Raw genomic sequence first — 72,089 nt, 5'->3', positions numbered from 1 at the left:
AAAGTTAAGATGTAATCGTTTCTATTACTGTGGCTGTCTATTGGGCCACTGGCGGGGGCGGAATCTATTCCAGAAACAGTGGTCAGGAAAGGCATCTGTGACCTAAAAAATGGTGCGGGGAAGAGCCAAAGGAGGAACATTCTAAGAGGGGCAGCACGTGCGACGGCCCCCAGGCCAGTGTGACTGCAGCACAGAAAGGTGGAGTCATGCAAAGAGGTCGAAGAGGCAGGCCAAAGCCCAGGGAGGCACATGGCCTCGAAGCCCTTGTTAAGGAGACGCCTGCCTTGTATGTGTCCCCAGTACCTGACACACAGAAGGTGCTCGGTCAAAGATGGATGAATCCTTACGTTCAGCTACAGTTAAACCGTTTAAAGGCTGAATCACTTATGGTGGAGGCTGGGGACTACGCAAGAGGACCAGACCCATTTAAGACCAGACAGCCAGTTGGCTTTGATTAGCCCGCACATCTGCAAGGAGCCCATCCTCATGTGAACCGGGATCAACGCTGACAGTCAGCCGCATACTCAACATCTGGTTTCCTTCCAGCTCAAAACAGGAACTTTCCATTGCCGCTGGTCACCAGCATCCTTTCTAGTCCCCAGAGGACCTCAGCAAACCCGGCACACTAATTGGATCAAGTCAGGAATCAAGGTTCCAATTAGACCAGGTCGCTCTTCTTCGTGACAGCTCCCAACAGGCACGTCCAAGAAGTGGTTCAGCCCTAGGCCCGGGACCCATGGGACAAGATTTCCTTATTGTGCCGAAGTCAGTCCAGGGTCCGGTTGGATTTTCATCCAGATACACGCGGGGATTGCTATCCCGAAAGCCTCCGGGGCCTGATGATATAATTCATGGTATATATCCCCGCACTCAGGCCAAAACCAAACTGCCTGGGCCCTTCAGATATCGCTCCGCTGACAGTGACCATGAGCCAGCCTTCGGCCAAGTCAGGCTACACATTCTTGACCTTGAATGTGCACAGCCCTCTTGCTCTTGAAGCCTTCGTCACGGTTTTGAGCCTTCCTTTTGGATCCTTCTTCCTCCTACCCCAGGCTCCCGCCAAGTGCCTGAAACATTCCAGATCTGGGCAAACAAGGGTCTTGTGGCCCCAGCACAGTCCGGCATTATGCGCCCCCCACACAGAATGACCCCAACTCTCTGTGACCATCACCCCACTCGTCACCTGTCTTCAACATCTCGTGTGCAACGCGTGGGTGGCAAGTCTGGGGTGCCCCGGACGGCTCTGCGAGAGTAACACAACACCTTCTTCTGGGGCCCCGTTCTCTCCTAGTTACCGGAGAGGTGGGAGTGGGGAGTTTTGAGGCCATCGTCCTGATTTATGAGCCTTGTCTCTGAAGCTGATGGTTAACTGCTGTAGCACTGGCATAGTAAAGCCAAACTTAAATAAGCAATCACAGAGCACGTGGATGGTCTTCACGCACACCCTGGAAGGGGGCTCCCGGAGGCGTTGTTGAAAGGGCCCAAGAGAACTGGGGGCCCGGCCAGGTGCCGGGGGCTGTTCCCAGGGTGACGTCAGGTGCCCTCGACGCAGTACAAAGCACCACGGTCACAGGTGGGTTTTGCCTGGCCTCCGGAAAGCAGGTTCAGAAGGATTCACGCTCAGATCCTCTCAACCTATTTAAATACACGCTGGTGCCATTAGAATTCTTTTTGTTTGTTAGCAACTTGTTGCACATAGATTCTCATTCAGCCCCTGCCTTCCTCCGACCGCCTCACGTGTCTGTTCACAGGACGGAGGGGTGATAGCTATACGTTATTTTAAACTGGTTCAGCGGGGAAAACCCTTCATTGTGCCTTTATTGTTCTCAGGAACTAGGTGAATTGGTCTCAGAAACAGGCGTCAGCACCAAAAAGAGATTTTAGAGCTTCTTTAAAAATGCAGCTCTGACACGGAGAATTTATTGCTTTGATTAAGCAAGCACAGTCTTGTTGGCTCTGCTGTGGTCTTTCCTTCTATCAAGAAAGGGCCAAGAAAGCTCAGTGTCTGTTGTAGCATTCTTTATTGATTTCCATAATTGATGTCTGAGAATCTCATTTCATCGCTAGGTACTTTAACTCCTGCGTTTTAAAACACGGATCACTGGCTTCTTTGTGTTGAGAAAATGTTGCCCTCTTCACTACAATGAAGGCACATTCCTGGCTCCCTAAAAACCCTTAATGACTTAATAGCATTTAAAACACACCCTACTGAGTCTTTAATTATATCAAGCTACTGTAGTGGCGAAATTAACTAAATTGTAACTCCTGCAGGAATGACCTAGGTGACAAGTGGGGTGAGTTTCCAACATCTGGCCAGCTTTTCCAGCAATTTATGATGGATGGGGGTTTATTAATAAAAAACAGCTGAATGGTGGGGGACTTGCTTTTGGTGTTTACTTTGTGTCCTCGATGTATGACAACACCTGAACCCTCCCCATCATGATTAAATAAGGGAAGTTTTATTTTTTTTTCCCCCTTGGTAAAGTTCAGATTTGCAAATAAAATTTATCTGGCCTCCTTTAATAATTTATCTACCCAGGGCTTTAACTGGCTAATAAGCCCCGTGCTGGTGTAACTAGTATGCAGTTCGAAGGCTCTCTTCCACAAAATGTGGCAAGACAATTTTTAATTCAGGGTTCCCTCCCTCGTGTGTTGCTGTCAGTGACGGAAGCACACAAAAGAGCAGTAAGTTAGTAAGAATATATTTTAGAGGAAAACAATCGTGCTGGGCATTTGAATGTGAAAATATAATAATTCGGCAAGACGAAGCTTTATATCAAACAAGTTCGTGTACGGGAAATAAAATAGCATAAACTGCTTGGACTATAATAAACTTAACACACATAGAACATACGCATCAGAGGAATCATAAAGTACAAGATTACCTATGTTGTTTGGATTTTTTTCAAAGATGCCAAGATGGTAAGTCTGGTGATATTTGGGGTTTCTTTTTTTTTTTTTCTTCTCATCGTCAGAGAGAGAGTAGTTCTCACGTACTTAAATACCCCAAAGCCAAATTGCTCACGCAATGGCATTTCGTTTCAGATGTTTAATTTTTTTTTTAATGTTTATTTTTGAGAGAGAGAGGGAGGGAGGGGCAGAGAGAGAGAGAGAGAGAGAGAGAGAGAGAGAGAGAGAGAGGAGACACAGAATCGGAAGCAGGCTCCAGGCTCTGAGCTGTCAGCACAGAGCCTGACTCGGCGCTCGAACCCATGAACCGTGAGATCATGACCTGGGCCGAAGGTGTCCCCTTAACGGACTGAGCCACCCAGGCGCCCCTCGTTTAAAATGTCTTAAGAGCCACTCCCATGAGCAGGTCTACAACCAATAACTTCATGCATCAGATAAGAAGAATGGGGAGGAAAAACGGACACCTATCGCAGGCAAGCTTGTGGTCGCCAACGAGGCCCAGATGTTTCAATGATCTCAGGATGATTTCAGTGACATGCCTTCTTGTGGATGCACCTAAACCCAAAGAGCAGAAACAAGTGCAAACCGCTTGAGCTCACTGCCGGCCGTATAAGGTCAAGTCCAGATCCCTCCGCTCTTGCCAACACGTCAACAGAACATTTAGTCTGGCTCCTTGCATGCAAGCTACAGAGGGCCATTAAAGTAATTAATTATACAGATAATCCAGCTTTTTAAAAACTCCACTTGCCCCAATTATTTGGCTAGAACAAGAAAATTTAGGTGGAATTGTGGGGGCGGGGGGTGGATTATTTTGTTATTTTATTCCCTTGGTGCCCTGAACGCTGCTCACAAGGGCTTGAAGAGCCCCAGGAATGCCCGTGGCCGGCTCTCTTATCTGGAATTTATTTTCTTAAGTACTCTAACAAGGGTAGCAAGTGTGAACATCTGTCTCAACATAGAGTCACAGACTTTATTTTCACTAGGAAACATTTGCCTTCCAAATACTAATGGGTTGAATTCGCTATTTAGTTTCTGTCGGCCCATCACGCTGCACCACGAGGAGACAGGATTTGCTGGGCTTGGGGAACATGAAGGAACCACTTGGCTTATTTTGGTGAGGTGACCCTTTGTGGGGCCGTGCAGGTCGGCCTGGGAATGGACCGTGACGGAGGTAGAGGAGGGCCATGCCCGCTGACGTATCGCTCCGCTCCTGCTGCGAGGGGATGGCAGGCGGCCTCTGCTTGATCCCTCAGGATAAGGAAGACATTGCTGAAGTCAGTTGAGGATGATGGTCCTGGGGGTGCGTTTCTCTGGAGGAAGCCAGCAGCACTGAGCCTGGATCGGTGGTAAATTTTGCCAAGTCCCCTCGCAGGATTAAAGGCTGAAATCGTGACTTTTTGTAACACACAGAGCCAGTGGCTTTAAAAAATAATAATAATAACAGAATTGAAAAAGAGTCAAGGGGCGCCTGGGTGGCTCAGTCGGTTGAGCGTCCGACTTCGGCTCAGGTCGTGATCTCGCGGTCTGTGGGTTCCAGCCCCGCGTCAGGCTCTCCATAAACACATACATTAAAAACAACAACAACAACAACAAAAAAAAACAGTCAATGAACAGACGCTTTCTGCCCAGTCATCTATCAGGGCTGTGCACGCACCAGACAGGATGGCAGGCACTTAGGACAGTGATGCTCAGACTTCAATGTGCAGAATCATCTAGAAGCCTTCTTTAAGGGCAACCTCTCCAGGCTCAGAAACCAGGATCGGCAGGGTGAGGCTCCAGGTGATTCTCAGATAGGTGGTCTCCAGACCACACATTGACTTCTACAAGGCTTTGGAGATGAAAGATGAATTTGCTTTTATTTGTTTACGTCTGTCTCCTCTAGACTGTGAGATCCTCTAGACCAGGGGTTGGCACATTTTTTCTATAAAGGGCCAGATAGTAAATATTTTAGGCTTTGTGGGCCAAGAGGCCACATGCTCTGCCGTTGGAGTGTGAAAGCAGCCACAGACAATAATACCTAAGCGAGTGAGTGTGGCAGCGGTGTGGCCGTGGCCCGGAGAACAGGCAGCATGCTGGATCCGGCCCAAGGCCATAGTTTGCCAACCACGCCGTAGTGCAGGGCCCCGATTTCACTAGACTTGGTACCCCACACCCAGCACAGTGCTTGCCAGGAGGGACGGCCATGGCTGACAAACATCGGGCGCGTGAGTTACTTGGCCATGGTTCTTGACGCAGGAATATGTATTCTGGTCCGGACGACACCTGGCAACATAATACGTCACCTCGGTAGCAGAAGAGCCGTAAGAGATTAGTGGGAATATTGAGGCGGAAGAAATTTCAGGAGTAGGGGTACCAGAAATGGCAAATAAAAATACAGGACGCACGGTTCATTTTGAGAGCCAGACACACAATCGCTAAGTTATTTGGGCCATGTACTGAAAAATGATTTGTTGTGTTTCTGAAATTCAGATTTAACTGGGCGTTCTACATTTTATCTGACAAGGAACCAGGGGACGTCTACAGCGGGGCTGATATCTGAGCAAAGTCGAACAAGGAGGTGGGAAAGAAGGGCAAGACGTTCAAACGACAGGTTGTAATGCGCAACACAGCACAAGGTTCTGGCCGCCATTCCTTGTCTAAAGAGGAAGTGTGGGGGCGCCTGGGCAGCTCAGTAGGTGAAGCCTCCGACTTCAGCTCAGGTCATGATCTCACGGTTCGTGGGTTCGAGCCCCACGTCGGGCTCTGTGCCGACAGCTCGGAACCTAGAGCCTGCTTCCGATTCTGTGTCTCCCTCTCTCTCTGCCCTGCCTCTGTCTCTCAAAAATGAATAAAAATGTTTAAAAAAAAAATTAAAGATGAAGTGTGGCTGCAGAGGGTGAATTTGCTGGAGGTGCCCAGCATCCCACGTTAGAGGCTTTGATCCCAGGACAAGGGGTCAGACTCAGTCTTGTAGATGACAGGGAGGGAACTGAGATTTTTAAGCACAGGGGTGACTGTTTTCAGTGGCTCCTATTTATTTAAAAAAAAATTTTTTTTAACATTTATTTATTTTTGAGACAGAGAGAGACAGAGCATGAACGGGGGAGGGTCAGAGAGAGGGAGACACAGAATCTGAAACAGGCTCCGGGCTCCAAGCTGTCAGCACAGAGCCCGACTCGGGGCTCGAACTCACGGACCGCGACATCATGACCTGAGCCGAAGTCGGACGTTTAACCGACTGAGCCACTCAGGCGCCCCTAGTGGCTCCTATTTAAAGGTACAAGTGTGCTCCCTGGGTTTTGCTACTAGATAAAATCCCGGGCTTCCTTGGACCTGGTCTCTCTCTTCTAGGCCATGTTGGTTACATTTTGCTTATTATGAATTTGATGATTAAAACACACACACACACACACACACACACACACACACACACGGACACTCACACTCCTACACATTTACACTTACTCAAACACACACAACAAACAGTGGCAATATAGTGGGGGGTTTTTTAAGTTTATTTATTTGAGAGAGAAAGCGTGTGCATTTGTGGGAGGGGCAGAGAGAGAGAATTCCAAGCAGGCTCCACACTGTTAGCGCAGAGCCCAACGTGGGGCTCAAACTCATGAACTGTGAGATCAGGACCTGAGCTGAAATTAAGAGTCGGATGCTTAATGGACTGAGCTCCCCAGGCGCCCTGGCAATATAGTGCTTTTAATCAAAGAGGAAAAAATGTGACATCAGCGAGACCATTGTCACCAATCAGAGATAAGGGCTCAGGTTCCATGCAGCAGACTGTGGGCCTCCCTGGAGCCCTCTTCTGTCTACATTGCTTATTGGACATGGCCTGAGGACCACGCCATGGACTGGAGGCCAGAGGCCAGCTCCGGAATGCCAACCTGCTTCTGTGTCTGTCTGTTTTATGGTTTCTGCCCAATTGGAAGCCTGGCTCAGCCCCCCATCTTCACGGGGCAGTCAGAACACGTGGTGCAAGAGATCCTCTGATCACTAACATGATTGGGGGAGAAACAAAGTCAACCATTGGCCGCCTTCAGTCAAGAGAAGTCTAAAAACAGGCCCACTCTGGTCCCATGATGCTCCTGCCTGACAACCTGTCAGCATGAGCTTGGCTGAGAAGAGAATGAGGGGCAGAATCCAAGGTGATGAAGGGGTGCCTTTGGGGGATGTTTCTGAGATAGACTCTCTAGGGTTTCGTGACTAACTAGACAGTGACAGGGGAGCAGAGAAGGAGAGAGAGGCGTGCTGAGCAAGTATGAAGTTCCTAGATTCAATTTAGTGATAGCACTGGCACAACCTAGAAAATACAAAAGGAGGCTCAGGTTTGGGGGTGGGGAAATTGCGCAAGTTGATTTTGGAAATGTTCCTCCTGCAGAGCTTTTCTAATCCAGAGAAGACATTCAGAATATACATAGTTGGACACATGCTTCCAAAACTTGGAAGAGAGAGAGACTTGGGAGCTGTCACTCTAGTTGTGGCCCCAGACGTCATGCGGGTGGGTCAGAGCCCACAGTGGGGCGAGAACAGGGAGAGAAGAGAAGGGGCCCCCAGCGATGCTGGGAAGAACCTTGGCCCTTATGAGATAATCAGAGAAGGAGGAGAACAAAAGTCATGGAGACAGACAAGACAGATAAGACAAGGCAGAGTGGTTTAAAAATCTTTCCAAGGTGACAGTTTTGTCCTGGGCCATAACTAAAGAGAAAGGGTCAAGGTAAAGAGAAAGAGCCAGGTTTAGGGGCAAAGCAACCACCGGTGACTGTAGCAAAGCTCCTATGTGGGCGTGGCGGGGACCCAAGGGGACCTCAGCCCTGTCCTGCTCAGCATTTTGATTAATGCCACAAATGAGCACATTGCTTCATTTATTCCAATACTCATCGAGCACATACTCTGTGCCGGGCACGTCCTAGACGAAAGCTTAGTAAATCAGTGAATGAGATCAAGCTGGAAGGGGCCTAGGTTAATTCTGATGGGGGGAAGCTACAACCATCAGCCTCTCTGATAAATTGAGCCAGGACTACGTTAGCCTATTGGCAAGCCAAACTGGTTGCTTTCGTGGCCCGATGAATTAGCAAATGATAATAAATGCTAACGCAGTCTACTTCCAGGAAGCTGCCGGTCTGAATTAGAAGGAAGTCGGAGAAGTAATTATTTTAACGACAAGTCGTTTTGTAACTCTCAAGTACTAAAATAATTCATACTTTGCTGGCATCCCTGCCACACAGGACTCCTTTAGGAAACTCTTTATGGAAAATGCAATCTGATTTCTAACTAATATATCAATTGGATAGCAATAAATTTTGCCTCGGTGCTGCCGAAGCATTTGCTTTTTCGCGGATTAAGTATTCTCTCCGAAATGTCAGTTACAGTGTTCATGTGCTTTGTAGTCGAGTACCCAGAAAAAAACAACAAGATCTTTAGAGCCAGGCTGACAGGGTTCAAATCCCAGCTTGGCTGCTGTACCAGGGATGCGATTCAAGCGAGACCGCCCAACATTGGAGCTTCAGGTTCCCGCATGGTAAAGTGGGTACAGGAATATCGGTCTCAGAGGGTTCTTAAAATTAATTATATAGTAACCGGCATATAATCCACACTGAATGTTCTCATAACGAATGTCAGCTGTTGTTAGTCTCAGACACTAAGGCAAGGGGCCTCAGCCCCGGGTACCAGATGAGGTCTTTCTAAAGTTCGAAAGATATTCAGTACAGGACTCCAGGCGCTAAAAGAAAAATGACCCAGACACGGAAGGATGTTTCATTGCCATAAAACTCAGCCGCAGAGAGCAGCCAAAGAGAATTTGCATCAGTTACTAGAGCCTTGGCTGGGTTGGCCTGTGTCCCTCCCTCGCCTATGGGGAGCCACCTGGTGCACGAACGGCCCGTGGAAGACACAGGTGTAGTAAGTCTTGCCAGGAGTCACAGCCAAAGTCACAGGGAGACACTGAGCACTGCCCAAGGAGATGAGGTCAACCAACCCTGCCTCCTTCTGCAGCCAAAATTCTTCTCCCTTTGAAGGAGCTGGGGGAGGTTCCAACAGCCAGGTCCCCCAAGAGCGATGAGGTAGCCTTGGCCCAGGATCCAAAGTCAAAGCGGCAAGAGAGCCACCACCCACGGGCATCACAAGGCCGAACCTGTCTCACCAAAGACATGTTGCATCCTTCCCTGGCTAAGGAAATAGGAAGATTGGGAAGAAAAACGTACAATTCACTTTTGGTTTTAAAGAAAGGCAGCCAAAATTCTATTGAGCAGGATCTTGGGGCATTCTGGCACCAATTTTTAAATTTTTATTTTTCTAATCATCTTAACGTATGCACGGGGCATCCAAAATGTGCAGGGGATGGTGTTGGGCTCGGTGAGTAAAAGAGGGAGAGAAAGATAAGAAGGTCACAACCTCTTATGGGAAGGGGCTTCCCATCTGGTTGGGAGATGGGATAAACACATGAAGAGAGCATAACGAACCCACAGGCAGTGGCTAGACGTGAGACCAGCATTCCGAGTTTTTATGTTAATCCAGTCCCTGAGGAGGGAAAGGCAGGCTCTAAAACAAAGTGGTCCTGAGTCAACCACGGCCCCATGCCTACCATATGCGGAGAAGAGGCGTGGTCACCTTGGCCATGACCGTTCCCGGTAGTTCTGGTTGCCATGGAGAAGACGACACAAATCCAGGGTGCCACACTCAGGAACTTCCCACATTTGGGGGAGTCTGCGGGAAGGCTGCGGTAGGAGCAGAAGGCTACTAATCCAAAGCGGGGAGCACAATCGAAAATCATCCTTGCTTTGAGGTGCCTGGGTGGTTCAGTTGGCTAAGCATCTGACTCGGTTTCGGCTCAGGTCGTGATCTCACGGTTTCGTGGGTGGGAGCCCCACGTCGGGCTCCTCCACACTGACGGTGCAGAGCCTGCTTGGGGTTCTCGGTCTCCTTCTCTCTCTGCTCCTCCCCCACTCGCACTGTCTCTGTCTCTCTCAAAATAAATAGACTTAAAAACAATTTAAAGTTATCGTTGCTTTGATTTGCTTTTAGTGACAACGGGTTTATTTGTTTTTTATCCCGACCAACGACAAAAGAGGACACGAGGGGTTTGTTTTTTTGTTTTTTACTTAGCGGAGGTGGCACGGTTTTAAAAAGGCAGGGGAATGGCCGTATTCACTTAAGAACCCTCTGAGGCAGAAAGCAAGTCATGGGGCCCCTGGGTGTCTCAGTCAGTTAAGCATCGGACTCTTGATTTCAGCTCAGGTCGTGATCTCACGGTCATGGGATTGAGCCCCACATCAGTGGAGCCCACTTGAGGTTCTCTCTCTCCCTCTGCCCCTCCCGCACATGTGTGCACTCTCATTAATAAGGAAGGAAGGAAGAAAGGAAGAGAGAGAAAGAGAGAGGAAGGAAGGAAGGAAGGAAGGAAGGAAGGAAGGAAGAGGAAAAGGAAGAGAGAAAAAGGAGAGAGAGGATAAGAAAGTCAGGAAAGTAGGAGGAGGAAGAAGGAAGAAGACCAACCCTCCCCAGCCCTACCCCTCAGATCAATACTCCTTCTGATAGGCCAGCCTCACTGCCTTCGAATCCGCATGCCCCATCAAGGAACTGCCAGAGAGGAGGAATGAGGATGTACGTTGAAGGAGAAGAGGAAGGAAGGAAAGACGAACTGTAGGAAAACCTGGGCCTTCAATGAATATCAATTGACTGAAGGTATAAACAAGTGAGGAAATTTGACGCACAGATTTCAGGTGTCCCGTCTGTTCTATCCAGAGGAAAGGGCACATGAGGAAAGAGGGTCCTATCTGTGGGTTTGCCTCTGAAAATGCAACATACAAGGAGGAGACAGGAGAACAGGGCCCCCCCTGACAAGCCAATCACAGCTTTCCTCAGATTCCCACCTACGCCCAGGTTCCAAGAGTGTCTTAGAGCTGCGTCATGAAGCCCATGCCGTGACAGGTGACAACAGAGGCACAGGAAAGGCCGTGGGGAAGTAACAGGGAGTCGGAGTCATGTGTGAGTCCTCCAGGGGTGGAGAGATCGCCAGGAGCACCGAGCAGAGGTAAGTCCAGCAGGATAAGGTGAGTCCAGAAGGGGCGGAGTGCAAAGCGGGACGGAACAGAGAGGAAGTCTGCTCCTCGGAGATTCGGAACCTACGAACACCACACGCCTCGACTTTGCGGTAACGGAATTGAAAACAAACTCTTTCTTCCACTTAGGGAGTTGGGACCCTGAGCAAAAACAACACGGACTGTGATCAAAACCAATGTCTAAACACCACTTGAGAAGGGGGTTGTGCTCAGCACACGCGTTCCCAGGACCTAGAGAGCTCCCAGACATCATGCAGTCCCACTGGAGAGGCAGCCCCCACGCTCACTCACAAGGTCTCCTTGGAAACTCCCGAGCTCGGCAAAGGCCCCCCGTTGGCTGGACGACGCAGACCGTGGACAGCCTCCTCGTACGTCCCCCCCAGGTTCGTGATCTGCAGCAGCTGGAGGACGAGGTGCACGTGGAGGAGGAGCTGGAATGACCTTGGAAACGCTGCCCGGCACGAGGCGTTGGCCTTGAGCACGCCAGCAGAGCAGTGTGCTAACCACACGGCCGCAGAAAGCCAAGGAGGGTGTTGGTGCAGGGCCGAAAGGGCCTGATGGGACAGTAAACAAGAAGCGATCCCCAAACCAAGCAGCCTACCAAACGACCCGAGGAGCTCGCTAAAAACACAGACTCCAGGTTTCATCGGGGGATTCTGCTGCTGCGTGGCCCGTGGGGCACAGGACGTATTTGCATCGGCCCTAGGGGGCTGGTCCTCACGAGGCCAGTTCTGCGCCGAGAATGGGAAGGACTGGGGTGAAGGGAGGGGGGCGCTGGCAGGTCGGACAGGAGGATCTTGCAGGTTTGGGGGCAACAGCTCTCCACTGGGAAGGGAGAGGCTGAGCCTGGGTGCCACTGTGAGCCCCTCCCCCTTAATGCTTTATGACCCGAAGCTGTAACCAGCACCTGAGCTCCTCGCCAGCGGTGGTGACGGAAAGAAACAGAAGGAATTGGAAAACCCTTAGAGGGGAACATCTACGACTTGGCAATGTTTCTGGTACATGAAGGTGGCAGTCTTCCACCGCTCCCTAGCGAGGAGAGTGACAAAACTGTTCAGAGAAATGGGACAGTAAGAGGAGGGGCTGGTTGAGGATGAGGACAGCTATTCAGTTGGAAGCCAACACATCTGAGGGGTCTGCAGAGTGGGGAGCCCAGTGTAGAGGTTACAGCAAAGACTCTAAAACGGCCTCTGCCTGCATTCATGATCCTGGCTTTGACCTACCTCACTGGGCCACTCTGGGCAGCCTCCTTCGTTGCTCTATGCCTCAGTTTCCCTATGTAGAAAATGGGGATAACGGGAGTGACCGCTTCACGGGTTATTGTAAAAATTAAAGGAGTAAGATCTGGCATGTATTAGGTTTTGTCACCAGACCTTCAGACAGGAACGTCCAGTGATTGAAGACGTTAGTCTGGGGCCGAGGAGGTTGGGCAGGACTGGAAACACAGACCTTATTTTATTTGCTTTTTCAATCCTATCATCTGTCCCATGAGGTGGCAACTTGCAGCTAAGTGACCCATGCCAGAGGGACGAGATGTCTTTCGTCGTATGGACGCAGACACGGACGCAAAGGTGATGGCTGTTATGCCCACGGTTCAGCCCCAGCCCGAAGCCAGCCAACCCAGCACCACCCACTTGAGACACGGGGCAGACTCTGACAGCGTAGACAGCGGGAGACTGGGTCACGTCCCTTGTCGGCCACCAGCTGCCTCCGCGGCTTTCTGTCATCTGTTACACCAAGGACGGCACTACTTGTGTTCAAACACGTTCTCCAGCCTCTCAATTTTTATTGTTCCAAAATCAAAATTGTGCATATTGTGAAGGAAGAAGGCCCCTGGCTTGACTTCCCCAATGCTTGCACGACTTGGATGGGGAACACGATTCTCAGCCTGAGCAGCAAATCATCATAAAATACATTAAGCATGAAAGGAGGGACTGATAGGTGGGGATCTTCTGACTGGCAGTCAAGATACAAATCCAAAACATAATAGGACAAAAAGCTAGTTTCTATTCACATTTGGCCAGAGATGCGAAAAATTAAATGGGCCACCCACTTGGTCTATAGCATAGAAAGTGAAGAGCTGACACATCTCAGCTGTGCTCCGAGGCACGTAGGCGCACACTTGAGGCAGGCTGCAGCATGGGGACTGTGACGAAGTCAGCTAAAAACCCCTCTTACCTACTAACCTCCCGTGGACCAAAATGGATGCAGAGTCCCCCAAAGAGTCCTCTCTGATGGTGAATCAAGAACATGGGGTGGGGGGTACATGGGTGCCTCAGTCAGTCGAGAATCTGACTTCAGCTTAGGTGGTGATCTCACAGTTTGTGAGTTGGAGCCCTGAGTCAGGCTCACTGCTGTCAGTGCAGAGCCCGCTTCAGATCCTCTGTCCCCCTCTCCTTCTGCCCCTCGCTTGCTTGCACTCTCCCCAAAATAAATAAACAAACAATTTTAAAAAAAGAATACAGGGAGACAAACTACAGATGTAAATTCCTTCTACAATTTGCCGAGTTGTAATGTACATGTAATGTACAGCATAGTGACTGTGGCTAACAATACTGTATTGTCTATGAGAGTAACTAAAGAGAGTAGTTCTTGAAAGTCTCATCACAAGGAAAAAAATGTGTAACTATGTGAGGTGGTAGATGTTTACTAACCACGGTGATCATTTCACAATATACATCGTGTTGTACATTTCAAACTAATACAATGTTGGATGTCAGTTTTATCTCAATAAAATGGGAGAAAAAGTGGTCGTCTTGCAAATTGCTATTTCTTTTATGTTCTCTACTTTAAAAAATTTTTTATTTATTTATTATTATTTTTTTAATGTTTATTTATTTTTGAGACAGAGAGAGACAGAGCATGAACGGGGGAGGGTCAGAGAGAGGGAGACACAGAATCTGAAACAGGCTCCAGGCTCTGAGCTGTCAGCACAGAGCCCGACGCGGAGCTCGAACTCACGGACCACGAGATCATGACCTGAGCTGAAGTCAGACACTTAACCAACTGAGCCACCCAGGCGCCCCATAATGTTTATTTATTTTTGAGAGAGACAGAGACAGAATGCGAGTCGGTTAGGGGCAGAGAGAGAGAGAGACACACAGAATCAGAAGCAGGCTCCAGGCTCTGAGCTGTCAGCACAGAGCCCAACGCGGGGCTTGAACCCGTAAACCATGAGATCGTGACCTGAGCCAAAGTCAGAGGCCCAACCAACTGAGCCTCCCAGGTGCCCCATTCTTTACTATTTTTTATTTTTTTAATTTTTTTTTTCAAAAAAATTTTGTTAATGTTTTTACTTATTTTTGAGACAGAGAGAGAGAGCACGAGCAGGGGAGGGGCAGAGAGAGGGGGAGACACAGAAGCTGAAGCGGGCTCCAGGCTCTGAGCTGTCAACACAGAGCCCGACACAGGGCTCGAACTCACAAGCCGTGAGATCATGACCTGAGCTGAAGTCGGACGCTCAACCGACTGAGCCACCCAGGCGCCCCCCTATGTTCTCTACTTTTTACAAGAAACTTTCAAAATTGAAATATTCCATGAAACCTGGATTAACTGAAGAGCAACTAACCAGAACCCTCAATTTGCTGGAATTTGTACACTGTCTGCATCTAAGTAAGTAGCAATGGTAAGAAAATGCTCGGGAAATTTGCGGCCTCGGCATGTACTTGACTGAAAGGGTGGTCACATCTCCTTCTCTTCTGCTCTCTAGTTTTCTTTTCACAAACTACAAGGAAAAGAAACCAGGATTGAATTCAAATGGACATGAATTCAACTCCCAGGTACAAATCATCAATGGTTGTCAGAGTAATCTAATAATCTAACCCTGCCAGAACACTGTATTTTTCATTTGTAAAAATGGAACAACACCTACTTCCTAGGACTATGTTGACAATTATAATGGAGTTGCATTTGCATTTGGGGTAGGGGGAATCAGGCCACAAAATTAGCACATTGAATCATATTTTCCTTGAAAACTCACTGAATTGCCCACCAGTGTCCAATAGAGATACGATGACAGCTACATAAGTAATTTACAATTTTCTGTTTGCTGCATTCAGAATATAAAAAGAAAGAGGTGAAATTCATTTCTATAATACAGTTTGCTTAACCTAACACGGAATCAATGTAAAAAAAAAATTGCTAGTGAGATATTTTACTTTTTTGTACTAAGTCCAAAATCCAGTGTGAATTTCACACCTATTGTACATCTTGACTCAGACTAGCCACTTTCTGAGGGCCCAGGAGCCGCCTAAAGTATCGGACGGTGCAGCTCTAGACCATCTGTGTGTCTCCTGCGGCTTAGGCCACGTCCCCGTACGGCACCCTGACCAGGATTTTCTCCAGTGTTGAGACAGATCCCCATTTCTTCAACTGAGAACCATGACAAAGTAGCTGGTCTGCACTGAGGATCCCAGGGTCCAAGGAGGAAAGAAGGAGAGAGCACAAGAAGAAGAGGGGCAGAGGGAGAGAGACAGAAATCCCAAGCAGGCTCCACGCTCCGCACGGAGCCCAACGTAGGGCTCGATCCCACACCCCGGGCTCACGACCTGAGCCAAAATCAAGAGTCAGACGCTCAACCATCTGAGCCACCCAGGCACCCCCAGGAAATGATCTTTAAGCATCAGAATCACTGAGCAAGATGTGCTCGCTTCCAAGCCACACGTCGGGACATGCCGGGAGGGACAGGCTCTCCTTGACCACCTCATACGTGCTATAGATCCCCGAGATTTGACTGTTGGTGTGCTCAGCACATGGAGTTGAAACTAGAAGTGATATGCATATATATGCCTTCACTTCCTATGTGGACAAAATTCCAGCTCAGGGACGTTTGTTGAGCTCCTACTGTGTGGCAGAATCTAGAAAATACAAAGGCATCCGCCTAAGTTCAGCTTTTCACATAGTTACTTACTACTTTTGTAACCTGCAACAGATCGTTTCATTTCTTACGCCTCAGTTTCCTCATCGGCAAAACGAAGATAATAAACGTTCTCCACCCCTAGGGTTGTTTTTGAACATTAAATAAGATACTCCTAACCAAGCACAGGGCAGAAAACATGCTTAACTCAATTTCCCATTCTTCAGGGTGATTAGTGCTGGGTAGTGCAATAAACGTTTGCTTACAGTGGGAAGGTGGGAAGGAGGGCCGGCTCACTTTGCATGTGTTACGGAGGTAAAGAGCTCCGGACCCCAAGACTTCCACCCCACCCAACCATCACCACCCGCAATTTCTGAAACAACCATGGTGGGTATCACCCCTTCCACTCGTGTCATTCTCTCTCGAGTTAAAAAGCAAAGGAGGAAAGTCAGCTAAAACATAAACGTCTCAGTACAAATGTCTTTTGTTCACTTTCCTCCTGCCTCAAGCTGCCCCAAGAATCAGCAGTGCTCACACAGTGGGAAGGGGCCTCAGAGGCCGGGGAGTGGTCCACCTTGGCTTATACACCGTTTCACAGGCCACGGTCAGCCCCCAGAACGCTTAGACATTTTGATTCTAGAGAGCCAATGGAAGTGGTTTTGTTTGACTGGAGATGTGGTTGAGCAAGAATACTCACATGTCAGCAAGGTTCCACACAGACCAGCAGTTTTGGTGACTTTGGACAACTTTCTAATCTGTTTGTCAAAGTGTTTCCCTTCCGAGAAACCTTTTTTTTCTTTTTCTTTTTAACAACAAAGAAGCGGAAAGTTAACCTGGGACAAAAGCATTTTATGAAACACTTGACAAAAAAAAAAAAAAAAAAAAGAAAGAAAGAAAGAAAATAAGTCCAGGCCTGCAGGATCTTGCCGATGGCTTACCGAGCAGTGTGGGAAGAAGCTGTATGTTTGCACTGGCTCCATAGCCCTCCTACAGGTAGGGGTGCTTGCTTCCGGCTTCCTACAATTCCAACGCTGTCTTTGAGAGAGGCCCCAAGAAATGAGGTGCCACATAAAGAGAACATTTTGTTGGAAGGAAGGCACTGGGTCTCCTTTCTGTTCTCCTCCCCCCGCTGTGAAGAGTGGAGTCGGAAACTTCACATCTGGTATGAAGAGCCACCCCTCCAGGGGCGCCTGGGTGGCTCCGTCAGTTGAGCGTCTCTCGATTGCGGCTCAGGCCATGATCTCGAGGTCCGTGGGATCGAGCCCCACGTCGGGCTCTGCTAGACAGTGTGGAGCACGCTTGGGATTCTCTCTCTTCCTCTCTCTGTGCTCCTCACCCACTTGTACATGTGCTCTTGCTCTCTTTCAAAATAAATAAATTATATATATACATAAACCTACCTACCTACCTACCTATTAGAAAGAGCGACCTTCCAGGTCAGCATTTCTCCACCAGGCACTATTGACTTGGGGCAGAATATTCCTTTGTCGTGGGGGCAGGGGGCTGTCCTGCGCAGCGTAGAATGCATAGCAGCAACTCCTGGCCTCTATCCGCTAACTATAGTTGCCCACTCCCCACCAGTTACGACCACCAAAAGGTCTCTAGACATTGCCCACTGTCCCCTCGGGGACAAAACTGTCCCCAGTTGAGGCCCACTGGTCTAGGTCTGGAGCAAGCTGCCATTCAGCCCAACTTCTGGACCACAATGGCCAGGGACAACTTTCTACATTCTGAACCAGATGGAGAATCACTTAGCTGGACCCTTACTCTCCATGACATCTTTTTTCCCCCCACTTCCAGCAAAAGGACAGTAGAGCAACGGAGAATATAAAATGCAGCCTGGCGATGGGGTTTCTGAGCCGGATTTGGCCTTCCTAGCTTCAAAGATCATGAAACCTCTCATTTGTACTCCACAAAGCAGCAATTTCTCACAAGGATACGTTCCTTTGACTCTCTTTTAAAAGTCAAGTACAACTTGGCAACCACAGAGTACAGAAAATATAGGCTTTCTGCAAGAAGCAATTATTCAAAACCCAAAGACTAAAAAAAAAAAAAAAAAAAAAAAAAAAAAAATGAGCATGTCAGGTCGTGTCAGTTACAACACAGAAGACAACTGGATTCCTTCATTTATGAGCAGCGGAATGGTCTGGGTTTGTTTTTTCTTGCTGACTTTGATTATTTCTTAGAGGTATAACCCAAGCTGTCTAAAACTGTTGACACTGGGTTGCTGACCTTTTCATGTAAAAACAAGAAGGTCCACGTTTAGCATTTAGGCTTTTGCTTTAAATGTTCACCAATCATTACATCCATAATTAGAACTTGTGGGGTAATATACCCAAATCTGCCCTCCTGGATCATTTACAGGGTCTGTAGAAGCCACACAAAAAAAAAAAATGAACACTTCAGCAATGTTAAGATTTTTCTGGGCTGGCACAGGAAAACTCAGCTCATGGAATATAAATCAGCAACCCTAGATCTAATTTCCACCCTCACATGTAGCGTGATTATACAAGTGAGCTGTGCGAGCGTCAAGTCAGAAACGGAGGTTTGTTTGCCAGAAGGAAGCCAAACCTTCAATTCTGTGGTTAATGCCACCTAGGGATATAATTACACAAGCTAATATCGTCTTTCTACTAACGAAGAGGAAAAGGAATCCTCATGGCCAACGTTTATGTGAATTAACCATTTTAAGCTTAATACCAAGGCTAATCTCAAATTCCTAAGGTATTCATGTTCAGACATTTAAAAGTGAAAAAAGGAAGCCTCTGACAGTAACATTAACACACTTATCGTAGATCTTCAATTTATCAAATGTCAATTTCAAAGGGGCTTTGCACGAAACCAACCAACTTCATTATAACCTTCACACGCGCGGCAGAATTCAGGCAGAGGTCAAACATGCGGTGAACTGACGGGTCCCCTCGTTGGGTCGCAGGGAAGCATCGCTGGTACCTTGAACTGAAGGCAGACGCCAAGATTATTTTTATCAGAAGGCCCAAACAGGATATTTATTTGGAAAGCTTGTGGGTGTGCGGGGTACGGTCTTTGCTTTCTGACGCAAAGACGCATTCCTAAAACTCAATTGGGCATTTGGCATGATAGGAAGCTTTATAAATGGATCACACCAAACCTTGCAGATCCCTCCTACAACATCACTACCACACAAGTCAGTACGCTTCACGACTGAAGACTGTTCTGAATGGGCAAATTATTACGAAAAAAAAAATCCTCATTAAAACTTCCTTAGTCTGAGGCACTCCTCTCTTCCATTTTGCTCTCTGACGCTCGATCAGGGTCACTCCCATCACCCACGCGGACACGGGCAGGCCTAAGCACAACCCTGCCCATCTCTAGGGTGAACTGCAAAGACATATGGCAGTTTCTTAAAAAGCTGGCCATGCAGTCCCCATATGACTCAGCGATTTCACCCCAGGCACGTATCCAAGAGAAATGAACACAGACATCCACCCGAGACTTGCACGTGAATACTTAGGGACTCTCGTGAACACTCACGAATATTTACACTGCTCGTAATAGCCCCCAAAGTGAAAGCGGCCCAAATGTCCATCAACTGATGAATGGAGAAAGAAAATGCGGCATATCGATACAACGGACGATTATTCAGCTATAAAGAGGGGCAAAGGCTGGACTCGTGCTACGACGTGGGTTTAACGTCAGAGACCCACGGTAAGTGAAAGAAGAAGGTCACCAAAGGCCACGTCGTGTAGGAGTCATTTATGTGAGATGTTCAAAAGTTATCGGGTTCAGGTTTAAACAACTTTCCCCAAATATAAGTAATTCACTCCTCATACTTAAGTCTAGCACCATGACTAACATTGGTTTTTTAACTTACCTCTTTAAATGCATCACTTCTTGTACCGAGACAAGACCTGAAGCACCTCTATCAGACTCCACCAAGCGAAATACAGCAGGGATGCCCAATATGAAACTCCAAATATTGCAACAAAAAATAAAAAAAAAATAAGTCTTTTTTTAAAGAGATACTGGCACCCGTAACTTCCGCCTTCTCAAATGTTTGCTTCAAGTTCCACTGTTCCCTAAACTTCTCAACCTGGAGCTCTTTTTCAATTATGGTGAGAGGCAGCAAGATGTCAAGCATTTCAAAGTCTCCCTGAATTATCAAAGAACCAAAAATAAATCCCAAATTGCTTTTTAAGTGTGAAATGTGGGCTTTTTCCACTCTCGGCTGAAAAATGGCTGCAGAGATCGTACTCAGAGGCTCCAAGCTATAAATCTCCCTCAAGCTAGGACTGGGTATGGACATTTTTAGCCTTGAAGAATATTCTTGTCAGCGATAAGACTGCAGGAACTGGAGTCCTGATGGCCACCTCAGAGTCACCTTGGCTGCAGAGGTCGTTGTTGGAAACCGGGGCGGGGGTGCGGGGTGGGGGGTGGGGTGGAGGGGTAATGGAAGGTCATTATCAAAGAAACACAAAAAGGAGAAAAGTACAAAGAATCCAATCAAATCCAACCAAAGCAGTGTATGCATCAAGTGCCATAAAACGTCCTTTGGCTCAATGACCCTGTTTTCAGGAATTTATACTAAAGAAAAACAAACCACTGCAAGATGATTTGTTTCAGCAAAAGACCGGGACCAACCTCGACAAGCAACAATAGGGATTGGTTAATTAAATTATGCTACATCCTTTGATGGAACGTTATGTCTCCATAAAAACTGACCATAAAAGACACGGAAATGCACTTGTGATACAATGTTAATGGGGAAAGGGTAAAAATATATGTACGTTATAATAAGCATGCAAGCAAATATATGTATATTAAAAAGCAGAAGGGTCCACATGAAAGCAGAAATCATTGTGCTCACCTGGTGGGCCTAATCATTTTTTCTTCCTCCGTGTTCCCAAGTTGTTGAGATATCATCACACAGTTCTTAGGAAAAAAATTAAGTCAATCATACAAATTTTACGCGAAACGGCTCCATTCGTCAACTTACACGGAAACCACCAACTACCCTATTGCCTGTCCCATTTATGCTGAAACGACAGCCGTCACAGACCCCCATCCGCCACGGTCAAGATGCGGAGAAAGGAGATAACAATGTTTTCGCAGAGTCAAAACGTGGTTCCATTATAACCTTGGTGATGAGAATAATTTTCTGTGCCATAAAAGTAACACAAGAGGATCGTTCTGCTTTCTGAACTCCACACGTGTACTGTTAATCTCAGTAAATTTCTGTTCCATCTCTTGGAAGGAAAATCGTATGTGAGGGAGGTCAGAAGCTCCTCCCCTTGACTATGGAGCCTCACCTGGTAACCCCCACCTGACAAACTGGTTGGACCTCAAGCACCCTCTGGGGATGACAGAGGGTGGGAGCCAACAAGCCCACCACTCAGAATCCTTATACTCACATCTCACACACAAGGACTCTGTCTATGATGGTTAATTTTATTCGCCAACCTTTCTACACCGTAATACCGAGATATTTGGTCAAGCATTATCCTAGGTGTTTCTGTGAAGGTATTTTGTAGATGAGATTAACATTTAAATCGGTAGACTTTGAGGAAGGCTGATTAATGTGGTGGGCCTCACCCAATCAGTAGAAGACGTTACTAGAAAAAAGACCTAAGGAAGAGGGCTTCTGTCAGCAGGCGACCTTCAGACTGGAGCCACGGCATCAGCTCTTTCCTGGGTCTCCAGTCTGCGGCATCCCCCGGAGATTTTGGCCTCGCGCGACTCTACAGTCACGCGAGCCCGTTCTTTTATGAGGGTATTTGTTAAATGAGGGAGGGAGGAGAAGACTATTCTCGGGCCCTGGAATGGAGTCCCCTTAGGCCAACCGTTCAGATCCCTCTGGGAAAGTCATGTAGATGAAAACACGCACAAAATTATCAGCTACTTACTGACTCACAGAGCTCCTGCCTGTATACGAATGTTGTCTACATATTTTACATGCTTTAAATGTCTGTTCAGAACTTGTTTTGGCACTCCACCCCCCCCACACCTGGTTTGCCCAAAGGTCCTTAACTGAGCACACCTGAGGACACCAGCGATGCCACGTGCACTGCTCGCCAGGGAGATCGCAACCGGCAAGTTTGCAAATGACTTACTGATTCAGTTTCCACTTTCCATATAAACATCTGGAGCATAAAACGACATACCCATTGCTTCCCTGATGTGAGATTAATATTTAGTCTGCAACAGAGAAGACTGCCTTTTTTAGGGTCTTTTCTGCCCAGCCCTATTAACTCTGTAAGATGTTCAACACTTTTTCATTGTCAAGATATAGACTAGCTTATCTTTGAGTTACTATTTAATTTTCTGCCTCTAATTTTTGAGGATTCTAGTCCTGCGGTTCAACCCAAATGGCACATGTTGGGTATTAAATGTTTTTACCCTTACGCAATTTTTCTTTGAATAGTAAACTCAAGATGGCTGATTTTAATTTTTTTTAACGTTTATTTATTTATTTTTTTTAATGTTTTTTTCAACGTTTATTTATTTTGGGGACAGAGAGAGACAGAGCATGAACGGGGGAGGGGCAGAGAGAGAGGGAGACACAGAGTCGGAAACAGGCTCCAGGCTCCGAGCCATCAGCCCAGAGCCCGACGCGGGGCTCGAACTCACGGACCGCGAGATCGTGACCTGGGCTGAAGTCGGACGCTTAACCGACTGCGCCACCCAGGCGCCCCTAACGTTTATTTATTTTTGAGAGAGAGGCAGAGAGAGAGGGAGACACAGAATCCGAAGCAGGTTCCAGGCTCTGAGCTGGCAGCCACAGAGCCCGATGGGGGGCTCGAACCCACAAACTGTGAGAGCATGACCTGAGCCGAAGTTGGATGCTCAACAAACTAAGCCACCCAGGCGCCCTGAAGATGCCTTATCTTCACACAAATTCTTACACTAAAAATTGAGTTAAGTTAGCAAAGTGTATTCAAAACATACTGACTACTGATTTAACTGATTTTTCAACTAGGGGTTTCATACCTTTTTGCTGAAGTGGATAATTTCTGTCTTGAGTGATTAGACTACCTAAATGTTTTACTAACCTAAAACCTGCTTACCAACAGGTACTCACACCTTGGACCCCAGGAGGGCAGCCCCGACAAGAAAATAATAAAGCCCCATTTGAGGCTCAGGATTGAACAAAGAAGGTCCAGAATCATCTCCTTTGGAAGGCTTGCTCTTGGGTGGAGCCCATCAGAGCAGTCTGATTTAAGGTCACATTTATGCTTTGAGGAAGTTGTCTCCGGATGAATGACATTAGAAAAACCACGAGTGCATTAACTCCTCGGGAACATAAATCCTACAACACGGACCAACAAGACGGCATCATTGCAAAATGCCCAAAATCCATTTGCACCCTCACAGTTGGCCTTGTGTCACTTCCCTCTCAGGTAGCTGAAATTATGTCCATGAACCCACCCTCCTTAAGCCATATCTGCTATTAGATCAGGGGTTCCTAATCCTAACTACAATCATCATATTGCATTCCTCTGGGGCTGCTTCCAGAAGGCCAGGACTCCTGAGCCTCGCCCCAAACTAAGTAAATCAGAATTGATAGGGACGGGACCTGATTCTAAGGTACGGTCAGGTGGAATCGTGCAAAGACCCACAAGATAGAGGGGTTTTCTAACAAAGACCTTGATAATCAGTCGAAGCAAAACTTCTCCTCAGAAGGCTGCCCCCAGATCATCCGGGACCACAGGCTTCACTGCCCAACTGAGAGGCCCTGAGCTCCCAAGTTTCATCCACTGTACCCTAAAGGTTCTTTTCTAAAATGGCAAACCTTCCAAAGAACTCTCCAGAGTTTCACGTGTGCAACAGTTGAAACTATGTTGTGTTGGTTTTGTGTGTGTGTGTGTGTGTGTGTGTCTTTTCCTGAAAACACATGTGTCCTTTTGTTTCACGGTCTCACTTGGCACGAAGTACCCAGTTCACTTGCCCATCAGATTAGCTCAAATTACATGCTTTTACTGCTCCTACAAGCTAATGCAAGAGACCTACAATTAACTGTGGGCTGGTTTAAACCCTAAATGGAACTAATGTCTGCCCCGACCCAATGCCTCGGGACCTGCTTCCCCCCCGCTGTAAATTGCTATTTTTGTAGGCTGCCTTCCAGAAGTTGAGCCCCAAAACAAGTTGGAACTGTAAGCCTACTAGATTCTACTCACAATAATTATCGAATCTTTGCCGTTCGCGCTCTCTTTGAAAGCTCAGCAAAACGCACGATGTTGTCCTTGCAAAGGAAGACAGAATTGTCACCCATAATGTAATCTCACTCGCACACCAGTAGAAGTGAGAGGAAACCACCAAACGCCTCTGCCTTCCCCCCGGTAGGTAGGTCCTTGCGTTTCAAGATATAGGCAGAGCCAGCAGCGCTGGTCTCTGTATCTGCAACTCCAAGAGCTAATTCATTTCTAGGGAGAAAGAAATCTATTTGGCACTCAAGTTGAAAACACCAGGAATGTTAGAAAATTCCAGCACTACCAGTTCCAAAACGACAGAGAACACAAATGCATTCCGGTTAAACTTTGCAAATTTCAGGAAGAGAGAAAGATGAATGGAAAACAAGCATGATTCTCACTTATGGGCTTTCATGGAAAAGTAGCAAAATATCGGTGTTACATTACCTTTCATTTCCATCAGCAATGAGTTACACTGTGTCAGTGCCCGAGAGGGACAATCAGATAAAATCCTACCGAGTGCCTGTGGAATTTGCTGCTCCCGGCATCAGGGCTGAGAAAGCAAGAGTGACTTAAGCAGAGCCAATTCTGCTTTTGGAGGTGGGAGCCTGGGGAGAAAGCATCTATGTAACTCATCAGTCGGGCTGCAAGCTTCATTTCTCCCAAGATCACATTTCCCCCAACCGCCATCATAAAGGAAGCAGTGGAGGCTTTCAATAATGGGAACTGGAAGAGGAAAACAGGGTGCTGAACTTACGCCTTTGCTCGCCTGACCCTGAAGCCACGTCTTCTGGAATGACTTTGATGGAACAAGTCATATCCATTACCTCACCTGAGAGACTCTTAGCCTGACGCTCTTAATGGTCAAGTTGGACTGCCATTTCCTGGAGCCCTACTTTCGTCCTTGAATGAGTCATACTGGACGTATGGTATGATGTTGGAACACAGAAAGTCAAGAGCTCCATTCGGTGTTCCTTGTGTTACTTGAAAAGTAACCATTCCTCTCTCATTTTAGGATTGAAACATACCTTCCTAACCACGCTTGCCCAGGAAGCATGATCTGTGTCTTCAATAATCTTGTCTCCTTCACGTATATGTAACTGTTTTCAAATACACGCGTATGATATCATAACAGCAGCATACAAATTCATTTAGAAGTGTTCTAAATTTAGAGCACCATGGACGTGCATATCGTCCACACTGGACATGCAATGTACTGGTCTGGGGGCACCTGCCAAATTCACTATTCACAATTTCACTATTGTTCACTATGGTGTGAACTCACTTTCAGAGCCCCATAAATACCTAAGAATATGAAAAACAAAATCCAAAATGCTACAACCTTATCACCCAATTCCACATATTGGTAAGGATAAATCACAACGATTATGATGACATCAAGAAGAACATTTCAGGGAACCTGGGTGGCTCAGTCGGTTAATAAGCGGCCGACTTTGGCTCACGTCACGATCTCGCGGTCCATGAGTTCAAGCCCCGCGTCGGTCTCTGTGCTGACAGCTCAGAGCCTGGAGCCTGTTTCTGATTCTGTGTCTCCCTCTCTCTCTGACCCTCCCCTGTTCATGCTCTGTCTCTCTCTGTCTCAAAAAATAAATAAACATTAAAAAAAAAAAAAACATATCAAAATAACCATGACTTGCCCAATGTTGGGGAGGTCCTTAGCTTCAGAAGCTGGGGTCGCTTACTGCAGTGCTCCCCCCACTTCACGTGGTCCCCCGTTTGTCATTTCAGTAAGGTCAAGGTCACCTTTGCTTAAGTAATAGCTAAGAAGGCAGGTTATGGAATCAGGCTAGGTAGGTTTAAATCCCAGTTTTCCTCTATAGCCTCAGGCAATTTACTTTAAAATGCTCATCTTAAAAATGGATCCACAAACAGTGCCTCCCGTGAGATGAACCATGGAGGTTCAAGGGCGAAGGCCCTTAGCCCCAGAGCCTGGCCACATACTTGCCGTCTATATCGGCTGGTTTTCTTCTTAGAATTCCCTTCAAGCAGTTGGCCAATTGATCCTGCACTCCTTTACAATCTTTTCAGAAACGTCTCCTTCAAGCCAGGCACTGGCCCAGAGCACTGCTCTCAACCTACCTCTTCCAGAAACTTCCCACATTTCAAATTCTGTTCCTCCTTGCACCTCTGACATTTTCAAGTTTAGTTGCAGATTTGTTCACGGTACAATGTTTAAGCGTTCTGGATCTTTATTTATGAGCCCTTCCCCTTCTTGCCCAGGTATGGAATATGGAGTATGCCCCCAAGTTGCCTGTGAAGACATGGTTAACCAGAGCCTGCACGTGTGTGTGTGTATGCGCGCGTGTGCACACGCACATCCAGGTACACATCAGAGACCTGTCAGCAGGTAATTATCTTCTATGCTGATGGCTCTGAATTGCTGGGTGCCTTCCAGCTATGTTCACTCTTCAAGCTTCACTTCCCATCCTCTCCTCGCTGCTGTTTCTGACTCTAGGAGCCCTGGGGCAGGAGACCTGCTCAGCCCTTTCAGTCTTGCCTCTTCTTGCCTCTATACAGAATTGCTGCCCTAAGCTACACAATTTCCAGAGCAAACATGTAAGATACTTTACAACCCAGCCCAGTCCAGGAGCTGAAAGTTCTCCTTCTGTAAAGTCAGTCCAAGTGTTGTCTTATTGATTTGTATTTTAGTGGCCAAACAGGGCTTGTCCAGACACGGCGAGGCTATTTTTATCCAGACTGTCACCTGGCGAGCCTGGCAGGCGATGTAACCTGGGCCTGTGTGGTCTCCAACATGGGCACTGGGACGCACTGGTGAGCTCCGTCACCTCTGGGCTCCTCCCCACCCCTCTCATCTACCCTGTGTTGTCCTGCTCAAATGGAGGAACACTCCTGGTGGGTGGGAAGACAGGTCATGTGGCTGGAATCCCTAGGAAGAGAGGACTGTTTCCATGTGTACTTCCTGAGTGAACGGTGGGAAAAGGGACAAGCTAGCAGAGGGGGTTAAGTGGTTCTGCAGAGCTGGTCTGACACCCAGGGGGCTCCCTGGGGTGGAAAGACCACTCTTCCCACAGCTGAGCAAATTGTGTCAAGGTTTGGGGCCCTCGGCGCTATTCTGCAGTCCCTCTGCATTTGCCTGATGGCTTAATGCCTCCAAAATTTGACCTTGTTATGGGAAAATTGTTCTCATTTGGCACTTTGGGGATAATGTGTAATTTCAAAACCAGGGTGTGAGCACATTGTAACTATTTTGAAATCCCATCTGCTAAAATTCATTCAAAAACTTTTTTTTTTTTTTTTGGTGACTCCTACTCTGTCTCTTCTCCTCCTACCCAGTCCCCAACTAAGGAACCAAATGAGCATCCCTCATTCCTGCTTTCAGCAATCTTTGCTAAAAAGCTCAATGTGTCTTCAGGATAAATACTCCCCTGGGGCTACTTGCTAGAGAAACAAACCCCAGCCTGAAAATACCAAGGCTTTCCTCTTTTCTTATGTAAATAAATCTCCAGATGGCTCATTTGTAAGGCTGTGTTTACTAATTCTTGTTTTCTTTCTAGACAATTTGTCCCCAGTACCCATTTTAGCATTGAAACTGGAGGTAATGCTTACAATTTCATTTAGTGAAAAGTCTATCCCAAGACGTGGTCTAAGGGGGCAGAGCGGTAACAATGCCCCCCACACACACACACACACCCTCAGGAAGCACCAACATTCCTCGTGCTGCTCCTGCTGTTGTCACACAGCACATATTTTCCACCAGAGTCGGAAGAGAATAAGTAATTTCAGACTTACTAGAATATCAGAGCTGGAAGGGACCACAGGCTCACCTAGTCCAAGAGTGGAAATTTGCACCACGCATACCCCTCTTTCTCTCTCTCATCTGTTCGTGGCAGACCTCGCCAATCACTCGTGGTAACCTTTCCAACCGATCTCAGGGGCGATCTCAGCAACGTCTTCGACACGCGTCACCAGGTCGCTCTGAATTAGTTACAGCGAAGGCACAGGGGAATATGCACTTGCCATAGCTGAGCTCTTCGTGTTACAGATGAGGAGCCTGGGACCCGGGGACGGAATAGTATCACTCAGTGTCTCACAGCTAGTTGAGAGCATTGGTTCTCCGCCTGGAAAATTCAAACACGAGTCTGTGGTACTGGATGGGGAAGGGGAAAAAAAATGCCTCTTTATTTTCACTATCCCTAACTGTAATTTAGCATCTCATTCACTTAGGAAGGAAAGCAACAAACCATAGTAGTATTAGCATATCTGACTCTACCACTAATGGCAATCAGTGATATTTTCATGTAACGTTCACTCATTACAGATTTCCTAAAATATCACGTGTGCTCAACTGCTAACGCTAAATTATAGGAGTTATTAGACCTTCAGCTAGATTTTGTACATTAATGCATTAATTAAGATGCACATATATTACCATCCCACAAATTTGGTTTTTTAATGTTTTGATGACTGTATTTTAATGTATTTGGCTTCCTTTGTAATTTATATATATATATATATATATATATATCATTTTCTATATTTAAAGCATTGGGCTGAGAAGGGGTCCAAAGACTTCATCAGACTGTCAGAAAGGTCCATGGCCCCAAAAAGAGGTAAGACGCCTGGTGAAGAGAAAAGTCAGGTGTCCTGAACGCTTATCCTCACGTTCTTCCCACATACACAAAAAAACTCTTACCATGAACTCCTGCCACCTTTGACTGACAGTATATTTACTGCCATATTAAAAAGAGATTTTTTTTTCCATTGAAACAAGCTGCTGATGCTCAAGAGAGAGAGAGAACAAAGATACATAAAGTAAAAATTACAAGTTCTTAAGCTCCACTCCCCCACGATAACTACCGTTAACAGTCTGGTATATGGCTTTCCAGACACATACACACTCATTATGTAATAAAAATGGAATCACACAACTCATGCAGTTCTACAGCTGGCTTTTTTCACCTAACAAAGTAAAAGAATAGGGAGCAATATCATAGCTATCTTTTCTTTACATAGAGTTGTCCCATTCTTTTTAGCAACTACAAAGTCTTCTCCTGCACAAATGTACCCCAATTCGTTTCACAACCCCCCCAATAAAGGAGATTCACTATCCAAAGTTTTCTTGGCAAAAGATAACAGAGGGAAGAGTTGTCATTTGAACCTGAGGAGATTAGAAAGTTGGCTTTAATGGCCATTAAAGTGCTCCTTTGCAAAGGGGTCGACAGTGATGAAGTCAGTGCCTAACATGGTCACTGCTCAAAAACCCACAGCCTCAGCTCTTTGGACTAAGGAAGCGTTCCTTCCTGGGACGGGCTGGTCTTCTATACAGATGTGCCCCTTTCAGGAGGGTGAGTGCGGAGAGGGGTGGAACAGAGCAGGGGAGATCCCATTCCCCCGGCCTGGGGGCTCGCTGGGGAGAGAGGCTCAGTACAAGAGTAGAAACCAGGCTCCGGGCCCGCCAAGGTCTCGGGAACACCATTGTGGGGATATCTATAGTTCATGGGGTTGGTCTCAGCCAGATCCCAGGACACAGGTGGCTCAGACACTGACCCCTGGCAGTGCAATGATTCTTAACCCCTGCCCCCACTGTGGCCTCCATTCTGTTCCTCCCCTGGCCTTCTGTGACCCTCCCACAAACACACCGTGTACTTCATATTCACAGCTGACCTGCAGGCCAGCCATCTTGGCAGCTACGGCTCTGGAGAACAAGTGTCATCAATTCCCTTAGGGTGGATGATGGGGAAAAAAGAAGAAAAACACTTTAATCATAATCGGTGAAAATATGACCCGGTTGATATCGCTATCCCAACACTATTGTTACAGTAAAAGCAGAAATCTCAGGTACGGCTGGTTCAAGATCAGAGGCTCCAAACAGAAGGCGGAAAACTTGTTCTCAGAAAGCAAAACAAGGAGACAGCAAGGCAGCCTGGGGCACCCGGAGAGACCCAGGAGAAGCCAGCTCTCACCTCCTGTTAGAGAAACCAGGTGCAGGGAGCACGGGGCCAAGAGTCCCCGCGGCCCAGATCCGCTGTGACTCCGGGAGGTGACTTCTGAGCTGGACCTTTGTTTCCCCAGCTACAAAATCAAGGGCTGGACAGGAGAACACTTTTAACTGGACCCCATTTCCTCTGTGCTTATCAGTAGTCCCACCCACCTGTCTGATCCCGTATCCAAGGTAAAGCGGGGCAGGGACAGACCCACCTCTGCCTGGTTTCTTTGCCTGGACCTGGACCACCTTTTCTTTTCTTCTTCTTCTTTTTTTTTTTTTTTCCTCTCTCTTTGTGCTTCTCTAGTTCTCAGTATTAAGCTGCCACTTCTCATCCCTAACTCAAGGTAAGAATGTCTTTTTCTCCCCGCATATAGGCTTTTCTCCATCACACTTGCTGTCTCCATTCTGCCTGGGGTTTCAGCAATTTCAAATTCTCTGGCTTCGAGTCAGCTCCGCTATCGGAACCAATGCGGCTCCAGACTCTTCCACCCCCATTCAGTGCAGGAAATGAAACAAAGCCGGGCTTGTTCCCAGTTCGATAGGCTGCGAGTCTAGGGAACGGGGGCTTCAAATCTTTTCACGATTTTGTTTTGGCACCACAGCGTCTGCGTTTAATTCTGCGTCTCCTGCCAGACTCTGGAAGCCGAAGCGATAACATCAAGAGACGAGGGCGCAGCACCGGCATCCTCTGCCTCGCAGCGGGGGGCCACCGGGGCATGCGCAGACCAGACGCGGACACGCACAGACACGCGCGCGCACGCTGCCACGTGTGTTCCCATCAATATGCCACCACGCGGGCATGCACACGCACGCGCGCACACACACACACACACTCATACACACACGTGCATGCGTGCACACTGCCAGGTACATTCCCACCACCGCGTGTGCATGCACACACACACACACACACGCACTCATACACACAGACGCACACTGCCAGGTACATTCCCAACAAAGTTCCACCGTGTGTGTACACAGACACGACGTGCACACAACAGAGAAGCACACTTCCACAAACACAGTCATGCACGCAAGCCATGAACACACACACAGGCACACGCTCACCTGTGCACACTCACCCACCCACAAATGCATCTATTCACCCCCAACACATATATGGACGTACATGTGCACACACTCCCACAAACGTAGTTGCACGGGCACAGACGGACACATCTACTCACATACGGACACACACGTGCACACACTTATTTATACACTCATACACCTGCACGCACACAGGGGATAAGAAGGAAGGAGGCTGCAGGCTGCACAGCAGGGAGGCAGGGATATCCAAGGATGAGCTGTCGCAGCGACTCCCCCACCCACCAGGACCTGAGAGATAAGTTTCTGCACACAAGGCTCCAGAAGGGCCCATTATAAAGTTCAACCAATTAAGCAGACCGTTTCCATGGCCACGTTTACTTTTCTCAGCTCTAAAGTTCAGCAGCTCCTCTGTCCTGACAGATGTGAGTGCAGGTTGTGGCCAATGTGTGGCACACTGGAAGACTCACACATCTATAGATCACTCTCCGCAGATAACCCACCAATGTCTTTTGTTTAAATGAGACACAGGAATGAGATGGCATCAGCTGACCTTGAGCTTCCCACCAATCAGCAAGGGCCCCCACGCAAGGCTGTCCCGGGGACTGCAAACTCATCGCTCATGCAACCACTCAGGAGACCCCTCCTGATGGCCAGCCAGGACCAAAGACACACTGGGCCCTGGTGGCACCTTGGTGAACAGCTGTGGGAGGAGGAGGTAGACATGAACCAATAATCACGCCAAGGGATGGAAAATTACAGCTGTAAAAAGAGCCCTGGTCCCCTCGGGGGGGGAGATTGGGTAAGAGCACCCGGTCCCACCCAGCTGTGTGGGTCTGGGGCCAAGTGAGGCAGGTAACGGGCCCACAGAGGGGCCTCATTGCTGTCGCCATTGAACTCTCTAATACCCAGGACCCCAGAGAGCAGCACACTCAGACCATTGAAAGACTCACGATCAACACATTCACCCACCGCCGGGGATGTGCGTAGCTGCAGACGTTTTTGCATGGTTTTGGCAGGAGAAACTGATAGAGGAGAAATAGGTGTGAGGAACAAACCAGATAGTGAACCTGCCATGTGTACCTTGCACCCAGCACCTACTAACAAATATAGCTGGCACTATTTCATATCACCCCTCAGAATCCTATTTATGCTTGGCTGTGGCTCTCCAGCAAAGAAGTTTGTATCCCTCCGAGAGAAAAGACCCTGCAGTGGGGGAGGAGAGGCCAGACGTCCCAGGGAGGGCTCAGGGGTGGGGCAGGGTGGCCTGGGTGAAAATTCAGCCCTGAGTGACTGGGAAAAGGAGAAGCCAGGATTGATTCAAATCTCCTCTTCTCTGTGACGTTTCAGACCCATTTTGAAAATGGGTTATACAGAAATATGGACAGGAGAGTCTCAGAGTAAACATGTTGAATGGTGTTATGAAACAGGGCAGAGTCGGGACTCTCTTCTAAACACCGCCCTCTGAAAGCCGTTCATATCTCCCCTGCAGCTGGTAGCCCATGAGTACTGGGTAAGAGGGGTAACCACTGGCTCCGGGGCATTGGTGGCCAGTAATATAGCCTCTCCCGCCCTCCGCCGAGCTTGTCTAGCCGGATGCACAGGGCCCTGCTCTGATCCCTTGTCTGCCCTGTTTCCTTATGGAGGCAGAGACCTGTCCTGATCTCAGGTCACTGATGCTTACTGGCAGGAAAGCAGGGGGTTTGAAATTTTGTCTGTTTGTCCATGAAAAGCTGGATAATATACTGACCCTGAATTCTGAAAATCTTCGATTAAATCCCACTCTGTCACTTACTAGCAGAAGATCTTGGGCAAGTCATTAACCACTGTTAGCCTTTGGTTTCCTTATCCATAAAATGGGGAGAATAGTAAGACCTACCCCATGGAGTTTCTCTGAGAATTAAATGAGCCCATGCCTATGAATAGCACACCATCGGACACATGAGAAACTCTCTGTGAATGTTTGTTTATTTATACTCCACCTTTTTCCAGAATACGAGCGTGTGTGTGTGTGTGTGTGTGTGTGTGTGTGCGCATGCTGAGCAGGGTGGGTAGAAGGGAACAGGGATGGATAAATAAAGCTGATTCAGGCATCCCATAATGAATCCCACAATAACACAGGGCAGGCCACCAACAAAGTTGTTGCATGTTCTTCCTACGGCCACCCCCTAAGGACATACTAGTTGTTCAGCAGACGTGTTACATTTCTTACTGGTAAGATCAGACAGAAATTCCTCCTAGGGACACTTTTTTTTTTTTTTAATTATAAACATATTCCAATCAGTGTCTTACCACCAAAATGGAATTCAAACGATCTCTTATAATGGTCATTTAAAGCTTATTAATCACTGTAAGTTATGTTGACACCCAAGTGAAAAGTCTTCTGTGATGCTTTTAGAATCCCATTTTCATTTAACATTAATTAAAGGCCACTAACCGTAAAGTATTAATAAAATCAAATTCCCAAAAGGAGCTCCCGGCTGACGGGCTTCAGTTCTTGACAAGTTATGGGACCCTGAGGGAAACACAGGCCATAGTGAAATGTTGACCATGGAAATGTAATCAGCCCAACTGTGATAAAGAGAGGGCGTCTCTCAGGAAGATAACAGATACTTTCAGTAATAAATGTTATGATTGTCATTAACCTATCTCTAGCAGCTTATGGCTATTATGGTTATTTAGCAAAAGACTTTCAAATCAAACAGCCTTAACTAACATGCTATATAGTTGTTTAGTGGCTTATTTGATTATCTTACGAATATCACACCCAGGATACATATTGCAGGGATAGGGGTGGGGAGGAGGGGGTTGGTCCTGGTGGTGTCAGAGCATTGAAGTATGAGGGCAGAGACCAAAGCCAATCTCTGATGATCAGAAAACAGAGAGAAAGACCTAGGTCACCCTCACAGAGTGGATGTTCCTACAAAGTCAAGTGAAGTCAATTGCTCTGGTGTTTCTTTAATCTTGCCTTGTTTCATCTGGCTATACACATCTCCAGCCCAGCAGTGTGGTACCTCACTAATGGATAGAAGATGGGGCTCACCTTCTCTGGTAACTCCATATTCAAGACTGCCCCATGAAGCCACCATGGCCAAATTCATGGCCTGAAAGGCCCTGGGGGAGTGTGTAGGCACACAGTTAAGAGCATCTGTGCAAATCTTCCCTGTTCTCCTGAAAGAGCTTCAAAACATTTGCCAAGCTGCCTTTCCCCTTCTCCTTTTGGACAGTTGAGTTGAGCGAGGAAATTTAAAATGTCTATTTCCGGAACTAAAAGCTATGATTTTACACCTTAAGAGACTTTTGCTTTAGCCCGTTTTCATCAGAAATACTAATGACATTGAAACAGAGGCTATAATTTAAAAAGCTATCCGTCCAGATTCGAACCTCATCTTTGGCATCGCTAGACGGTGTTCTTTGGGCATAAGGAAAGGTCTTCCATTGTCTTTGTGGCATAAAGTTTCCTTGAAAACCTGTTCGCAAAATATTTTTGAGTGTCCATCCCAAATGAAAACATCTTTTGTGCTAGAGGTGCCCCAAAGACTAGGTCTCCCTCCAACAACTTGATGACCTCTTATTTCACCTGACCCCCAGCCCCATAAGAGTCCCTGGGAAATGTATCTTTAGGGCCATCTATAGATCTGTGGAGGAGAGAAGGAGGGATTCAGATATCCCTCAACCACATGTCTTTATATAGGATAAATCTGAGTAATGCATAGGGAGCATAGGGATTTTCGCTGGACAAGGATCAGATCCATCCACTACCTCCAGAAGAAGGAAGGATGTCCAGAGACACTAATTTCATCCATGAAAGTGTCCGGATGCATGAATACTACCTTCCCAGTCACTGCAGTTACTTTTCGATCAGGGACCCCCCCCCCTTCAAAGCACATCTCCCCAAAACAGATCCCAAGACCCCCAAGAGAATACTGATGCCCTTCATCTTTATCAAACTGTTCTGTCCACTTAGATGGACAAGGAGATCTGTCTACCATTTTGACTGCGAGCTTGCAGGGTGAGCAAGCAACAACAAAAATGAAGAGCCAATGGGCAACCCCATCTGCCAACAGAAGTGATGACAGGCCAGCCCCAGGCCCCCACCAAGTCACTTGAGATGGGACTCTATGGTCATGTGACCCGTGTCTTCACAAACCGGTCAGAACCTATCCATCCAAGTGACTGCTGTTCTCGAGGGGAACACCTTAAAAGGAATTATAATTGTTCTTTTCCTCAAAGCCACTTAGAAATCCATCCTTAGAAATTAGTCACCTTCTAAGTCACTTGGTCAAAGTAAATCTTGAAGATTAAATGAGAGGATTCGATAAGGTAGGTCTAACACATGCCTACCATGGGGCTAAGTATATAGGAGGCACATAATAAATGTTAACTATTATCATGATTATTTCTCTTGCAAACTCTTAAGATGTGGTTGGATGCCCTTTTACAAGGAAGTATAAGCCTCAGTGGGTAGAGGACTGATAGCCTCTAAATCATTTCTCATTTATTCCCATGAGGCACTGGGAGCACATGATGCAAATTAAGGAATAAACCACAGTCTTGGGTTCAATCATGTTTCTGTGGTAAAAAATGATGACAAGGCAAGCGTGGATCAATGTCTTCAGGAGTGCAATAGAAATTACAAATTTTCTTCTGAGATCTACCCAGCTCTACCATGAGGGCTAAGAGTAACCATTTGGCCTCGTTCTCTTCATCTCTCCAAAATAAGAAGTAGAATTACTGTGGCAGAGATAATTCTATATGCTCACCAAATCTGTTTCTTCTTCCTGGCCACACAGGAAGACTGCATTTGCAACATCCTTTGCAGTTTGGTTGGGACCACAAAATTTCTGGTGCCATCTTCTTTGTGTTCTCTCTCTCTCTCTCTCTCTCTCTCTCTCTCTTTTTCCACCCCCACCCCCACCCCCAAGCCATAAACATGGACTCTGAAGTGAAAGCCAATGATGGAGGAAAGCTGTGTCACAGTGTGGAGAAGAGGCTTTCCTCCCAGCAGAGCCTCCAGGAACATCTATGTTAGACTTTGGATGAGCAAGCCATACAATTTTATTGTGTTAAGCCACTGAGATTTGGACTGCTGTTAGTGTAGATACGCTGATTAATATAATTACCCTTTCACTAAAGCTCTAGATAACTTTCTGTTTAAGAGAAACCATCTCAGGGGCGCCTGGGTGGCTCATTCAGTTAAGTGTCTGACTCTTGATTTCGGCTCAGGTCATGATCTCACGGTTCATGGGTTTGAGCCCCGCATCCAACTCCACACTGACAGTGTGGAGCCTGCTTGGGATTCCCCCCTACCCCATACCCCTCCCTCTTCCTCCTCTTCCTCCTCCTCCTCCTCCTCCTCCTTCTTCTTCCTCTCTCTCTCTTAAAATAAGTAAACTTAAAAAAAGAGAGAGAAACCATCTTGGATATGAAAGACCCAGAACAAGAAGCAAAGTTAGCTAAGACCCAGGTAAAGATACTCAGGACTTTTCTCCATCCAAAGCAACTGGAACCCTAAACTTCAACTCAAAACAAATTCTGCTTTGTGCAGAAAGGTTGGATACATAGAGAATGATGAATAACTTTGTAGATGATCTATTTCCTACTTCCAAACGAATTTTGCAAGTGATAAAGATACCAATCGTAGACGCTTAGTTTTCGAGCTAGAAATGAACCTTAGATCACAGAAAGAACTGGACTTTCAGAACTAGGGGAGGGTTGGTAAGTTGAGGCCAATTTGAGATGGGAACATTGAAGCCAAGAGAAGGTTATGTGGCACACGTAAAGTCACTCACCAGTTTGCAAAGTGGCCGGAATCCTTGTCTTCCGATTCTAATCTGTTCTACCCTCCCCCTTTATAGTCTCAAGAAGTAAAGCCTACATTCTTAAGTGTGAGTGAAACACGAGACTTGGGTCTATTTATTTCTAGTGCAGGCCCCAGGTGGCTCCAGGGGATTCTTCATGAGCCGCCCCTTTGAAAACCCATTTACTGGTTGATTCTGTACTGTCAGGACTTGACTGAAGCCAAACACAAATCACTAAGTAAAGTGATGAGGGAAACAAACAAAAGGTAATAGCTTCTCCAAAGAAGCTGCCCACCTTGTGCTTAGAATTTCACTGCTGAAGGGGCCTTGATTTGACACAGAACAAACAAGAACCATCTTCCAATAAAGGGAAGGACGGTATTCTTTCATCGATGCTTAGGACAGTTCAAATACTGACTGAAGTCAGAAAAGACATTTTCCAAACTCTTGATGTAAATACTTAACCTGTTGTTAAGTAAACGAATGGTCAAGTAAGAAAGCATTTTTTTTTTTCGGTTGCAAGTTCACAATTAACAACTAATGTGGGTGTTTGGCCCTGTTCCTCCGGGAAAGAGGCTCCATGTCAGAACAAGCAGCACAGACTGGAAACAAAAAGCAGAGAAAAAGTCCAAGCTGTACACACACACACACACACACACACACACACACACACACACCCTTTGTAAATGGGGAAAAGGAGACGTAATTGGAGAGGCACGACACGGTCCTTCCTGGTCCTTGACTATCTCCTTAACAGAAGCGAAATCCAACCCAACTGAACGTTGAGTCTTTCTGATCAGGACTGCAAACCTCTGAAAGGCAGTCTCTTTCTGCATAACTCAGATTGCTGGGTGTAGTAGGTGAAATGGTGGCCCCCCCCAAAAAGATATGCCCCCATCTCAATCTCTAGAACCTGTGAATGTTATTCAGAAAAAAAAAATCTTTGCAGATGTAATTTGGTTAAGGATCTCGAGATGAGAGCACCTTGGATTACACAGGTGGGCCCTAAGCCCAATGCCAGGTGTCCTCTGAGAGGCAGAAGAGGAGATGGAGAGAGGTGAAGGTGGTGTGAAGGTGGAGATTCAAGTTTTACAGTGAGAAGCCAAAGAATTCTTGGGCGACCAGAACCTGGAAGAGGCAAGGAGGGCTTCTTCACTGGAGTCTTCAGAGGGAAAGAGACCCTGCCGACAACTTGATTTTGGACTCCTGGCCTCCAGGAGAGGGACAGAACCAATTTCTGTTGTGTTAAGCCATCTACTATGGTAATTTGTCATGGCGGCCCGAGAAAACGAATACAGGGGGCTGCTGGGGAAGAGGGTCCGAGGAATATCCGTGAACCTCCTCAAATCCAACTAGGAAGTCGCCGCTTCTCTTAGCACAGAGTCTCCGGGAGACGCTCCACTATGACTTATCTATTCATTCACTCAGCAAACATATGCTGATCAAGATGTCTCTGTACCCTCAGCTGGCCCATAGTTTGGCAGAGAAGGCAGGGTGGCACCAAAACAATGAGAATGGTGTGAGTACACAACAAAGGCGATACAAAATGTACGGGTGCCTCCAAAAGGAGCTTGCCCATTTGTCACCTAAATTCCTTAAGGAATGGACGGTTCTTCCAACCCAAGAATACCAGGGCACTGAGCAACATGCCTACTCCATATTTCTTCCCTTCTCTTCTCTCCCTCCTTAAAGCTGGGTAGGGAAGGAGCAGGTGGAGGGTGGCAAGGACGACTGTGAGGCGATCTCCGTAGAGGGAGCAAGACTCAGATTCCCTCAAAATCCTCTCCCCAAGCCTCAGGTTGAGACCACAACTGCCATTGACGTGGGGGCCAGGTGCTAATACCTGCAATGTCATAAGGGGAAGCAGGGCTCAGTCTAATAGCATCTAGAACTCAAGTGCCTACCGGAAGCAAGGGCCTGCATGAGAAAGTCCTCCATCAGAGTTCCGTATCACAGTCCTCAAGTAAATATGAGGGCAAACAGGAAAAATAAATCCCACAGAAAACCCACACTTTCCACTTGGTTTTCCTCAGATTGGAAAATGAAAGGCTACTTATAATCTGCCGAAAATAAACTGTTCAAAGAATTTGCAGCCTCTGAGCACGGAAGATCAAATGTTGCAATCGAAGGGAATGAGGATGTTTAATCTATAACCGGAAGACAAAGATCCACACTGCAGAACAATCCGAATCCACCGGGTCTGGGCTTCTGTGACAGGAAACCACCGCCTTTCACATCAGAAATGTTCATTCAGAAATCCAAAGTCTTGGTTTTTCATGGCTCCGGCCCTTAAAAAACAGTGGCAGGGGCCGAACCAGCAGGGGCAGAAGGGCTGAAGAAGTGAGACTTGAGAGGGCATGGATGAGGCATGGGTAGATGCCTCCGTGACATCCAGAGTCAAGTTCAAGTAGGGTCCGGGGTCAGCAACCCAAAACGAAATCGCACAACTGGTCAGCAGCCTTTGTCTGAAACCACTTCTGGGGAAGAGGCAATCTCCCTGGAAATGTTTATAACACACACTGGCTCCGTTCTTTTCTGCTCTCCAAGGAGGACTGAACCCATTTTGCTCAACACAGCATTTTTAGACAATGTGGGTTTTATGGTTTTTGTGAAACAGAGGGAGGAATGAATTGCAAAACCAAATATAACTGGAAATGTCTTTGTAATGTTAAAATAAAATAAATGAAAACAGTTCAGACCAGGGAATGCCCTCCAAGAGTGGAAACCCAAACACAATCCCTTTCTGCTGAAATATAGGGGAAGGAGCAGAAGTAAATCCAAAGAGACTGAGATCCAAAACTTAAACCCAATAAACTCTGTGGTAGAAATTAAATACAAATTATTAAAATCTTACCAATTCTAGAGGCTAGGAGTAAAAAAAAAAAAAAAAAAAAAAAGCTATTGTTCTTTCAAACTTTTAAGGACAAGCATCAAATTTGGAATTTAAAAGTTTCCAACTGTTTTGTGACTACAAGATATTTGTGTTGTGACAAGCAATCATATCTGAGCCATCTTGTCTCCAGTAGCAAAAGAACCAAATGAGCTGCAAATGCTTTGTAAATCCCTCACTAAGCGGGATATGGAGCTGTCTGAATTGTTCTACCAAGGCAAGGGGAGGTATAAAATGTGAGCATTCTATATTTGCTCAACGTGTCTAAATGTCCTGAAGGTAAATGGCTGAGCCAATATAGAACAGCCACTTAATAGAATAACATACAGCCCTTTGGAAGATCATTATAAAGCCTGTATTGCCATATACAGACTGCTTATTGTACAATGTCAAGTGGAAAGCAAGATTAAACATGCACATGTGCTATTAGTGAGAGCACATTAAAATCTATAGGCAAGGAACCACACCAAAATGTTACCAGGCGCTCTCTCCGGGCGCTAAGATTAGGTGAGACTTTTTCTTCTTTATTTTCTGAATTTAATAATGTAATTATAATGAGATAGATAGTTGCACGGATGGCTGGGTGGGTGGATGGATGGATGGATGAGTAGGGAGAGAGAGAGAGAGAGAGAAGCTTTTAGAAGCTTTGAGAAAAGAAAATATAATTCTAAATTACTCTATTAGATATCACCTTTCTAGTAAAGATGCCAAGTGAGAAGTTGCAACAGGATGAAAATGAGAACTCCTTTCTTATCCTGAAGTCTTCTCTGTGACTCCCTGGAGATAAGTTTTGGGAAAATTGAGTCTCGTTTTGGACAATTTGGCATTGACGTGCCTGTGAGACTCAATGCCAATTGAGAAGTTGAGTCTGTAAGTCTCTATCTAAGAGGATTCTTTTTACTTTAAATATGATGACCAGGGGATCCAGGTGACAAACATATTTTCAAGCTTCATCACCTCGAACAGCGTACAGCCTTGGGGTCAATAGGTGCACAAGAGAGAGAATTCCGATTGGCTCAGCTTAGTCACATGCTCATCTCCTGGCCAAGACAAGGCAGGGCACCTCAGCGGAAGGTCCCTCCGTTCTTGTGTATGTTGTAGACGGATGTCCACCTAAGAGAGGGAACGGACCCCGGGGCAGGGAAAAGAATCAAGACCCCCTCGTGTTCCAAAGCTAAGGCCAGATGCTCCACACACAGTGTTTTATACAGATGTGGTGGAGAAAGAAAACGAGAACAAGAGTAATAATTGGCTCCACGGAGGCTTATCTAGGTGAGGCCATGTGCGTGACCCCCCCCGTACGTGGATCGACCTGTCTGAGAAAGACTTGGAGCCCACACATCACACACACAATTCATGTGTCCAGAGTTTTCGAACCCCAGACAAGAAATTAGTACCAAAGACAGTGACTTTGCAGTCATGTTTATAAGCCGTGATTTCGAAATTAAATGAGCCAAATAGTAGGATGGGGGCGGGGGGAGCTCAACCCTTTGAAGGTAAATGCCTTGCAGAGTGAAATTAGTAACAGAACGGGTCCCCTGGTACCACAAGGTTGCTGTGTCGCCTTGTTTTCTAACTCTACTGTGAACACAATGAAAGTCGTGTTTTTTGTTTTTGTTTTGTTTTAAGAAAACAAATATTTTTTTCCTCTCCCGATACGACGCAGAGAAACCTCTGGGGCAAAGTAAAATAAAACCTCATTATTCCAGATTCCACTCATTCCAGAATCCTAATAATTGGGGCTTTGGCTGCATTGAAACCTGCCTTTGTAGGCTCTTCGAGAAGTGGTTTCGGGGAGCAAATCAATAACGCAAATAAGATGGCAAGGAGATGTCTTCAAGCTCCTGGAGGAAGGCTTCAGTGAGCAGTTTGTACGCAAGTAACAGCGGTTTGTTACAGAGGCATCTTAGTGCTGGTGAAAGGAGAACCGGCTTGTTAGCAGCTAGTTCACATTTCCACGGGCCCCTGTATCTCCTCTAAAACCCTCTACAAGAGACTCTTAAAAACAGAACGAACTGAGGGTTGATGGGGGGGGGTGGATGATGGGCACTGAGGAGGGCACCTGTCGGGATGAGCCCTGGGGGTTGTATGGAAACCAATCTGACAATCGATTTCATATTTTAAAAAAAGAAAATAAATATAAAACTAAATAAATAAAACCCTCTGCAATTCCAGTCTTCCGCTCACTCCGGTGCGTTTTCGCTTCGTTACTCTCACCAAGTGATGTGCGGCCATGCGCTCCGGTGCCGAAAGGTAAAGGGTGAAGAACTTTTTTGCCAGCCAGCCTTAAAAAAAAAAAAAAAGTCACAGCCGCCGAAGTATCAAAGTGAGACAATAAGAAATGGCGAGCGGACAATGCCAGCAAATATCTAGATCAGCAGGTCTTGGGAGAAATATAAATCCGTATAATCCGGTGACAAAGAGAGTAAATTGTCAATAACGCGCTTTCATCTGGAATCTCATCTGAACATGGAGAACAGGTGCAAGGCACCCATGGCAAAGACGGGATGTGCTCAACTCCTGGGCTCGCCTCTCTACTTGCTGGAAGGGGCGCTGCCCTCTTCACCAATCGCCTAATGAAGCCGATGAGAGCCGCACGTCTACTTGGTTGAATTTCGTTGTTCCCCCTTCAGGGGAATGGGACTCACACGGACCGTGAGCAGAGACGATGGGTGTCACTTCCAAGTCAAGGTGGTTAATAGGCGATGTGTTTCATCCACCGCTGGGGTGTCTTTGAAGACCCCATGACGGCTTAGGACAAGACGACGAGATCTTAGACCTCTGAGTGACCAGGTGGAAGAGAGACACCTTCAGTACAGGTTAGCCTGTTCTGACACACCAGCGATTACTGTTTCTGTCTCATAGATGAAGAGGCAGATTCGCAGGGGATCTACGACACGTTGAACGTCATACCCATAGCAAGTAGCACGGCCCAGAACAGAACTCGAGACTTCTGAGTCCATGTTCTCTCCCCGAAGACGCAGACGGTGTTGCCTGCATGCATAAATTAATGACCAGCGAGTATTCAACGACCATCTGTTTCATTAACGTGCGATTTCAGAAAAGCCACTTCCACTCCCAATTTGTCTGTATAATCCAGGGCCTCTTAACTTCCTCACTTGCAGGCATTAGAGAACAGGCTATCCACCAGAGGTGCCTAGAACATGCCATGAACCTCCACTGCGTTTCATTCTCTTTTGCAAAGGCTTCTTCATAAAATCAAAAGAGTATTGTTAGGGGTGAGTGGTGAGAACAGTCTTGGGAACAAAGAAAAAAAGTAAATATAAGTCCAATTTTTCATTCTGCCAAATTCAAACAAACATCATTTTAATGACCTGGCAGCCCCCACAAATTCAGCAGCCACCAGTTAAATAAAAAGCCCATTCATTTAAGAAAAGAAGTGTCAACACAGGCATTTCACATAAGTCAGGTCTCAACAGCAGAGTGACCCTGTGTGTGGTGACAGGCATATGTGGGCTGGGACTAGCTAAGCAGCATCACCAGAGTAAATGCAAGGACAATCTAGAAACTATTCCTCCCTCCCTGACCCCACTCACATACCATCTCAGGGACCGATCTTGATATCAATATGGGGAACTTTATTGGGATTTTCAGGGTCCCACAAGTTATCAGTCTGCGAGAATGTCTCCACCAGTGTTCATAAGTAATAAACTTTTAGTACCAACTTTTTTGGTAAAAAAAATATAAGTTGGCACAAGACCATCCAGAACAATCCAGCATATGCCTCGTAAAACTACAAAGTTCCTACAAGAAAACTTAGGAATACATCTTTATGACCTTGGAATAGGCAGAGATGACTTAGAGGGGACCCAGAAAGTACTAAACATCAAAGAAAAATACAATTACGGAACAAAGTCAAAATTTTGCATTTCTGCTTGTCAACAGACACTGCTGAGAAAATGAATAGGCAGGCCACAGGCTGGCAGAAAGCATTTGTAACACTTAGATCTGATAAAAAGGACTTGATTCTGGAATATGTAAAGAATTCATACAATCCAATAATAAAAAGACAAACAACTCAATAAAAACTGAGCGAAAGATTTGAACAGACCTTAACCAAGAAACATTCGACCAGAAAATATTCAAATAGCTAATAAGCGCATGAAAGGGTATTCGACATCATTTGTCATCAGGGAAATGTAAATTAAAACTACAATGAAATACTATTCCGTGCTCACCAGATTGGCTAAAATGAGTAAGACAGAAAACACCAGATATTGGCAAGGGTACGGAGCTATCAGATCTCTAATACATTGCTGGTGGGAGTATAAAATGTTACAACCACTTTTGTTGTATAGTTAAATATATAGCAATCCTATGACCCAGCAAGTCTCCTAGAGAAACTTTTTTTTTTTTAAGAAACTTCTAAGAGAAGTGAAAACATATGTCCACAAAAAGAACTTGTCCGTAGCAGCTTTGCTCATAATAACTACATGCTGGAAACCACTTAAGTGTCAATCAGTCACAGAACAGATAAACACATTGTGGTAGACGCATACGGGGGAATACTATATGCCAATAAAAAGGTGCTAATTGCAGAGACACGAAATAATATGGATGTACTTCCGGAACATTATGCCGAGAGAAAGAAGCCACATTCAAAGATGATTCCACCTACACGGCGTTTTCAACGCGAGAAAATTAATATGCGGTGATAGAAATCAAGCCAGTGGTCGCTTCTGGAGCTGGGGGGGAGGGTCGGGGGTCGGGGGTTGATTGGGAAGGGGTACAAGGATGCTTCTGAGACACTGGAAAATATTCTCTATCTTGCAAGGGGTGTGGATTATATGCATTTATCAAAACGGATAGGAGTACTTAAAATCCGTAAATTTCCACTACATGTAAATAATCTTTTGAGTTTTCAAAAAGCATTGAGAGAAAAAAGGATCCCTTCTATTTTAGGCCAAGGCTAAGAACAGCCCTCTAAGAGAACTCTAGAAACGAAGGAAACCAAGGCCTCACCCAGATCAGGGGAGGTGGCAGGCTGTTTTTCTTCAACTAATTTGCAGTCTTGGACCAGGGCAAGATGAAATTCGCCAACCCACCCATCACAGTGACTGCACACTTTTGAGGACACCAGTTAGACTAAGGCCAGTGCCAGTTAGACTAACGCGTCCCGTGTGCCTCTTCAAACCTTCTGGTTGAGCTCTTACTCCAGGCACCTTTGTGATGACCCGTCCTGAGCAGGCTCAGGCCAGCTTCCCCGAGGACAGCTTGATGGTGCCACACCTCACCCTTTTGACTCCACCATGAAGCTTCTCTGAGACCCTGGGGTAGAACGCAGAACACGGGGGTATATCCAGGAGGGGCAGATGAGTTACGATGGTGCAAGCTGGTGGACCAGTGCATCCCTCTGTATTTGTGTGGGGCACTTCCTAAGCTCCTTGCAAGGTCCCTTGGGATGCAGCGCCAGTTACCCCCACAGTGGTCAGCTCGGTAACGGATCCCTTTACTGACTTGCCCTCCTTTGCTTCCTCACTCCCTCCTTCTTTCACTCCCGCTGCCTAGGGTCACTTTTCAAATAAACCATCTGCGTGCAAGTCTTTGCGTAAGGCTCTGCCTTCAGGGGAACGAAGGTTAGACAAGGCTTGTGAATACGTATGTACAGAAATACGCATCTACACATATAAATGCTTCCTTGGGTGCGGAAACCTTGTGTAACACAGACCCCTATTCAACTGGCTGCTTGCCTGGAATGCTGCCCCTGGTATAAACTAGAGACCGATGGCCTCCTGCTAACAGAGTCAGCTCTTGCTAAATACACACCTTGAGAGGAAACATAGCAAGAGTCCTTACCCAACATCTACATCGTAACCACTCCCTTCTACGTAAATAGTGAACCCATCCCTGGGCCGAATTCAACCCTGGGAGTGTGAGGTCACTGGAGTTGTGCCATGGATCCTGATGCCACTGACAAATCACTAGATGATCTATGGGATATTATAGCTTCCAGGGGGCACCCATCTCGTCAGAGACAAAAACTCGAAACTTAAGGTTTTCATTTTCGAATGGTTCGCTTTCTCACGCACAGTGAATTATAGCGAAGTATCAAACCAATATTGGAAGATTACAAACATGTGGCAGGCACTGGCTGTTTCTGGTTGTACCTCTTGTTGGGTTCCGTGGTCTGGCCAGTCCTCAACCACCACAAAAGAGGGTGCTTTTTATTTATGCACTTATCTAATATCACCTTGTTACACAAAAAGAGAGGGTACCCTTTTTTTTTTAATTGTTTTTAATGTTCATTTATTTTTGAGAGAGGGAAAGAGAGCGTGAGCGGGGAAGGGGCAGAGAGAGACAGGGAGACACAGAATCTGAAGCAGGCTCCAGGCTCTGAGCTGACAGCAGAGAGCCCGACGCGGGGCTCAGACTCACGAACCTCGAGCTCATGACCTGAGTGAAAGTCGGAAACTCAACCGACTGAACCACCCAGGCACCCCAAGAGAGGGTACTCTTGAGGGGCAGAGGAGGATTTGGGTCTGGTGGGCTCACATATCCCTTCTTCATTCGTTTTTTTTTTTATATATATGGTGCAGATCATGTGGCTCCAGGAAAATATTTTCAAGTAAGGAATTTCTTTGTATTTCTTTCTTTGGGGAAGTAACTCACCCTTCTTTTTTTCCTTTCTTTGTCTTTTTTTTTTCTTTCTTTCTTTTTCTTTTTCTTTTTCTTTTTCTTTTTTTTTTTTTTTGGTTTTAAAGGAAACTAGTTAATGAAAGACAGAGTGCAAATATGACAAAACCTCTTCAGCGCAGATAGTTCATTAGAATCAAATGGCTTGTTACAACAGGCTTTCAGCTAAATTGCTTAGTGTATGTTTTATTTAAAAAAAAAAAAAAACCTTTACAAGGCATCTGCCAACGCTTAACCAGAGTGGCGGGGTTGGTGTGTTGGTTTTCCTCTGCTGGGAAGATTCTAGAAAGTGGTAATGGGATGTGAAGACAATTACATAGAAGCATGTTGATGAAGGCTGGAAAAACAAATGAGGAGATATTAAATCTGCTGGAATTGGGGCCAAGCTCTCACCGTGCAGAGACGCACAGTCTTGGGCTCCGTCGAGGCTCGGTGCCATCGAGGCCGTGAAGGATCCGTCAGCTGCCATCGTAACCACCACCACTGCTGTCGACCCCACGCGGCCACCCCCAGACACAGATGGCTTCGGAAGCAGAGGGAAGCCCCACAAGCATGGTGTTCGACAGAGCCGCAGCGTGGACTGGGGAAGGGATGAAACGCGCCCTGATTTTGATTGGGTTTTCACAAGTTTACAGATGAGCCTAAAAGAGACTCTGGGTTTCTTTACCCAGAGAAAGGCGGCACAGATGTCTGCTGAAGGGGGGAGTCTGCCATGAAATGCATGAAACGTTGCTTAGGACTGACGCTGTCCCATCTGAAACTGGAAGACGTGATCGCAAGCATGGCATCAGAGCCCATCCCTGCAGGTATCAGCTGGTTCCTCGCTTCCTTGGGTTTGCTCATCAGGCCCTCCGCTGCGAGAGGCCCCACTTTCTCGCCTTGTCCCCAGGTCAACAGCGCCTCATCGGCCGTGACCCAGCTCCTGGCTCATCTTCTCTAGGAAGTTTTCCACTCAAGCTGTTCCACTTGGAACCAGACGCGTCCCCTTCCTCTGTGTCTTCCTACCGTACCCTGTCCACCCTCCCGTCTCACGCCCTGCGAGTACTAGAAAGCAAATTCCTGGGGCGCTGGAAGCTGCCTGACTCCTTTCTGCATCCTCACCGCTTAACATCGAGCACACGGTACGTGTTATGACTAAAGAAATTGATGTTATTTGAGGCAATTTGATTTCTTGACTTGAGAAAGTGAAAACATATTGGAAAACATTCGGACATACTCAGTGCTACAGTCATCTACGGGCTCCAGAAGATCTCACACAAAGCCCTGATAGAGCCAGGGAGGAAACACACTCTGCGGGATGGTGGAGGCTCCCCTGCTCAAGCTGGTGTCAAACCAGCCCCAGTGCCTGGGCCACCCCTTGCGCCCCTGCTCAGTCCCTGATCAAAACACACCCTCGATTTCCAGAAGAAAAACCCAGTTGGGGCAGATGAACGGGGAAGATGAGAGAAAGCATTTGCATGGTACACAGGGGAGGCTCTTAAAGTCTGCACTTCTGTAACTTCTGCAAATATTCCTTCCAGAAGAATCTTTGAGAGGGAAAGTGCACTTTGATCTTAAACATGACCTCTTTGGAATCCCCAGGGTGGTGTTCGAACCCACCAAGTTGCTAAGAAGCCACGGATCCACAGGCCCCTTAGTCTAATATGTCCGCTCCCTGCTGCCTCCTTAACCAGACGGCTACACGACAGAGCTCCAAGACTGAAAACCTACCTTGAGCAAAAGTCAGAGGAAAATAGGGACAGAACCGACCCAGAGAAAAGAACGTAACGTAGAAATACTTCTGCTCCTACAGGGAGAAGAAGCAGTCGTTTTGCCGCATTCAAAACAACGGTTTCCTGCAACTGGTCGCAGAGATAAAGCCGAACACACCAGACCTCTTGGTTATCCCCCTGGTCTAACAAACTCCCGATGACAACGCGAGCCGATTTCGGAGCAGGCGAGGGGATTCGGGCCGCACGCTCCCCAGGGGAGGGAAGGCTAACTCAGCTGGAAAAAGGTAGAGGCGTACAGTTGGGTAAGCAGAGTGCAAACAAACGGGGATAATTTTAACTCCCCATACAGCTGGACTGACTACACAACTGTCCCCTCATATCGCGCTCGTAACTGAGAAACCACAATTATCCTTTTGAGCACATTTACGAGGAAGCACGGGGAGCCCCAGGCATTATGGGTGAGACCATTTAGAGCAGGTGGATTAGGTCCATGAGCGAGGATTGTCACATGTGCTTCCCTGCAGGGAAGGAGAGAGGAAGCCAGAAGGCCAGCTCCACAGCAGCCCGTACTATAAAAGGGACAGGGCAGAGAAGAGGCAGGGATGAAAAGGAGATGAAAACGGAAATAATAATGGAGGGAGCCGAACAACAATCACTGACTTCTTTAGAAATGCCAACAGCTTCCAAAGACTGATGAGTCTTTGAGCCACAGAGGTAACTCTAAAGGGAGGCAAAAGTCTTGTTTCTTTTTGTATTTCCCCCGTACAGGGTGAGTTACCCCAAACTCAGGCTGCCTCTCCCCTTCCTCTCCAGTTTCTAAGCCTCAGGCAGTGACACCTGCACACTTATCTACAGCTCAATCCTACACTGAGCTATAGCCTCAGAATCGGACATGATTCCTGACGCTTCTGACATGTTTTGGATCATTAAGATAGATAACGAATCATTTACATTCTGCAAATTCCTTTAAAACTTTTCCAAAGAAATCATTTGAGTATGCCTCCCCCACCCCCCACCCCCAGATCTGGAGGCAAGACGACTCCTGTCTCCGTGTGTCCCCAGTCGCTCCCTCCAGTTTGAATGGAGGACGACAAACAAGCAAATTCTCTGCTGCTTTCGCCATTACATGATTTTACTGCTTGTTCCCACTTAAAAACCCTGGGACGTGAAAATCCCCCCACATTTCACCTTGCTCATAAATGCGTGAATGAATGTGTGTGTGTGTGTGTGTGTGTGTGTGTGTGTGTGTGTGTGTGTCAATTTTGAACTTGGCGGGGGTGGGAGGGTTGGGGGGGTGGGAACTGATAAACCAAAGCACTGGCTTATTTTCCAGGACCTGAAGACTTCCACTTAAGCCATTCTCAGAGCGTGACAAAAGATTCTGGCAATTTCTACCAATGAAGCTAGACGTTAGATGTCTAGGAAAGCCAGACATGTAACAACTCAGGTGACAAGACAGGAGCTAAACGCTTAGCGTTCCCAGGGAATCCTACTTTGAGGAAACAAGTCCCTGATGCTATGGAAGAGACCAGCAAGCAAGTAAGACTCATTTGTCCCTCGTCCACTTGTACTTTGTTCCTTTGCACATTCATTTCTACGCCGCTTTGTTGGAATACGTCTATTCCATGAAGCCAGAGATGTCTGCATTCGCATCCAAAACAACAACATAATCTTTCATAAGATGTTTTCTCTTTTACGCAGGAGAGAAAAGCGAAGTCTTAAGTCCCGCAAAAAATTTCAGCCCCCTTCCCCTTTGACCTCGTGGATACCAGTGGTTCTCAAAATAGGCTCCCTGGACCAGCCGCGTCAGCGTCACCTGGGAACTTGTTAGAAATGCAGATTCCCTGGGGCGCCTGCGTGGCTCAGTTAGGTGTCCGACTTCGGCTCAGGTCATGATCTCAGCTCATGGGTTTGAGCCCCACATCAGGCTCTGTGCTGACAGCTCGGAGCCTGAAACCTGCTTCGGATTCTGCGTCTCCCTCTCTCTCTCTGCCCCTCCCCTGCTCGCTTGCACACGCTCTTTCTCTCTCTCTCTCTCTCTCTCAAAAATAAACATTGAAGATTTTTTTTAAAAAAACAAATGCAGATTCCCAGGATCCTACCCTCCCCCCCCCACACACACACACACCAGTCATGCCTGACTGATGCGGAGACTCTGGGCCCGGGCCCCACAATGCACGTTTCCATAAATTCTGCCAGCGAGACTCGTTCAAGCGTGAGAGCCACTGCTCTCCTTTATCCGTCTTCCTTCTTTGGAACATCCACTGCTTACAGGCTGACCCCTCACTGCAATGAGGCCGAAGAGGGGTGGCCCCATAACGTGCTCTCAGGTAAATGCTAACGGTTGGGTTTCCCCCTCCGGTCTGTTGCTGGGTATGCTATATTCTCCCCACTTATTTGATGGGCACACGTGAAACCCAGAACAACATTTCTCTATAAAGAGTGTCGGCATCTTGCACTGACTTCTTAGAAACTTTCAGCCGTTTCAGGCAACAATCCCCCACGTGGCCTTAACACCCCGAACTCTGGTGAATGTTACGATTGTTTTGCAGACAGGAAGTGACTGCAGCATTTAACACTATCCAGAAGTGAGTGGTGATAAACTCTGGCACCCCTACAAAAAAAGAAAAACCAGGCTCAGAGACGCAGGAACGTAAAGAATACATTTCACGGTTGAGAGGAAAAACCCACACGAACTCAAAACAAAACCGGTTCAGATAAACCTTGTTCCTTGCCATCTATAAACAGAGCGAGTTCAAGGGGGAATCTTTGGCCCCCAAAAGAACTGTGGAATGAGATAAGATGTTTTCTCCTTCGTTTTAATGTGTGGCTTGCCTTAGCGCCCCATTATAAAGGCATTTCAAATATCCATTAATGATTTAATTGACTGAGGCCCCCCTCTTCCCTGACGACCCTATTGGGTTTATCTGGGCAGAACTTCCTGCTATTATCTCAAGTCTCTGGCAGCTTAATGAAGGCTGTAGGTCAGCAAACACTTTTTTTTTTTTCAAAATTGGAGGATAGACTTACAAGGAGTAAACACTCCTTCAGATGTTGGAGGACACTCCTGCCCCAACTTGACTTGAATGTCTGACACGCTGCTCCAAGGAGTCCAAGTGGCCCCGGGCCGTTAAATCATGTTCACGTAGGACATTCCTCTTTGGGCTGGGAATACAATCCAGTTAATGAATTTACCTTCTTCACGTAGCACGTACTGGTCAGAAGACCCACCACGAAAACCTTTGGGCTGAATACTTTCAAGTCTGTATCATTTTGAATTCCTACAGGAAAGTCAGCAACTCGTTTTGGTCTTTCTTTCGTTCGTTCGTTCGTTCGTTCCTTCTTCCAAAAGGGAACACTCACTTCCAATCTGTTGTGACACATCTGAACTGTGAGACCTGGCTGTGGCAGGAGCAGTGACTAGAATTCTCTGTAACCCAGCTAAACTCCTTTTGACGAGTTCAGGGGAATCGGTGTGTTTGTGTTGGCTTCCTGGGCCTTCAAGGCTCATAGACTTAGCCGACTCAGGCACAGGTCGGCAGCCGGAGAAGGCATTAGTCTCCCCCACGTATCTACCCTGCAGGCTTCATGGTCAAGAACTATGGCAGGGAGTTCAAGTGATTACTTGCTTTAGGAAAGCAAAAGCCAACAACCCAAGAATCAACGACCCCGAGGAAAGGTCAATAGGCCTCAGTGCTGTAATGGATGTAACAAATATTTAAAGAAGGATAATATAAAAATGCATTTGCTCATTTTGATTTATTTCCAATGACTTGGCTTTCACTCCGCTGAGTGGTTCGCAAATTCAAACTTGATTTCTGCTGACTTGTTTAGCCACACCACCTCTCTTTTCCTTCCTTCTGTGTGCTTTTCAATCATATTTCACGGTCCCTTCCAAACGGACCACAAAGTATAGCACCAGAGATATTCTCAGTCTATCAAGTAACTACATATTAAGTGGTTTTATGAAGCGGGGAATCTGAGCCAAGATTCTGTAGGATGCCGAGGAAAAAGCCAGGGCTCTTGGAAGACTGGTCCAGGCCACAGTGAATGGTCAGACTCAGTTCATTCCCAACCAGAGTAGACAGAGGAAAACAAGCCAGGAAGGACAGTGACCGGGGAGGTGCTGCCCTGTTCTCCCTCCGACCCACCCAATCTACGTGAACCCTAAACCACAGCCGAGGACCGTCCTGGTGCTTGCTGGGAAATGATCCCAGTGCCTTCTTTGGGTCAAGTGAAGTATGCGGGGGTAGGTGGAGATGCCAGGTGGGAGATCCACACAGACTGGCACTTGTCCCCACCTCCATATGCGTTCCCACACACCCTGTCTGGAAACCGAAGTGCACGGTGCCTCTCTCCCAACCTCTCTCCCAACAATCTCCCACGAAGCTTCCCCGGGCTCTCCAGCCCCTCTCTGAGATTCTCAGCCCCACCCTCACCATCACACCTGCTGCCCCCTCTCTTGTCCCCGGCTCTACTCCCACCCCCTAGAACAGCACCTCATCCACACTACGTATTTAGCGAGTGCTTGCTAAGTGAACGAAGAAAGTCCTGTCTGGTAGGTGAGGAAACTGAGGCTTAGGGAGGCCACCCAACTGGTCATTCAATTTACTCAAGGTCATCCAACTGATCAGAGGCAAAGCTGCCTTGCAAACACAGCTATGTTTTTATAAGTACGTGGAGACAGAGATGTGCTCGTGATCAAGGGAACTGGAAGCTATAAAGACTCCTGATTCTTCTGCCCAGGGTCCATGTAGCACAGGTGTGCTTACTGAAGGCCCTGACCTCTGTGACCCCTGCACTTGTCCTGCCGAGAAATAGGAATATTAATACTTTCGGTAGACGGAGTATTCGACCTTAACGGCATGTTTCTACAACTCCAGAGAGTGGTCACCTGTTGAGAGACATCACCTGCCGCTACTCATCCTATTTGAATGACAGAGACTGAGTCGACACCCAACCTAGAGGAAGCACACTGGGGACCCCAGATGAACCATATACACCACCGTAAATCCCATGTGCGCGCATGATAACAAAATGAGTTATTATTAGGAAATCTGCTAAATGCCTAGAATTACAACCTTCCCCGGTGTTATCACCCTTAGAAATGTTGCTATAACAAAAATTGATTAGGGAGAGAAATAAAGAGTGCTTGGGGAACGATTAATGCGCTTAGATTCAGGAACATTTATTGAACAAAGGATATTTTCCAGATGCTCTGTGTTTTCATAGAAATAATAACCGAAACCTGTCTCCTGGAGGATGTGGGAATCGCTATAAAGAGGAAGTCCCTCGTGAGAGGGACCAAATGAAGGTGGGAAAACATTACGGCCAAGAGTTTTCTGGAAAGAAGACCAATACACCGGGATAGTTGTAACCTAAACTTAAGGCAGGAGTTAGATGAGCTGGCCCATCAGGGGCCTCATATTTGTTTTTTGTTTTTGGTTTTGTTTTTTTTTTTTACCTTGGGAGGGGATAAAGGCCACTTCAGAAGAGAAGGCCCCCGACGTTCAATTAATCTGCTTTGTACCAGGTTACAAATAAAACGTAAGGAATCTAACAGACTCTTAATGAAAAAAATAAATCTTGAGAAGTTATTATCTGGGAAACCTGGACATTGTCTGAGGACCTGGTTGCCTGTAACAGCCCGCATTCGCCTGGAGGGATTGCCAGGGGATCAGATATCAGACCATAAAGTTGCTAATATAACCGATGCAGCTTGATGGGAGGGAAAACATCAATCAATTAGGAAGTCTGTGTGGGGTGGGAGGTGCCTGTTGGAAAGCCTTGATTCTGAAAACAGAAGGTCTCCGTGGAATTTTTCTACAGGCTACAGTGGAAGGCCAAGTGAAACCAGGTGCGGGGACAGGTGATGAGCGCCAGACCCGACCTCTCTAAATTCAGGATGTAGACTACCTGTTTCCTCCAAGTTGCGGCGACCGGAAATTTAGTTCCTTTCTTCCAACGGTGACTTCAAAGTTTAAGAACCACCTATTTTAAGCTGTCCACGTTTGGTGGCAAACAAGGGAACCACACACGTGGCCAGGAATACCCACACGTAGTTACTTTGGCGTTTGCTCTCTGGATTTCAGGGGCAGGTGGTTGAGTTGGTTTTACACTTCAGTTCGTAGGCTGTTATCAGCGTCAATCCAGGCCAGTCTGCACTCTTATTTACTTACTGCCTTTCTTTTCTCTCCCCCTAATTTCTCTCTCCCATTCCCCTCCCCCCACAGACCGCAGTTCTAGTACATTTAATATGTATCCTCAAATTTGTAGGTATCACTGCAACAAACGTAGAACTGTGTTGTGCGTATACAGGCGTATTTTAATTTGCATAAGTGGCAATGGTCTGTGTGCACTTTTTGTCTTTTTTAAAGAACTCTCTTAAATGTTTATTTTTGAGAGAGAGAGACGGAGCATGAGCAGGAGAGGGGCAGAGAGAGAGGGAGACAGGCTCCAGGCCCTGAGCTGTCAGCACAGAGCCCGACGCAGGGCTCGAACTCACGAACCAGGAGATCGTGACCAGAGCTGAAGTGGGATGCTTAGCCGACTGAGCCACCCAGGTCCCTCACTCTTTGTCCTTTTTAAATTCGGTGCAATGTTTTTGAAGCTCTATGCCTGCAGCTGGGAGCACATCAGTTTGGGGCCTCTAACTCCCGCCTAGTGTTTCGTGATCTCCACCCACCACATTTTACTGAACTGTTACTCTTCTAATCGACCCACAACCAACTCCACAAACAGTAAGCATCAGACACGTGCACCTCTGTCTTCCTCTGGATTCGTGCAAAGGTTTTCCTCTGAGATCACCCACGAGTGGGATTCTGAGCTCTGTGTAAATACGTACATCATCGGAGTGAGCGCTGGTTCAATTCCTCTTTCGGGTGCCTGACCAGTCCCTTTCCTACCAAGAAGGCACGGGCCTGCTATTCCCCATATCCCACCAACCCTTGCATTATCCAACCAAATTGGTGATAGTTTCTGTCAGTTAAAATGGGATAGGGGCGCCTGGGTGGCTCAGTCGGTTGAGCCTCTGACTTGAGCTCAGGTCATGATCCCGTGGTTCGTGAGTTCGAGCCCCGCGTCGGGCTCTGTGCTGACGGCTCGGAGCCTGGAGCCTGCTTCGGATTCTGTGTCTCCCTCTCTCTGTTCCTCCCCGGCTCCCCCCCTAACTCTGTGTTGTCTTTTTTTAAACATAAGTCTTTAAGTTGGGTGTAATCAGAACTACCCCATTATTCACCTAAAGCTTTGTTCTTCTGAGGTTTTTCTTTCCCCCAGGCCCTAGGTTTTCTCCTATTAGCATTCCAGTTTTACTTTTCCCATTTAGACTTTCCATCCATCCAGGGTCTGCTCTGTATATGGCGTGAGATACAGATCTTTGTTCTCTCTGTATAGTGAGCCAATTTTCTCAACACCTTCTATTAAGTCATTTGTCCTGTCGACCATTGACCTGTAGCCTATCAAACTGTTATATACGTATCTACAGAGAGAGGAATCAGTCCATACGATCTCTCTGTTCAGTTGGCCTACTTCTCTGCTGTTATACCAATAACACACCGTTATTTCAACGTGTCTTTACTGTGTCTTAATATCTAGTAATGGAAATCTGCATTCTTCCTCTTTTCTAAAGTGACTTAGCTACTCATGAACCTATATTCTTCTGTGTGTAGAACAATATTGGCACATCCCTTAAAAATATCTAACTGGAATTTTGTTTTGGATCCCACTGAAATGTGGGAACTGATACCTTCATAATGTTGAAGCAAAATCCATAAGCAAGGAGTAGCTCTTCAGTTAGTCATTCTCTTAATATGTTATCCACAGATATTATGTATACTCTATTAATTGCTCGATAATTTAAGATTTTATTGCCATTGTGAAGGCATCTTGCTTTCTGTTTTATTTTCTGATTAGTTACTGGTGGTATGGAGACACACAATTGAGTTTATCTGTGTCTTGCAAATTTCTGTTGCTTCTTATATACTTCTGTTTAGATTATATCATCCACCCGTGGATGACAATTTACCACCCTCCCTCCCAATCATTAGGCTGACATTGTTTTGTTTTGGTTTTATCTTACAGAGTCGTCCAGGACCTTTGATACTATGTTAAACAGCAACAGCTTATGTTCCTGATCCTAATGGGGATGAGTCCAAAGTTTCTCTTAGGTCTGTTATCTGCTGTTGGTCAGAGGTGGAAATCTTTTTTTTTTTTTTTTTTTTTAACGTTTATTTATTTTTGAGACAGAGAGAGACAGAGCATGAACGGGGGAGGGTCAGAGAGAGAGGGAGACACAGAATCTGAAACAGGCTCTGGGCTCTGAGCTGTCAGCACAGAGCCCGACGCGGGGCTCGAACTCACGGACCGCAAGATCATGACCTGAGCCGAAGTCGGATGCTCAACCGACTGAGCCCCCCAGGCGCCCCTATCAGAGGTGTAAATCTTGCCCACATGAAGGAAGTGCCCTTCTAGACATAAGGTACAAGATATTTTATCATCTACTGATGTTGAATTTAATAAAAAAGCTTTTTTTATATGTGAGATGACCAAGTCATTTTTCTCCATTGGATTAATGTAGTAATACATTTTCTGAGGTTAAGGCATCTTTGCTTTTCTAGGCTAAATTTTTCATGATCACCTATTACTTTCACCCTTTTATATTTCGAGCTGATATTTCACCTTGCATTTTTGTATCTGTGTTCATGTGCCAAATGGCCCATTGTACTGACCCTGACAACATTGGGAGTGACTGATGCTAGTCTCACAAAATGATTTCTAATGCCGTCACCTTTTTCTATTTCCCAGAGTTGTCTAATTTTTTTGACTTTGGGTAGAACTTACCTATGAAACCACTGGCTCTGGAGCTCTCATGGCAGAAAGACTTGATCATCGTTTTAATGTCATTATTGCTTACCGATCTATTCTGGTTTTGTTTTTTCAGTTTCTCTTCACACTATTCTCACATTCTATATTTTTCCATAGAAGTATCTATTTCATGAAGTTTTCACATCTGGTGGGGGGACAGTTGTTCCTAACATCCTTTCATTTCTTTCCTCAGTTGTGTCTACTTTATTTTCCTATTTTTCATTCTGAGCTTCTGTTGTTTGCTTGTTGTCTCCTTATCCTGATCAGTTTAGGCAGAGGACGCCTCTCTTACGGTGTTTTCAAAGTGTCCGATTTTGTTTTTACTAATCTCTATTAGGTATTTCTTAAATTTCTTGTCTTAAATTTCTTATAGCCCTCCTTCTTGTGTTTGTTCTTTTTCCGGCTTCTCCTCTTGAACCCTAAGATCAGTTGTTTCCAGTTTTTCTTGTTTTCAAATAACTGTATCGAAAGCTATCCTTTCCCTTTAATGCACCTTTAGCTATCTGACAAATTTTGATAGGTAGTTTTTAAATTACTGTTTAATTCTAAGCATTTGATAATTTCCCTTATGATTTCTGTTTTAACCTGAATTCGTTACAGTCCAGATGGGTAAAGTATTTTAGATTTATTTTGACATTGATTTCTCGTTTTACTACATTTTTTATGTTTATTTATTTATTTTGAGAGAAGAGAGAGCACACAAGCAAGAGCACACAAGTGGGGGAAGGGCAGAGAGAGGGAGAAAGAGAATCCCAAGCAGGGTCCACTCTGTCAGTGCAGAGCCCAACGAGGGGCTCCAACTCATGGGCCATGAGATCATGACCTGAGCCGAAATCAACAGGTGCCCCTCATTTTATTACATTTTGATCAGAAAACACATTCTGCACTAAATAGCATTCTTTGGAATCAGAAGCTTCCTTGGTGGCCTAGTAAACTAGTGAACATTTTCTTGTGAAGGATCCAGTCTCCAAAAAATAAAAAAAAAAAAAAAAAGCGTACCTTTACTTTTTGGTGGGTATAGAATTTCACACATGTCTCTTACTTTCCCATCTTCATGTCTCATTCAGATCTTTTACGCCTTTGCTTATCTTCAGTCTGCTTAATCAGTTTGAGAGGGCTGTTTTAAAATTACTGTCAACAACTGTTTGACTTAACTCATTTTTTCCCATAGTTTTATTAGTCGCCGTTTTGTATATTTTAAGATGATGCTACTGGGTGAATTTAACTTCATTAAATTCACGCTCTATCGTTGCACTTATAAATACGTCACATCCCGCTTTGCCCTTCATGCTTTTTGCCTTTAATCCTATTTCATCAGATATAAATATTGTTATTCCAGCTTTCTTTTGGTTCGCATTTTTCTAGTATTTGTATGTATATGTCTATTTCACATATATATGAAAAATATATTTTAATCCTTTTGTCATTAGTCTCACCCAGATTCTTTCCTTTCACTAATCTCTTGCTGACAAGATATTGCCACATTTTAGATTCTGTATCCAGTCTGAGTATTTCTTTTGATTGGTGAGTTAATATTTACTGCAATTGTGTTTTGCTACATCAAGATTTATACCTGCCATCTTGTTTTACTTTTTTCCCCAATTACTGTACTTTCTTTTGGTTTTCCTTCCCCTTTCCTGCCTTCCCCTGGAGAGAGCAAACTCTTTGTTTGAAAGTGATCCATTCTATTTCCGTCTTCTGATAGCTGCTCCTAATTTTTTAGGATTCACAATCCTATTTTCCCTTCTCCATTTCTTTAAGTTATCAACACGTACGTCTTTTAGTGAACAAAACAAGTGCCTTGGCGTGCCTTCACTGGCCACTGTTCTCACGTTCCTGCTCTAGCCCATCAGCTGGAGGTCCGCCATGTCTCGGATTTCAGTTCCGGGTTGTTACGCACGTCAACGATGTAGTTCTGGGGACATGCATCAGTCTCTCTTCTGGAGGTTGAGGACTTCAAAGATGCTTCTCCAGGCTCTTCCTTCTTTACTTAAAGAAATTTGAGAGTGGGCTGCATTCTCCTGGTAAAATGTGGCATAGATGTTGACTCACAGGCAATTAACAAAAATAAACTTTACCACATGAATGAACATCAAATCATCACAAACAACACTTTAGCCTTGGAAACTTCGTGGGCGAGAAGGGAATGTTTCACCATTCCCAGGAAACGAGCGATCTGCCTCATTGCTTGATGATAGCCGAAGGGTGCTGCTGGACCCAAAACTCAAACCACACTCCTCTAAACAGTAGGGCACGTGTGTCCATAAAGAGTTCTAAGTAGAAGGTACACATTAAGCAAATATGCACCGAGCCAAGATATGCCCACAGCATATAATTTCACACATAGACGCTGCGATACAGATATACCTCACTGGTAGTTATATGCGTGGTTCTACCCAGACACACACACTCTAAACCCTACTCTCGGAAATACTGTAATCAAACCAAACTACCCAATATTCATTCTTTTACCATAACAGTCAATATTAGTGCTAGCGCTGTGACTTAACAGCAAACAACAGCTATTCTGCTCAAAGAGAACATCTAACTCGAAGATCTGTAAACTTTTCTGAGGCTGCAACTCCGTACATCTTCACGTCAGCCAACTCGGTTAGCCCAGTCCTTTCCTTCCATGGGTTCTTTAAATTTTTTCCTAAATCCTTACAGAACTGGAATGTCCCTTGGCTTCCCAAGCCTTTGGATATAAATGAGACTATATTAAATTAATGCCCAGACTCTTCTGGCTCCAAAATTGTAGCTGCTTCTCTGTAAGAGATGAGCCTTCTGCCTTGGTCTTCCCCAGTCGCTGTTGGGAGACCACAGGAGCGCCTCACTTATTTCCACACCCCGGCCTCCCTGCTAGCACCCGCTGCCTAGCCCCCCGCTGTGGGATGAGGCACGTAATCCTTCCTCCTCAGCTGCCGGGATGATGTCGCGCTCACTTGGGTAGGACTCCACTGCGTATCTACCCATAGAGGGTGACGAGGTGGATGCGTTTCTCTATCCCCGTGGTGTTCCATCGCCATCACGACGCCCACGCGAAACGACTTTTCTATCCAGAATCTTGCAAAGTCTTTTGTTCAAAAGCTCCGTCAGTTCTTCACTTGCAACCCTCTCTCTCCCCGGCGCTCAGAACTCTGGGTCCATGAAGGAGGGCTGGAAAACAGGGGTAGGTCACTACCATCTCCGTCTCTCCTCCCAGAGACACAGATGTACAAATATCTTCACACCAAACCCTGGTCCTACAACCCTCTGCAGTATGGGTAGATATTAAGTTATTATAGGTAGGAGAGTAGATCATGGGAAGAGACATGGGCGAGGCACAGTTCAGACACAACCGAACCCTGAATTTTGGTTTAGACCAAAATTTCGTTGGAACACCTTCTATGCTGATGACTTTTGGGGCACCTTCCTCTCCCTGAAAAACTTCTGGGTGTTTTAAGACATTCATTTCATTCTGAAAGTATTTCTGAAGCCTTGTCAACAAAGTCAATTCAACCTATGAATTATTTATACGTGGATTCATCAATAATAGCTTTTTTTTACCCCCCCTTTGGTATTTCAAAGTTGCGGTAATGATTCAGACTGTTAACCAGTATTCTGGCTCACTTCCTCCCAGGTGCACGGTGAAATCGTCCTTCCCTGCCTTCCTGAAGTTAGGTGTGGCCTTCAGGACCCGCGACGTTGAGGCCACTACCTTGCACAACTCCAGGGAGTACCATTAATGCTGCATTCTATGAGACTACCCTCTGTGTGCTATGTTCCGCCCCCTGGAACTAGGCAGCACTCTGGCACTGAATAAATGCACGTATTTCCTGAGTTCTCTACCAAGTTTCATTCATGAATGGGAGCATTCTTATTGGGGTATGATAGTTTTGTGCCTGCAGAAGGAATATGTTATGTATTACTGTATTTTTTACTTTTTTTTAATGCTTATTTTTGAGAGACAGAGTGTGAGCCAGAGAGGGGCAGAGAGAAAGGGAAACAGAATCTGAAACAGGCTCCAGGCTCTGAGCTGTCAGCACAGAGCCCAACACAGGGCTCGAACTCACAAACTATGAGATCGTGACCCGAGCCGGAGTCAGACGCTTAACCGACTGAGCCACCCAGGTCGTCCCTGTATTTTTTCATTTTTGAGAAAGTTCTTTCTTCACAGTGCCATCAAGGTATTGACTTTATTATAAGGCAGTTGTTCTCAATGGGGGCAAGGCATAGGGGGAATCTTGCCCCTCAGGGGACAGCTGGAGATCTGTGGCAGCATTTTTGGTGGTTGGAAGGGCTTTGGCGCTGGTAACCAGTGCACAGAGGTCAGGGTGCTGATCAACATCATACAATACACGGGAAGGTGCCCGCAAAAAAAGGATTAATCCTGCCCCAAATGTCAAGCGGGCCACTGTTGCGAAAACTTGCTTTAACGCAAGGCTGAAGGAAAATACCGCCGTCCTTGTATCGATAACTCTCATTTTGTGCTGACTCAACACTCTCCTTCGTTGAGAGTAGAAAAGAGAAAAATTTAAAGATGGTATAGAGCTCGAGAAGACGTAGCATAGCTCTCCACTCCTTCCGAGCAGATAGCCCATCGTGGCTTCCTTTCTAAGAGCACGGTATGAAAAGAGGGGAAAGAGAGGCTTTCAGTGGAATAACCTGGAAAATACCACCCCGGCCAGGCAGTCAAGTCGAACTCCAAGAGTAACAAGTTATGTTGACAGTATGTGCCCTGGATATGATGTGATTAAACGGCCCTTTGCCTCCCCAAACCCAGCGCTTTAGTCTTATCATGAGAAAAACAAACATCCAAAAAGTCCCGACTGATGGACATTCCATAAAATGCCTAACCAGTACCCCTCAAGACTGTCACAAGTCATAAGAAATAAGGGAACCCTGAGAAGCTGTCACAGCGGAATGGAGTCGAATAACAATGAAATATAATGTGGTGCCTCGATGGGATTCTCAGATGGATAAAGCATATTAGATAAAGACAAAGAAGATCAGAATAAAATAGGGACTTGTTTAATTATAATGTATCAGTATCGATTCATCCATTGTGACAAATATGCTACACTAACGTCACATGTTCACGGTAGGGGACACTGGGTATGGAGTACATAAGAACTCTATAATCTTTGCAATTTTTCTATAAATCTAAAATTACTCTATTTTTAAATCTTTTTTAATGTTTATTTATTTTTGACAGAGAGAGAGAGAGAGAGAGAGAGAGAGAGAACGAGCGGGGGAGGGGCAGAGAGAGAGAGGGAGACACAGAATCCGCAGCAGGCTCCGGGCTCTGAGCTGTCAGCACAGAGCCCGACGCGGGGCTCAAACTCACAGACCGCGAGATCGTGACCTGAGTGGAAGTCGGACGCTCAACCGACTGAGCCACCCAGGCGCCCCAATCTAAAATGAGATTCTAAAGTGAGATGTTTATTTTTTTGAAGATGAAATAAGGAGGGGCGCCTGGGTGGCGCAGTCGGTTAAGCGTCTGACTTCAGCCAGGTCACGATCTCGCGGTCCGTGAGTTCGAACCCCGCGTCGGGCTCTGGGCTGATGGCTCAGAGCCTGGAGCCTGTTTCCGATTCTGTGTTTCCCTCTCTCTCTGCCCCTCCCCTGTTCATGCTCTGTCTCTCTCTGTCTCAAAATAAATAAACGTTGAAAAAAAAAATTTAAAAAAAAAAAAGATGAAATAAGGAATGTAGAATGATAAAGAATGTTCCAGAAGTTTCAAAGGTTAAAAATGAAATTGCTCGTAAAGAGACATTACAGAAACATGTAACGAACTGGACCGGTGATCATTCATCACGTCTGATTCACAGCAACGCTCTGAAGACCAACCTGTCACCGACTGAACAATTTTTTGGCCACATAGTACGTGCAACGTGTAATAAAAGTGTGCCACGAGAAGATATTAATCTGCTCAAAGACACAAGAGCCACACACGATACAGCTGAGCAGGGCGAAGTAACTTCTGATAATGTGAGCAGTGGTGTTCAAACTGTGTTCTGTGGAACCCAAGCGCCCCACAAAAGCCTGGCCTCGATAGGCTTACGTAGATTTTAACCATTCTTAAAACTGTCGTAAAAAACCAACACAATCTTGCAACTCTCTCCCTAACCCAACACACAAGGGATCCATTGATGAAGGTGCGGGGTGGTTCACTTCATGTGTCAACTTGACCGGGTCTCGAGGCGCCCTGATATTTGGCTCAACGTGATTTCTGGCGGGTTGGCGGATGAAATGAGCGTTTGATCTGGTGGATTCACTAAAGCGATCTGCCCTCCCCGCGAGGGTGGGCACCAGCAAATCCATGGAGGGACTCAATGGAACAAAGAGGAAGAGGAAGACAGAATTTGGCCCTTTCTGCCTGATTGCTTAAGCTGGGACATTGATCTCCCACCCTTGATGCTACTGGTTCTCGGGCCTACGGAGACAGAGCACCTTCAGGTGGCACCTGTCAGGTCAATGGGAATTCTCAGCCTCCATAAATCCGCGAGCCATTTCCTTATACTGAATCTCTTCATTCATATATATACACACGCTCAGTATATACTTACTTCACATGTCTGTCTCCAATATCTACATCATATATGTGTGTATACGCATATCTATATATCGTACTGGTCTTGTTTCACTGGAGGATGCTGGTACAAAGGGGGCTTACGTTTGGTTCCAAGAATGAAGCTTCTCCTGCCATCCCCGAACACACCTTTAGAACATCTTATGAAGCACCGTCAACTAGGAGGGATGGAACTTCATGTTGTCCTACAAACTCCCGACTCGGAAGGCCCTCTTCGTGCCGTCCGCAGGTGGAGGCTCCCTCCGTACGGTACTGGGAAGATTACTTTCACTCACTCACACCCAGTCTCATCACAAGTTAAGACTGGGGGAGGAAAGATCCGTGTTATTGGGAGAATTAAATGGCCTAACTGACACAGAGTCCTTAGCATGCCACCTGGCACATAATAAGTGCTCAATAAACGTCTGGCTTTCTTCACTCTACTTCCAGCCTGTCCTACTCACCAGCCCTGCGAGAAGATGCCTGTTCCCAGACTTCTGTGTGTTACCTCGCTTGCTCCCTCTGCCTGTAGCACACTTGCTTTGTCTTCAAGATGCTACTCAGGTGGGGATGAGGCCACCTTCTGCAAACCCGCCCCTCCGACACCCCAGACAGAAGCAGTCTCTCCACCGTGTTCCCACAGTGCAGGGACCATGCATCTCTGACAGCCCCCATTCGGCCATAGCGGTTGGTGCCTTTCATTTACTTTTAGGGGGGTAAAATTCGCATAACATGAAATGAACCACTTAAAGCGTGTAATTCCGTGGCATTAAGTATATTCATGGCGGTGCAGATTCATCCTCACGAATTCTAGACCTTTTTGCCATTCCAAGAGGAAAGCCTGTACCCGTGGGGCCCATGCCTTCCTCCCTTCAGCTCCTGGTCACAGCTCCTCTTTCTGTCTGTGTGGATTTACGTCCTCTAGATAGTGCTTGTCATGGCGTCATTCAACAGGTGGCTTCAGTGTCTTAGGTCTTTTACCTAATATTTCTGAGATTCATTCATGTTATAGTATGTATCTGTACTTCGTTCCTTTTTATGACCGAATAATATTCATTGTACATCTCTTTTTTTTATGAAATTTATTGTCAAATTGGTTTCCATACAACACCCAGTGCTCATCCCAACAGGTGCCCTCAATGCCATCACCCACTATCCCCTCCCCTCCACCCCCCATTCCATTGTACATCTCTATGCCACATTTTGTTTATCCATTCATTGGTTCATAGGCATTTGGGGTGTTTCCTTTTTTCTTTCTTTTTTTGGCTGTCATAAAGAGTGCTATGAAAATGCACGCACAAATTTTGGTCCGACACCCTCTTTTCAATTCTTTAAGGCATACACTCAGAAGCGGAATTGCTAGGTCATGGGCTAATTCTAAATTTAGCCTTTTGAGGACCCTCTAAACCGTTTTCCACAGTAGCTGCACTATTTTCCATTCCTGCCCACCATGCATAAGGGGTCCAATTTTTCCACATCCTCACCAACCCTTGTTATTTTCTGTTTGTTTAACTTGTAATCATCCTGGTAGGTTTGACATGGTGGTAACTCATTATGGTTTTGATCTGTATTTCTTTAATGACTAAAAATGTTGAGCATCTCTTCATGTCAGTTGACCCTTTGTAGGTCTACCTTGGAGAAATGTTGGTTTTGGGGTTTTTTACAGCGATCTCCCCTTCAGGCTGTGGACTCAATGATGATAAAGGATGACATTTCTTCTTTGTGTCTTCCATGCAAAGGACACCCCCCGGTACACAGCCAACATTCCAGAAAACAACAACAAACAAACAGAAGCTTAAAGAGGAGCTGAAAGAAGGAGGGACCTCAACGGGGTGCCTCAATGGCTCAGCTGGTTCCGCGTCCGACTCTTGGTTTCAGCTGAGGTCATGATCTCACGGTTCCTGGGTTTGAGTCCCACGTCGGGATCTCCACAGACAGCATGGAGCCTGCTTGCAATTATCTGTCACCCCATCTCTCTCTCTCTCTCTCTCTCTCTCTCCCCCTCCCCCACTCACTGTCTCTCAAAATAAATAAATAAATTTAAAAAAAGAAGGCGGGACCTCGAAGTGTGAGTAAAGAAAGGCACAAAGAATGCTCCACGACAGTAGAAGATAGAAGAACCAGGGTGAGAAGACGCTGCCCCTGGGCCAAAGACCTTACAGAGGAGATGCGACTTTAGCTGGGACCTGAAACATGAGCAGGATGGGATTCTAGGCCCACAACTCCTCTTTCGTCTGCATTCACCCATTTGTTCTTCCACGCAGCACACAGATCCTGAGTAGTGAGGTCATGCTGGGAGCCTCGCTGGGCTTCTGTTCAAGACGCGGGGAATCTGCCCTCGCCACCTCCTGCCTTCCCCAGGGCCCCTCACCTGTACCTTCTCCCGGGCATCCGATGCCTGTCTCTGCCGAGGCCACTCTTTACCATCCCAAGCCGATGGGCCTCTAACACGCGGAAATGAGACAAGATGAGGGACTCAAAGCACTTCATCGGCTTACGAGGTCCAGAAAAACATCAGACGTGGGCCTGCTGCAGATTTCTCGTTTTATTTTTCCTTGCCTTTGCCCACAATCTACTTCCCACCCATCCTCCAAAGCCAGTCTCCCAGAGTCGGAGCTGGAACATTTGCCTCAGCCTTTTTTCTTTGACTCCTCAGTGAAAGAGCCTCGGGAATCTTCAAAACTGCTGAAATTCTTATTTGCCAACGCTTCCTAACTGTGGCGCTCACCGGTGACCCTCAGCTCGTCATTGCCGTCAGTAAAAGTCCTAATGTGTCTTTGCTTGACTGCAAGCTGGAAAACACGGGGTTTGCCCAAGCTCACACCGCCCATAAGTGATGAAGCCAGAGCCTCATTTTAGCCCTTTTCCTTTGAAAGCTCCTGACATTTCTACTTATCCGTAAGAGCGTAACAGTAATTACAGCAGAGGAACAAATTATGTGTTCTTAACATGGTCGAATTCGCCGGCGATATTCTTTTCTCACGGGTTACTAAGAGTTAAAATTCGGTGAGCTGAATTCCCTGCCTTAGTTTCCAATTCTCTTAACATCTTTCATATTTAACTTTTGGACGCCAATTTCTTGGCAAGCGATCCAAACAAAATTTCAAACCTAACCGGTACCCTTAATGAAATGACTGCTTTTCCCAAAATAGTCCCTGGGCAAACTGTTACACATTGTGCTCGATGACCAGGGACACAGCTGGCAAAAAAGCTCCGTATAAAGTTTCTCTCTTTGCCGAGATGGCTTCGTGCTCGGTCCTCACGGATTGCTTTTAATAATTTAGTCACGCACTCCTCTGCAGTATATTGCTTCCACAATACTAATTTAAACCATGTCAGGGTGCTTACAATATGACTGACAATAGCCAAAGTTTAAAAAAAAAATCTGTTCTTCAATTAAATGTATACTATTCATCTGTGAACATCATGCTTGAGTTGCTAGTGAAAAATTCTCTTGCCCCTCCTCCCCCTCCCTCCTTCTCACACTCTTCTCCTCCTTCTCTCTCTCTCTCACAAACACAAACATACACACACACTCTCTCTCTCATGCACACACACACACACACACACACACACACACACACAATGCCCACTGGACAATTTCCAAGCGTCTAACATACACTTTCCTGAAACAGGCTGGATTGGACCACACACACAATAGCAAATTGCCTAAATAAGTCAGATGCATAAGCAAACAGCCACTCAAGTGCAGAGAATGTTTAAACTTTAGGGAAAAAACAATAAATTAAAGCACAGCCTTTCTTCTAAAGTGATTCCTTATTGAGGCTTCTGCTCTGAATTAGGAGGCCGTGTCAGAGGGGCATACGTATCTGGGGCCCACCCTGAACTTCTCCAGGGCAAGTCATGGCTCCCCGGGGAGGGGCAGCCCCGGAAACCGAGGGTCCACGCCCGGCAACAGCAGGGTGAAGGCCAAAGCTTGGGCTGCGTTGCCCTGCATTCTCCTAGGGTTGCCTTTAAATCCTTCGAGAAAAAGCCTCTCGGGGCTCAGGTTGTCCTTCTCCCAGGTTTGCAAAGCTGACCTCCCGTACTTGCCCGCCTGCCCTTCAACAGATACCACACGCGGCCAGAGTTTCCTTGTGAAGATAAAAGTACACGTCACCCCCCCGTGCTTCGCGCCGCAAAGCCCAAACCCTCCCCGGGACCCGCGTGGCCTCGTGTGAACAGGCGACCGCTTACTTTCCAAGCCGCCCTCCTGCCGCCCCTCCAGCCACACTGGACGACTCTCTCCTGTTTTGTCCAACCCTCTGAGACCCTTCCGCTGTGGGGGTCTCCTCCTGGACCCCGCGCCTGGACCCTTCCTCAGGATCATCACGGACGGCCCCTTCTCTTTGTTTAGGCGTCAGCTCGACGTCACCCGCTCTGAGGGTTCCCGAGCTCTCCGGGGTGGACTAGATTATGGTTCTCCCTGCTCCCCAGGAAGAGGACGAAATACCAGGCCAAGTGCCTTTTCGGTGCTTCTTCCTGTAAGTAGAGCGGCTTCTCCCCATTGATAAGGGTCACGCGGTTGGCTCTGGCCAGGGAAATGCGGCTGCGAGTCTCAGTGGCCAGCGTGAGCTGAGGCCCCAAGGGCCGGTGCGTGTTCCCCTTACCCGCTTGCTCTGCTGACACAAGTACGCTCAGACGCTCAGCAGCCCGGAGTGAATAAAGGCCCCTAAACAAATGAGGAACCTCAAAAGAAACCCTTGCTGAAGTCATTGCGATTTCAAGGTTGCTTGTTACGCTGGAGGAATAAAGCTAATGTGCTGGGCAACGAAAAGTAGCCCCCTCAGTCTCTGCTACATCACTGTGGTTTCATTGAAGTGTTTACATTCCTACCATTTATTTATTTGTTTACTGCCTCTTTCCTTCCGCTGTAAGCCCCGTGAGGACACCATCGTCCCAGCCTCTAAGACAGTGTCTCCCACACATTAGCCACTCAATAAATATTTGTCGAGTGAATAAAGGAGGAGATCCCAGTTCTCGCTCTTGGAAGGTTTTACATGTCTTCTAATTTGAAGACCTAAGCTAAGACCTGAAGTAAATGCTCTATTCTTTTCTTAGTCAAAAAAGGTCCACTAACAAGCAATATCAATATCCGAGGCAACATCATCAGAACTCTAGATGTTCATCAAGAACCAATGAACAGTGTCCCGTAATGGGAAAATGCCAACCAGTCCTACTGTAACACCAAGGGGAAGGTTACCCTGATGATAATGATGATGAGGATGATGATGGTAGTGGTCGTGATGGCAATTCTGGTCAACCACTCCGACCCAGCTATCTGGGTTGCGTATGACCCTATCCTACCCTCAAAACTGGTAGGGGAAATTAGTATATACTGACTGCTCCTGGTAAGGAGACCTCACTCAATCTGCAATGTCAACTATTGTATTGATAGTGGGGGCAAAGGTAAGCAGAATCCCTGTGCTCACAAAAGTCACAGGCTATTGGAGGAGGAGAGATGAATGATCATGTCAGCAAAAATGTCAGGTTGTAAGTATGAGAAGGGCTACAAAATGGCAGTAGAGTGTCACAGAGTCTATAAGAAAGGAATTCAACCTAGCCAGGAACGTTGGGCCCAAGCAGTGATAAGAAATTGATAACTACAAGTGAGTAGGATTCAGCAAGAAAAGAAAGAGTGAAAGAGGATCCTAGGCAGAGGGAATAGGGTAAAAAGAGCCTATGATGTGACGGCCAAAAAGAAGACCCGTGTGGCTGGAGTGGAGAGAGGGTGGGTAGTACTTTAAGAGAAGTCAGCAGAGGAGAGAAGAGGCCAGACTCAGCAGGATCCTGTAGGTCAAGTCAAGGAATTCCATTTTTATTCTAAGTAAGAAACTGGAGAATTTTAAGGCCACAGGGTCCCACGATCAGATCCGCCTTCTGAAAGGACTGGTTGGTCTGCGGTGTGGTGAATGGGGAGCAGGGGGAAGACGGTACCTTGAGAAGATTGGGCTACGATGGTAATGGTAGATATGGAGAGAACTGAGCACATACCAGAGCTATTGAGAAGCCAAGAGAGTGCCAAGCTAGATATGGGGTGGAGATCAACAGCGAATTCCCCATTTCCTATCTTGTGTGATGGTAGAGACGGCGGTGATACTCACTGAGGTGGGAAACACTAGATGAACGACCAGGGGAGGGAAATTTTGTTTGGACAAGTTGAGTCTGAGTTCCCTTCAAGCGAGCCAGGAGAAGAGACCAAGCAGATATTTGGGGGAAAAGCGACGTCGGTAGGCAGAGAAGGAGGAAGGTTCTGACTCACCTATGCAGAAGTAAAAATGGCAGCCGTGGGAAAGCATGGGGTGTTTCAGGAGGAGAGCAGGGAGTGAGGAGATACAAGCAGCTGAGGCAGCCTTGTGGAGCCCCACATTTCCTGCACAGGGAGCAGGTTAGCCTTCTAAGGGACAAGGAGGGCAGCAAGTGGCAAGGAGGAAATCAGAAAGGGTTGGAAACCTAGGGATGAGAGGGACACGTGACCATTTTCCTGAGGGGGCCTCCGCCTCCATCCACCCCCCAAATCCACCACACATATTGCAGAATTCTCTTCATTTGTTTCAAGTTTTTTTTAAATATAGTAATAATGAATCTTTCAAGAGAAATAGCAGTTCTGAGTAAGACAAGTGCGTTGAGACCAGGGCCACCTGCTCCCTTTTGGACCAAAGAACAATTTGCTACGTAGAGAAAGGCTCCCTGAACAAAAAAACTCTCCCTCACCTACTAGAAGTTGCTTCAAGTGTCCAAATACTGTTATTAAAGATGAGTCGCTGATTCAAGCCAAGCAGTGATGTCAACAGCCGAGATGAGATCCTCCCCGCCGTTAGCAAAATCCTACAATGGAAATATCTTTACTGAGGACGTTTACCATTTTAAAGTATTCTCCTAGGAGCACAGGTATGGGGAGAAGGAGAACGAAGAGAGGTAGGAAGGACCCTGGGAAGGAGGCAAGTAGAATGAGCTTAGGATTTAGACCTTGAAGACCACTTTCAAGTCCTGTCCCAACCACCCGATATCTGTGTGGCTCAGGCACGTCACTTAGCTACTCTTTACGACCTCAGTGTCTCCATCTATAAAACAAGATCAATAACATTTTTTTCAAAAGGTTGGCATAGCATCAATTGCATAGCAGGCATGGAAGTTTCCCGGAAACCAGGAAGGTGACAGTAGCTGGTGGTAACCATGGAAACGGGGCACAACCAGACCTCGCACTGAGTCCTCGGCCCCAGGTCTTGGCAGCCACATAATTGAGTGCATGCACAGTAGCGCCCAGCACAGGGCAGCTCCCAGGATGGTTTAGGCATTAATTCTCAATTCTCTGATAGAAGTCATCCAAACAAAATAGGTGATCTGTTATCCTATTGGTTGGTTGGAGAATAAAACCAACAACTGTAGAACCAGAAAGGCAACCTTTGATTTCTCTCTCTGCCTCTTGGGTGCCACGTGACCTTGAGTAAGTCGCTTAACTTCTCTGATTCTTAGTGTCCCCAAAGGTAAAGTTAGGGCAACTTGCTGGGTCAAGTTAACTCCCTTCCAGTCTCCTTCATCTATCTTTCCGTGTCTTTTCTTCAGAGAACCGACCACTGCCTGAAGTGACCGTATGCACGTTGCTTGTTGTTGATTCACTCGCACCTCCTTGTAGACGGTAAGCTCCACGAAGTCAGGAAACCCTCGTCTGTCCACACCCTGGATACGTCTCCTGGCCCTGATACAGAGTAGGCATGCGGAAAGTGTGTGTAGGATGGATGTGCAAAGGAATGAACGAATCACGCTGAAGTCACGCATCCTATCTTACAGCTGGAAGCTGAACTCAGAGAAACGAGACTTGCGGCAGGTTGTGCTTAGGGAGGAGGGAGAGCAGCGGTTCAAACCAAGGTCTGGTTCATTCTCCAGTCCACCGTTTCTCCAGGACACCACTTTGTCTGCCAAATCTCGAGTCTGCTCAGCACTCCTTGGAATAAAAAACCCCGTCTCCTCTGTGGTCTGTAAGCTCCTGCCCGCTCTAGCCCCCCGCCTCCTTTTCCGAGCTGGTTTCATTACTGCCCCTCACACGGTTCCAGCTTCATCAGTCTTGTCTTTGCTTTTCAAACACACAAAGCTTGCTCCCACCCCGGGGCCTTTGCACTTGAGCTTTGCTCTAACGGGAGCGCTCTTCCCCCAGCGCTTCCTAAGGGTGGCATTTTCCTCGGCCCTTGAATCTCGGTTCAAACAGCAGGTCAAGAAAAAGGCATTCTCTGACGACATCAGCTACGAGAGCCCCTTATCTCCACCCGCCCCCCCCCCTTCATCATTGTCATATCCAACCACCTGTTTTAACTTCTCGATAGTATGTATCAATACTGGAGCTTATGTTGTTTATTTTTACATTCTTATCGTCTACACATCCCCCAAACCCTCCCTGGAGTAAGGGCTTCGTGAGACACCAGCAATCTGCAGCAACGGGAACGGCATCTGGCACTCGATACCCAACGAACACTTGTTCCACGAATAGCATCATTCTTGTGACAATCATTCCAATAAATCTCTGCTCCAGAGTGAAAAGAACAATCCACGTTCTCAGAAGCAGTCGCTCTCTGTTGATACTATAATGAATTTAAAAGCCTGTTTCGGGGCCCCTGGGTGGCTCAGTCGGT

The sequence above is a fragment of the Lynx canadensis genome, chromosome D2 (assembly GCF_007474595.2).
Source record: "Lynx canadensis isolate LIC74 chromosome D2, mLynCan4.pri.v2, whole genome shotgun sequence".
NCBI lineage: Eukaryota > Metazoa > Chordata > Mammalia > Carnivora > Felidae > Lynx > Lynx canadensis.
Note: the sequence above shows the minus strand (reverse complement) of the source record.